The 72,089-nt window shown below is 43.7% G+C and overlaps 1 protein-coding gene across 1 annotated transcript; it reads left to right on the top strand.

Moving 5' to 3' along the window:
• Positions 1–15,600: 15,600 nt before the first annotated feature.
• On the top strand, positions 15,601–26,975 carry LOC148516763 (uncharacterized). The gene is given in 6 exon segments (XM_088479629.1): positions 15,601–15,682; positions 24,159–24,251; positions 24,560–24,831; positions 24,899–25,841; positions 25,844–26,417; positions 26,840–26,975. Coding segments are annotated over 6 exon segments (2,100 nt in total).
• The last annotated feature ends 45,114 nt before the right edge of the window (positions 26,976–72,089 follow it).

Raw genomic sequence — 72,089 nt, 5'->3', positions numbered from 1 at the left:
TAAAAACAAATACTTACAATGTTATAGCTGCTATCACAAGGGTTGGGGATAGATCCCCTTCCGTAAATGTACCCTGACATCTTCATTTACTATCCACGTGGACATCTATTGGGAATAGTAACCTGTGGCGAATGAAGTGTAGCAGAGCAAGCCACCAGGCGTAAAGCATGGCGAGCAAAGTGAGCCCTCAAGGGTACAAATTCTACTATTGGTGGCCAGATACTACATTTGGGAGAAAATAACAGGGCATGGAAGTGCACTTCCGTCCTCACTCAACATCACATCAAGGTACATTAACTGAAGGGGATCTATACACAACCCTATCACAAGTATTAGGTTCAGATATAAACAAGTGCACAGCAGAAAGGATCCTACTGGTGCTGTGCTGTGCTGTAAATGACTGATGCACGCTGCAGTACAATTAATACTTGGGGGTCTATTTATCAAATAATATTTGTGAAATATCCCCCTAAACAACATGTTTTTGGGAGGTGGGTGTATGCACAAATATTAAAGATACCATCCTGCTACATTTTGCTTATAGCGCTGCATTCTGGATTCCCTGCCGTGGCATGTAAATACGTGTTATGGCGTGGCATACTGTATGCCGCAAAAGACTACATGCCATGCAGTACACAGTTTAACCACTGGGTGGCGAATGCTCCACGGATGAAAACTACAGTACTGAATACAATACTGTAGCAGTGGACGGTGATCCATGAGAGGCTGGCCAATCATGTTCAGGCAGTGTAAACAGACTAGGGGTGAGCGGGTTCGGATTTCTGAAATCCGAACCCCCCCGAGCCCCCCCGATCCGAGTCCGATCCGAATCAGGCTCGACTTTTCCCGCCTGACTCGGATCTGAAATCGAGGCAAAACGTCATCATCCCGCCTTCCGAGTCTCGCGGGTTTTGGATCCTATATAAGGTACCCACGTCGGCGCCATTTTCTCACTCGGCTGTGGACAGTGAAGAGGGAGGGTGGGAGTTAGGGCTGTGTAGTGTAGTGTAGTGTAGTGCTGCTGTTGTCCACTACTTCAAAGTCCATAGGGGCTGGCTGTGTTGTGCTGTGCTGCTGTTGTTAATAGGGGCTGTGTCCACTACTTCAAAGTCCATAGGGGCTGGCTGGACTGTGTTGTGCAGTCAGTTCTCCATAGGGGCTGTGTCCACTCCAAAGTCCTGTGCAGTGTCCCAGTCCTAAAGAGGTGCTGTAGTGTTGTCCAGGGGGTGCTCTGTCCATCAGGGGTGCTCCCCCCAAGTGCTAAAAAAATAATATATTTTCTGTGTTTGTGAATTGTGTGCGCAGTAGCCGCACGTGCATCAACAAAGTAGTGCCAAGCGTGCGCCTGTGTCATAAGTAAAGGGCCGGCTGGCTTGACCGTTAAAGGGTGCTGTAACCCCCGAAAGTACACTCCAGTCCAAACCAAAAAAAAATTATTTTCTGTGTTTGTGAATTGTGTGCGCAGTAGCCGCACGTGCATCAACAAAGTAGTGCCAAGCGTGCGCCTGTGTCATAAGTAAAGGGCCGGCTGGCTTGACCGTTAAGGGTGCTGTAACCCCCGAAAGTACACTCCAGTCCAAACCAAAAAAAATTTTATTTTCTGTGTTTGTGAATTGTGTGCGCAGTAGCCGCACGTGCATCAACAAAGTAGTGCCAAGCGTGCGCCTGTGTCATAAGTAAAGGGCCGGCTGGCTTGACCGTTAAGGGTGCTGTAACCCCCGAAAGTACACTCCAGTCCAAACCAAAAAAAAAATTATTTTCTGTGTTTGTGAATTGTGTGCGCAGTAGCCGCACGTGCATCAACAAAGTAGTGCCAAGCGTGCGCCTGTGTCATAAGTAAAGGGCCGGCTGGCTTGACCGTTAAGGGTGCTGTAACCCCCGAAAGTACACTCCAGTCCAAACCAAAAAAAAAATTATTTTCTGTGTTTGTGAATTGTGTGCGCAGTAGCCGCACGTGCATCAACAAAGTAGTGCCAAGCGTGCGCCTGTGTCATAAGTAAAGGGCCGGCTGGCTTGACCATTAAAGGGTGCTGTAACCCCCAAAGTACACTCCAGTCCAAACCAAAAAAAAAATTATTTTCTGTGTTTGTGAATTGTGTGCGCAGTAGCCGCACGTGCATCAACAAAGTAGTGCCAAGCGTGCGCCTGTGTCATAAGTAAAGGGCCGGCTGGCTTGACCGTTAAGGGTGCTGTAACCCCCGAAAGTACACTCCAGTCCAAACCAAAAAAAATTTTATTTTCTGTGTTTGTGAATTGTGTGCGCAGTAGCCGCACGTGCATCAACAAAGTAGTGCCAAGCGTGCGCCTGTGTCATAAGTAAAGGGCCGGCTGGCTTGACCGTTAAGGGTGCTGTAACCCCCGAAAGTACACTCCAGTCCAAACCAAAAAAAAAATTATTTTCTGTGTTTGTGAATTGTGTGCGCAGTAGCCGCACGTGCATCAACAAAGTAGTGCCAAGCGTGCGCCTGTGTCATAAGTAAAGGGCCGGCTGGCTTGACCGTTAAGGGTGCTGTAACCCCCGAAAGTACACTCCAGTCCAAACCAAAAAAAAATTATTTTCTGTGTTTGTGAATTGTGTGCGCAGTAGCCGCACGTGCATCAACAAAGTAGTGCCAAGCGTGCGCCTGTGTCATAAGTAAAGGGCCGGCTGGCTTGACCATTAAAGGGTGCTGTAACCCCCAAAGTACACTCCAGTCCAAACCAAAAAAAAAATTATTTTCTGTGTTTGTGAATTGTGTGCGCAGTAGCCGCATGTGCATCAACAAAGTAGTGCCAAGCGTGCGCCTGTGTCATAAGTAAAGGGCCAGCTGGCTTGACCGTTAAAGGGTGCTGTAACCCCCAAAGTACACTCCAGTCCAAACCAAAAAAAAATTTATTTTCTGTGTTTGTGAATTGTGTGCGCAGTAGCCGCACGTGCATCAACAAAGTAGTGCCAAGCGTGCGCCTGTGTCATAAGTAAAGGGCCGGCTGGCTTGACCGTTAAGGGTGCTGTAACCCCCGAAAGTACACTCCAGTCCAAACCAAAAAAAAAATTATTTTCTGTGTTTGTGAATTGTGTGCGCAGTAGCCGCATGTGCATCAACAAAGTAGTGCCAAGCGTGCGCCTGTGTCATAAGTAAAGGGCCAGCTGGCTTGACCGTTAAAGGGTGCTGTAACCCCCAAAGTACACTCCAGTCCAAACCAAAAAAATTTTTATTTTCTGTGTTTGTGAATTGTGTGCGCAGTAGCCGCACGTGCATCAACAAAGTAGTGCCAAGCGTGCGCCTGTGTCATAAGTAAAGGGCCGGCTGGCTTGACCGTTAAAGGGTTCTGTAACCCCCAAAGTACACTCCAAACCAAAAAAATATATATTTTCTGTGTTTGTGACTTGTGTGCACTGTGGCTGCACGTGCATCAACAAAGGAGCAGCGCCAAGCGTGCGCCTGTGTCCCATAAGTAAAGAGCCGGCTGGCTCATTTCTTAAAGGGTGGTGTAACCCACAAAGTGCACTACTCTCCAGCAAAAATAAAAAAATATTTTCTGTGTTTGTGTGCGCTTTAGCCGCACGTATATATATCAATATAACATAAATGGAGGACCAAACTTTCTCTGATAAAAATAAAATAGGGAAAGATCAAGAACCACTTCCTACTAGTGCTGTTGCTGCTGCTGGGAGTTGTTCATCATCCCAGAGAGGAAGTAGGAACATCACTACTTTTACTAAACAATTGACCCTCCAACAGTCCCTAGCGATGAGGATGAAGTACGACAGCAGTCATCCTGAAGCAAAACGTATAACTGAGGCCTTGACTGTTATGTTGGTGTTAGACGTGCGTCCGGTATCCGACATTAGTGCAGTGGGATTTAGACAATTGATGGAGGTAGTGTGTCCTCGGTTCCAAATCCCGTCTAGATTCCACCTGCATCCTCAAAGCAGCAGCGACAAGCGTGCGTCTGTCTGTTAAAGGGTGGTGACACCCTCAAAGTGTGCTACACAAACAATTAAAATATTGTTCTTTTTTTTTCTGTCTTTGTGAAATGTGTGGGCTGTAGCCGCACCTGCATCCTTAAAGCAGCAGCGACAAGCGTGCGTCTGTCTGTTAAAGGGTGGTGACACCCTCAAAGTGTGCTACACAAACAATAAAAATATTCTTCTTTTTTTTTTGGTCTTTGTGAAATGTGTGGGCTGTAGCCGCACCTGCATCCTTAAAGCAGCAGCGACAAGCGTGCGTCTGTCTGTTAAAGGGTGGTGTAACTCTCAAAGTGCTCCAAAAAATAAAAAACTATTTTTTTAATGTGTTTGTGACTTGTGTGCGATGTAGCCACACTTGCATCCTCAAAGCAGCAGTGACAAGCGTGCGTCTGTCTGTTAAAGGGTGGTGACACCCTCAAAGTGTGCTCCACAAACAATAAAAATATTCTTCTTCTTTTTTCTGTCTTTGTGAATTGTGTGGGCTGTAGCCGCACCTGCATCCTTAAAGCAGCAGCGACAAGCGTGCGTCTGTCTGTTAAAGGGTGGTGTAACTCACGAAGTGCTCCAAAAAATAAAAAACTATTTTTTTAATGTGTTTGTGACTTGTGTGCGATGTAGCCACACTTGCATCCTCAAAGCAGCAGCGACAAGCGTGCGTCTGTCTGTTAAAGGGTGGTGACACCCTCAAAGTGTGCTACACAAACAATAAAAATATTCTTCTTTTTTCTGTCTTTGTGAATTGTGTGGGCTGTAGCCGCACCTGCATCCTTAAAGCAGCAGCGACAAGCGTGCGTCTGTCTGTTAAAGGGTGGTGACACCCTCAAAGTGTGCTACACAAACAATTAAAATATTGTTCTTTTTTTTTCGGTCTTTGTGAAATGTGTGGGCTGTAGCCGCACCTGCATCCTTAAAGCAGCAGCGACAAGCGTGCGTCTGTCTGTTAAAGGGTGGTGACACCCTCAAAGTGTGCTACACAAAGAATAAAAATATTCTTCTTCTTTTTTCTGTCTTTGTGAATTGTGTGGGCTGTAGCCGCACTTGCATCCTCAAAGCAGCAGCGACAAGCGTGCGTCTGTCTGTTAGAGGGTGGTGTAACCCTCAAAGTGTGCTCCACAAACAATAAAAATATTCTTTTTTTTTTTCTGTCTTTGTGAATTGTGTGGGCTGTAGCCGCACTTGAATCCTCAAAGCAGCAGTGACAAGCGTGCGTCTGTCTGTTAAAGGATTACATCGGTGACAGCATCCAAGTAGGCATGTCAGACAGTCCGTACCTGTACTGGCAGGAAAAAGAAGCAATTTGGAGGTCCCTGTACAAACTGGCTCTATTTTACCTGAGTTGCCCCCCCTCCAGTGTGTACTCCGAAAGAGTGTTTAGTGCAGCCGGGAACCTTGTTAGCGAAAGGCGTAGGAGGTTGCTTCCACAAAATGTGGAGAAGATGATGTTCATAAAATGAATGATCAACTCTTCCAGGGAGACCAGCCTCCAGAACGTACAGAGGGACCTGTGGTTCCAGCAGGGACGAATTAATACTCTGTGAGGATGAGGATGTACATAACACTGAAGAGGGTGAGGAATCTGTGGATGAGGAGGATGAGGACGACTTCTTGCCTCCGTAGAGCCAGTTTGTGCAGGGACAGATTAATTGCCAGCTTGTTTTGTGGGGGCCCAAACGAACCAATCATTTCAGCCACAGTTGTGTGGCAGACCCTGGCGCTGAAATGATTGGTTTGTTAAAGTGTGCATGTCCTGTTTATACAACATAAGGGTGGGTGGGAGGGCCCAAGGACAATTCCATCTTGCACCTCTTTTTTTTCTTTGCATTATGTACAGTTTGGGGCCTAGTTTTTCAATGCCATCCTGTCTGCCACTGCAGTTTCACGCCTAGATGGGTCACGTGTTTGTGCCGCCCACTCGTGTCGCTTAGCATAGTCATCCAGCTACCTCGGTGCAACCTTTTGGACATAAAAACACTATTGTGAGGTGTGAGGTATTCAGAATAGACTGGAAATGAGTGGAAATTAAGGTTATTGAGGTTAATAATAGCATAGGAGCAGAAAAACCTACAAATTCTGTGATTTTAGCTGTTTTTATGCTTTTTTTCAAAAAAATACAGATCCAAAACACAAAACCCAGAACCCAAAACACGGAAGGGTGGTTTTGGCAAAACCAATCCAGATCCAAAACACGAAGAAAGATCCAGATCCAAAACCAAAACACAAAACACGAAAAGTGGCCGGTGCACACCCCTAAAACAGACACTCCTCCAGGTGCTTGAAATGATCACTTTGTGTCAAGAGTAAACCGCTATGGACATTATGCTCATTATGGACCATGCATACTGCATACTGTCGCTACATGGTGTAAAGACGCCTGGCCTAAAGACGGGCGTGCAATTGTTCATAAAGAGAGATAATTTCAGGTGTACTTTGCTCGATTTTATGTATTGATTAGCACTTTCCCTAACCCTTCATCTCCATGTTTCTGACACACAGCTTTATTACACTATAAACCACTCATGACAGTATAATGTACACATTGGTGTAAAGACACACTCTAGACAAGACATGCAGAATAGATGTCACACCTGCTATGGCTGGCTTGCGTGGGCGTGTGGGTAAGATGAGCACTTTTCAAAACTTGCGCCCCAGGTTCGAGGCCCAAAATAGGGCAATATTATTTTTGTAAATCAGTATGTTTTATTAATTATTTTTACATCTACTACACAGATTTAAATGTGTTTTAGAAGAATACATATCTACGTTGGTGTGAAGACGCACGGACAGTCATAAAAACAGAGGAAGTCAAATTTAAAATTATTAAGGGACTGTACTCTGCCAAACTTAATACATTGCTCCAGACTTGCCACCACCTTTAATTTTTATGTTATGCCACCCAGCTGCATTTTACTCTAAACCACTGTAGACATTGTATTGTACTCATTACGAGCAATCCGTACTGTATACTGTCGCTACATGGTGTAAATACATATATGGGAAAGGGGTCCTAGACTGCACACACTGAATATATATAATGGAATATGCTACTGTACCTGTTGAGACTGTTAACGCAGACACAAAAAAAGACAAATCACAGATGCACAACTCCAAATTACTAATTATATATATAAATACATTTTGCAATAAAATGTTTGCAATAAATAGAGGTTTTTAGCATAATCATGGCCAAGCTTATGGGCCTAGCCACCATATCCAGGTAACCTCTGTAGGGTAGGTCCCTAACATACAAGGGTTCAAATCCAGGGCACAGGGGTCCCTACAGAGGTTACCTGGATATGTGTAAGCCCATAACCTTGGCCATGATTATGCTAAAAACCTCTATTTACTGCAAACATTTTATTGCAAAATGTATTTATATATATATATATAATTAGTAATTTGGAGTTGTGCATCTGTGATTTGTCTTTTTTTGTGTCTGTATTAACAGTGTCAACAGGTAGCACCTCTCATTATATATATGTGCAGTCTAGTACCCCTTTCCCATATATTCCATTTAGTGTGCTTCTTTACACCCCTGAAGGCATGAGACACCTTCAGCCTGGACTAGCACTCCGCCCCCATTGGTTTAGAGCATGGAGTCTGGCATTGTGTATGCACACTTTTATTAGGCACAATATAGGTAAGTCCTACAATTTATATACTGTAGTGCAGCTTTGGGTTGAATTTTGGGGCATGGGTCCGCTGGATTGCTTTGGTTGCTCTGCTTCAGGGAATCACATTATTTATAACACAGTTCTATTTTTTTGCACATTTTAACACTTTTACTGTTTGTTTATTATATATGTAATTTAACTTTTCTACTCTATACATGCAGTTGTAGCTGCTCTTATATATCTTACTTTTCACTTCACCTTTCTCATTAGAGCGATGCCCTGGGGTGGCTCGGCTGAGCTGGTTTGGGGGTGTCCTTCACCCTGAATTTGAAGCCCTGTATGTTAGGGACCTACCCTACAGAGGTTACCTGGATATGGTGGGTAGGCCCATAACCTTGGCCATGATTATGCTAAAAACCTCTATTTATTTATTGCAAAAGTTTATTGCAAAATGTATTTATATATATATAATTAGTAATTTGGAGTTGTGCATCTGTGATTTGTTTGTTTTTTTGTCTACATGGTTTAAAGATGCCTGGCTTAAAGATGCAATGGCAGTTTTTCATAAAGAGATATCATTTCAGGTTCAATACTTTTAAAGTACTGTACTCTGCTCAACTTTATGCATTGCTCCACACTTTCCTCGTCCCTTCATCTCCATATTATGAGACCCAGCTTCATTAGACTATAAACCACTATTGACAATTTATTGTAAACTTTACCTGATATAAAGTCGCACACTTCACATCACATACACAACAGGTGTGACTGCTGATACTGCTGGCTTGTGTGGGCTAGTGGGTAAGGTGAACACCTTACAGAGTCACCGCGTCTTTTTCGAGGCCCGGAAAGAGGCAATGTTGTTTTCTAGATCAGTATTTTTTTTTTAAATCTTCAATATACGATTAAATAAAGAATCAAATCATTTGGTGTTTGAGTCCTGTGTTTGATAGGAATACATATCTACATTGGTGTGAAGACGCATGCATAATGAGGAAGTCAAGTTTAATATTATTAAGGTTCTCTGCCAAACTTAAAGCCACCACATTCTATGTTATGCCACCCAGCTGCATTTTACTCTAAACTGCTATAGATATTGTATTGCACTCATTACCGGCAGCCCCTACTGTATACTGTTGCTACATTGTGTAAAGACACCTGACCTAAAGACCACAGGCAGTTTTTCATAATAAAGAGAGATCATTTCAGGTTCAATATTCTTAAAGTATTCTGCTTAACTTTATGTATTGCTCTGCACTTTCCTCATCCCTTCATTTCTGTTATGGCACCAAGCTGCATTAGACTCTAAACTGCTATAGACAATGTATTGTATTGTACACATTGGCTTGTTGTGCTGTCTGGGTCCTTTATCTCCAAACCTAAGCCCACATGAGTCATTCATCGCAAATCTAACTGGGGGTTGGGAGTGGTAAAGCTGCCTACAGTATGAAAGTGTTATACTCTGCGATTTGTGCCATGCTCATGGTCCTTAGACATCGTATTGTACACAATAAGATGCTCGCTTCAAATGAAATACACAACAGGTCTGCACACTACTATGGCTTGTTTTCGTGGACTAGTGGGTAAAGTGAGTGCTTTCCATAGCTGGCGCCTTGGGTTCGAACCCTGGAAAGGGGCAATATAATTTTGTAAATCAGTATTTTGTATTTTTTTATTATTATATTTTTTATCTATTATACAGGTTTTTTTTTTTCAAATATCTTTATTGCACAAACATTCCATGTTACAAAATGTTAAAAAGGCATTTTTACATTGTATCTTTTTATAATTTTCACATCTTTGTCTACACATCATAATTCTACTGTGGAATTTCACTTGTCTTATCTTAATCAATTCATTAAAACAATTTTCCCTTACTTTACAACCATCGCTTATCTATGAGTATAACACTTTCTTATTACCTCACCACCACTGCATTCCATCTTATGTCAGAGAAGCATACACTAATATATCTTGAGTTGTTTTAGATAAGGTTTGAATATATCTACCTCATGTCTGATAAAACATTGCTATATTTTTTTCTTTCTGGAGGGATGTCTCTACCCAGTCCATTCTAAAGATAAAGTATAATTTATCTAAGAAAATATGCATAGAGGGTTTTATTGGCTGAATCCAAAATTCCAATATATTTTTTTTGCCGCCGCAAATATTGTAAATATTACCTTCTGGATTCCCAATGTATCTCTCCTACCCTGAGGCCTTATATTAAATATAGACCATTCTGCATTTATCCGGAGATCTTTTTCCACATATAGATTTATAAAAGCTTAAATTTTTTTCCAGAACCGCCTAATAATCCTGCATTCCCATAAACAATGAGTTATATCTACGCCTCTCATTCCACATTTTACACATCTACTAGTGGTTGATAATCCTATCTCACTTTGTCTCAGTGAGGAAAGATATGCCCTATGTTGAATTTTAAAAAACATCTCCGTAAGTGTCGGTATGGGTAGTAATCTAGATGCTTTGCTCATCGCATAATATAATGTTTCCAATGATACATTCGGGAATTTCTCCTTCCATCTACCAATTCCTGTTTTTGTCTCTATGGTGTCTCCCAAATCTCTTATCACTGAATAGCAAAGTGATATTGCCTTTTGATTTATACTTTTCTGCATTAAGAGTCTATCCAACCTTTATTCCAGTCTCTCTCACCCAATAAACACACAACATTGCTTACATAATGTTGGGTAATCGCTAGGTTATGAGCCCCTATCCCTTCATACTCTTCTCTTATCTGTCTATATGTTTTTAGTTTTTTATTATACATATCAACCAATTGTCCAACTCTATTTATCCCTTACCTTCTCCAAAGAGTGAAAGGGTATGATGCCGCACCTTCCTGAAAATTTGGATTTCCCAAAAAGGTTAGGTGCATTGATATGTTTGGGTGGATTTTCATTCTGTGTCTCAAAATATACCATGCTTTTCTAGTGATCATTAACAATGGGTTTCCAAGATTTTTTGAATCTATCTCCCCCTCTATAGCATGGAGAAATTTTGTTAGCCCCATATTTTTAAGGAATGAGCCCTCCAAAGAAGAATGAGCATAATTATCTATTTCCTGGAGCCAGTCTTTAATATATCTTAATTGTGCTGATAAACTATACCTTTCCAAATTTGGTAGATTCATTCCTCCCTTAGAGGTAGTTGCTGCAATTTAGGTATACTAATCTGAGCCTTTTTCCCTTCCCATATGAACCTACTAAACAATCCATTAATCTTATTTACATCAGTTCTGATTAACACTAATGGTAGTGACTGTATCGGGTATAGGAGCCAAGGGGAAGACACCATTTTAATAAGGTGGATATGCCCCCCGAAAGAAATGGGATGGTTTTTCCACCCACTTAGTTCCCTTTCACAAGCCTCTATGGCTGACATTATATTAATATTATATAATGAACTCATCTCCTTCTGAATTTTTACCCCCAGGTAAGTTATATACTTAGTAACCCATCTTAAGGGGAACTCTACTGCCCATGCTGGTTTTCTAAATCCCGGCTTTAGATACATTGCCACGGATTTATCTAGATTTATTGTAAATCCTGATGTTCTCCCAAATTCTGCTAATTTTTCCATCAAGGGTTTCAGGGCAGATCTTGGGTTTGTTATGTATAGCAGTAGGTCATTGGCAAAAGCCGTTATTTTAATCTCTCTAGATCCTGCTTTTATACCCCTCAAAATTGGCCAATTTGTAGTTATCTTAGCATAGGATCAAATACTATATTAAACATGAGTGGGGAGAGTGGACATCCTTGTCTAGTGCCTCTACCCATCTTTACTATATCACTCTTATTGCCATTAATCAGGAGAGATGTATATGGTGAATCATATAAAAAAACTTGACAAAACTAATAAATTTTTCCCCAAATTCTCTAGTGCTCAATAGTTTATCCATATAAGGCCATGATATAGTATCAAAAGCCTTATTTGCATCCAGGCATAATAAGATACCATGTTCCTTTGTACCTTGTTGAGCCTGGACTACAGCTGCAATGGCTGTTCTAATCCCTTTTACCGCAGGACAGCTCATTATGAACCCCAATTGATGATCTGACAGTAAATCAGCACATAATGTCTGTAATTTATTAGCCATTATCTCAGCCATGAGCTTGCAGTCCAGGTTCAACAATGATATTGGTCTATAGGAAGACTCCAATTGGGGGTCCTTACCCGGTTTTAATATCAATGATGTATATGTTGCATTAAATGATGGGTATTCAGGGCTATATGTATGAATATGTTGCAATAGATCTAATAGTATTGGACTAAGCTCCTGCTATAAGATTTTATAATATTCTAGTGCTAATCCATCCGGTCCTGTAACTTTACCTAATTTGAGCGAAGAAAAGACAGCCTGTATTTCCTCATATGTAATTTCTCTATTCAATAACTCCTTTTGCACTTGAGATAATTTTGGAAGATTAGACTTTTCTATTAAGTGATTCATTAAAGAAACCTCCTGTTGTGTAGTATAATATAGATTAGAATAGAATTCATGAAATACCTTTGTTATCTCCTCATTATTAGTTAATATTCCCCCATTCTTTGGGTCCTTTATTGTCGTTATAATATTTCTTGCTTTATTCAACCTCGCCAGTGATGCCAATAGTCTCCCTGAATGGTTACCCCACCCATAGAATCGATTCTTAGAGTAATCTAATGCTGTTTTTGTCTGGGTTAGCAAATAGCTCCCAAGTAACTGTCTTTTTTGTTTATACTCCTTAAAGTTATTCATGGATGGATTTTCTACGTATTCTCTAAAGCTATCTGATACATTACCAATAAGGCTTTCATATTTCTGTTTATTTTTCTTCCTATAATTGGCTACATAAGATATTATGTGGCCTCTAAGCACTGTTTTAGATGTTTCCCATTATAGTATTGGGTCTTGCCTATGTTCATGGTTATCTCCCTGGTATTCTGACCATTTAGCCCTAAGGTACTTTCCAAAATCTTCGGAGCTATATAAATACGCTGGAAATCTCCATGATCCAGACCCTCTCTTGATAATTGGTATATCTATTATAACATAAAATAAAGCATGATCAGAGATGATTATGTCATTAATTCCAGATGTTTCCACCTCTGACACTAATTCTTCAGCCACTAATAGGTAGTCTATTCTCGAAAATAGACTACCTATTAGTCTATTTTCGAGAATAGACTACCTATTAGCCCAGAGTAACAAGTATACAATCTTTCCAGCGGATTACTTATTCTCCAGAAGTCTACTAAAGCATGTGTATTCTTAAGATTATTTATGGGATTGTTTCAGATATCTCTGCCTATTTTTAAAGTCTTAAATTTATCCAGAATCGGATTATTCACCCAATTATAATCTTCCCTTAATATAAGATTTGGACATTCCCTCTGAAGGAGCATCTGTGTAAGTTTACTAAAAAATTTATTTTGTGTTGAATTTGGGGCATAGATGTTTAGAAGGGTATAATTGTTAGAATACAACCTAATTGTCAACAATATAAATCTACGCTCAGAATCTTCCACCTTCTCCAGTATTGTATATGGCAGATGTTTGGCAAAAACTATTGCTACGCCCCTGGATTTTGAACTATAGTCCGACGAGATACATTCTCCTATCCAGTGAGCTCTTAACTTGCAATCCTTGCCCTGTTCCCAATGTGTTTCCTGTATGAGAGCAATATCTGTTTTATTTCTTTTCATATGTTCCACTACTCTTTTGCGTTTAACCGGGGTGTTCAAACCTCCAACATTCGATGATACAATTTTAACCCTTTGTGACATCTATTTTCTTTTTAGAGAAAAAAGATAGCACAAGATCATGAATCAGTACCTCCCTATTGTTCCTTAACTGACTAATTCCAAATTTCTCCATTCTCATAGTGTACCCCTCTAGCCATATGGTACCAAAGAACATATACATAGAAAAAACACTTTCCTCCTTAGGTATTGCCCAGCCACAACATCCCAGCCTGGTTTGCAGTTTCTATAGTGTTACCCTTTCTTTGACCTTATACCCTTTTTTTTTTCCCCTCAATGATTTTATGGTGCAAATTTAACTTCATTGTGCAAAATATAACTGTTTTGATATAAATGATACCTTTGAAATAACAATACGATTCAATAGTTTCATCTTTGTGCAATTCCTCCTTTTCCACATTCTCCTTTTTCCAAACAAATATATTAAGATTAGGTGCTCCTTGATATTGTACTGTGAATATATCCTAATTGTGCATATTATGATCAATTTAACAACAACAAAAAAAGAAGAAGAAAAGAAAGACCCCAAGTGACCTTCTATTATTTTACTTCTTGCTCCACTTTTCTTTTTCCGAGTTTTCCATTTCACAAACATATCTATTACATTTTGCCAAGTGGTCCCTTCATCCTTCTTTTTACTAACATATATAAATATATTCTTCGTCACACTATTTAATTGATCTCTCTTTCCCCAAGGGAGCCTCCTGCCCCATAGTGTACAGTGTTTACTACCCATCATTTTACTTAAACCATACATTCCAGTATTTTTCCATGTTTTTTACTCTTTTGGATATTTTACCCATCTGTCCCTATGCTTTTGCATCTCCTTCTCTTGGGTTTATGCTAGTATTTGAATGTCCCCACCAAAAAATTTTCTCTCTATATATAGGCCTTTGCCTCTTCTGGTGTATCGAAAATCTGTCCATTTTCCATTAGGCGTAACTTAGCTGGGTACCACAATGCAAACCTTGTACCATTCTCTATTAGCATTTTGCATATCGGTTGAAATTCTTTGCGTTTTTGTTGCAAGGCTATTGAATAGTCTTGGAATATCAATATATTAACTCCCTCTATTTTAACTTGGGATTGTTTCCGATATGCTCTCCATATTTTATCCTTTGTAGAATAATCTACAAATTTTACTATTGTTGGTCTTGGTCTATCATTAAGGCCCTCCCTTACAGGACCCAGTCTATGAGCTCTTTCTATTCTCAAATCAACCATATCATTTTGGAGGTTTAATGCAGGCACAATTTTAGTAGTGACATAATTTGCTAAAGTCTGATCTGGGACCGTTGCTGGTATACCTATAAATCGTAAGTTTTTCCTACGGTCCCTATTTTCTAAATCATCTATTTTGTCAAGGAGCCATTGGATTTGCTTAGAATGCATTTCCATTGTATTTTGTGTAGTCAATGCCTCATCCTCCAAGTCACTGAACTGCTGTTAAAGGGTTTCTATTCTAGTAGTATTTTCAGCAATTTTAGCCAATGCTGAGTTGAGTGAGCCCTGGATTATATCCAGTTTTTTATCTATAGTAGGTAACAGGGTTATGGCCCCCTCATTTATTTGAGGCAAATTACCCTCTAGTCCTTCATTTTCTGGGGGGCGAGTAGGGGTATTAAGTGGCGTAGGGCCTCGTTTTTGTTCTCACACCAGGGAATTCTGGACTACCTTACCCCCTCTGTGTCTTTGTTTACCCATTTCCGTATTTTGTGAGTTAGAGGATAGCCTTGTTCCACTCATCTTTGAGATGTATTTCTCCTTACCACACAGACTCTACTCTAAAAACCCAATCCTCCTATACCGAAGAACAGAAAATTATGCTAGATTTCACAGTAGTGGCTTCACACTTTATACTTCTAATTCAATATGGTATCAATAACTGTTTACTAAATCCTTTAGACTTCTACTTTACTAATTATACAGATTTAAGGATTAGTAATCATCAAACATTATATGAGCTCAGCTTGTCCATCCAAGGGGCAAAGGGGTATATAGAGGGAGAGGAAGGACAGTCACCGCTCTATTCACCACAACTGTGCGATATCATGTTATCATCATTCCAGTCCCACCAATTGTCCAACCCATATTATAGTCCAGATTATCAGCACCCAGCCCTTTTGATAAAATCTAGCAGAGACAACTAGATTGCAAGCATACCTTGCTGTGCTGAGGTTTCAGATAAAGTTCAAATTTTAGCCCCAACTAAATGCCCCATAGTGAATTCATATAGTATACTTGCGTGCCCAGTCCTCTCGTCCCACTATGGGCTATCGCTCCTTGTTGCCGCTTAATTTTTCCACTCCATTTTTCCACGAGCTGCCCAAGTTCGATTGTTGTTCTAGAGGTAAGTTTGGTCTTCTCCCTAGTAGCTACCGCTCACATGTAGTCTCCGGAATCTGCTGCAAATGTGTCCCGTCTTTCCTTTACTCCTTCTCTGATGAGGACAGGGGTGTACGTGTGGGGGATACAGTCTCTCCTCAGCGTGAGTTTCTGCCGGACATATTGCCTTGCTCCAGCAAGGGTCGCTGCAGCCTTATACGCTGCCTGCTCGCCCCAACATGGATCGTTGCCGGTGGCTTCTCTACGGAAATCTGCGGGTAGAGATCATCAACGGTGGAATCGTGTGAGTACAGCCTTACTCAAGCCAGGATCTCTTATATCCTGCCTGCTCACCCCAGCATGTCTCTGTTGGTGGCCTCTCTATAAGGAGCTGGGCCAATCCGCCTCTCAGTAGCCGGTTCTTCATATGCTGAATGTGGCTTTATATAATGCCTGCTCGCCCCTGCTTGGGTTGCTGCTGCTAGTCTCTCTGTGTGAACTGTGGGGAAAGGTATTAATCTGGGGGAATCGTGGGGATGCAACCTTGCTCCAGCAAGGGTCTCTGCTGTTGGACTTTCCTACAGCGATTTCCTATGACCCATCTTAGGGTCAGACTCCGGTAGACTTAGGGTCAGTATCAAAAAAACGTTTGAGCTCTGGTATCCTCCAGCACTAGCCTCCTCTCAGCAGCCAGTTCACACACGCTGAGTGCGGCTTCAGCCGTTTGCCTATCCCCGGGGAGCGTGGTCCGTACGGCAGCTCATTAAAGCGCAGCCACAACCATGTGCACCACCCACCGGAAGTCAAGTTCCTATTATACAGGTTTAAAGAAAAGATTAAATCATTTGCTTTGTGCGTTGGTGTGAAGATGCATGTGCAGCATTTCTTTAAGTTCAATATTCTTTGCTCCAAGCTTGCCACCACCTTTCATTTGTACAGTATGTTATGCCACCCAGCTGCATTTTACCACTATAGACATTGTATTGTACTCATTACCTGCCAGCCGTACTGCATACTGTTGTTACATGGTATAAAGTAGGGATGTGCAGGCTCGGATAGGTTCGAGTTTGCACGTGGAGTTCGGATTTTTCCCTCCAAAAAAACGGAACTCAGAACGAGGCAAAACGTCATCTTACATGGACGAACATCATCATTCCTGGACAAAAGTCATCTTACATGGACGAACATCATCATTCCTGGACAAAAGTCCAGGAATGATGATGTTCGTCCATGTAAGATGACGTTTTGCCTCGTTCTGAGTTCCGTTTTTTTGGAGGGAAAAATCCGAACTCCACGTGCAAACTCGAACCTATCCGAGCCTGCACATCCCTAGTATAAAGGTGCCTGGCCTAAAGACACACAGGCAAAAGAGAGATAATTTCAGGTTCAATATTCTTAAAGTATTCAGCTTAACTTAATGTATTGCTCTGCACTTTCCTTATCCCTCCATGTCTATGTTATGGCACCAAGCTGCATTAGACTCTAAATTTATCAACATTCGTGCTGGTCCCGATTTGCATTCTCGGGTGATAATATCACTTTTTTGCAAATCGGGAATTTACTATGAATAAAGTCGGGTGATTTCTTCGTTTTTTCTGCTTGAAATCGGGTGGTTTAATGCCGCAAATTTGGCCGTTTTGAACAAAAGAAATGATATCACCATTGGCTCAATTCAGAGGTACTTTTCACTTCTTTAATGCAAATCGGAAAAAAAACTCAAAACACACACACCGTGAAAGTACAATTTTATTACATACATAAACACACACATACTCACCTACATTACCAGGAGTGGTCCCCTTGTCCAGTAGGCAGAGGCGGGCTGGGCTGGGGGGCAGGGTGCCAACTGCTCCCTGGGCCAGTATACTATTAGGCATTTGGGGCCGCACAAGCCAGGAGGCTCAATCGGAATGCATAACTATCATTCTCTGCCTGCCTCCCGGCCGCCGTGACTCCTCTCCATTCTCCACTGTTCACTGCACTGCAGTGTACTAGAAGCGTTGATTGGTGGATTGTGCTGGCCACCCACCAATCACAGTTGTGGGACTATCTAACACTGATTGGTGGATGGCCGGAGCTATTCACCAATCAGGGAAAACTGCAGTGAAGCGCGCTCGCACAGAGAGCTGCTGCGCTGCCAGAGAATTAACACTGAAGTGAGTTTACAGTGCAGCCAGCACTGTAGACTCACTTCAGTGTGTTCGGTTTCTTGCAAGGGGCACAGCATGGGCAGAGCAGATGGAGCTCATGCTCCAGAGCCGTTTCCGTTAGGGACATTTTATAACAGACTGCCGAGATCGTGATGAGGGCATTGTCGGGACTCGGCAGCACCCATGCACTGTGCACAGGCTGGCCTCCTGACCCCTGCATCTCTGGCTGCATTAGTACTGGAAGCACGGTAAGCAGTGCGCACCCTCCTCCCTGCTGCATTCATATTGACACGCTCTGTGCAGTGTCCTCTGTGTAGTGTTACTGTATTTTAGTGTTATTTTTTCCATGTTGGGCTCTCATCTTTGTGTTTTTGCCCTGAGTTCTGTTATGTTTTACTGTATTAGTGCATTCAGGGTTCCCAGTCCCACCTCCACACACTGCCCCTACACTGCTACCCCATCCAATAGTGCCCCAAGACTGTTCCCACATCTCATACTACCTCAACAATACCACCATTCCTCATATTGCCCAAAACACTGCTCCCACTCCTCATACTGCCCAAAATACTGATCCCGCTCCTCATATTGCTTCAACAGTGCTCTCACTCCACATATTGGGGCAGATGTATGAAGCTGTGGTAAGTGATAAAGTGCAGAGTGATAAACGACCAACCAATCCGCTCCCACCTGTCATTTTTCAAACACAGCTAGTAACATGACAGTTGTGAGCTGATTCGTTGGCCGTTTATCACTCTGCACTTACCGTATATACTCGAGTATAAGCCGAGTTTTTCAACACAAAAAATGTGCTGAAAAAGTACCCCCTCGGCTTATACTCGAGTCAAGTGTAGCGCTGACCGGACGGAGTTCGGTCAACGCTACACACTGCCAAACACACAGCCGCCGGAGCCAGCAGCTGCGTGTTTGGTGTAATCAGCAGCCACTGAGAGTCTGTCAGACTCTCAGCGGCTGCTGCTGCTCCCACTGCGGGAGCCATCTTCCGGCTTCCGCAGTGGGTGATGGGAGACACGTCGTCATGACGACGTCTCTCCCATGCAAAGCGGCCGGAGGGCGGGACCAAGAGCGGGAGTTACAGGTAAGTGATTTTTTTTTTTATTCTTGTCACGTCTCTCTCTACTGGGGGGTGGGGACTACAGGGGGCACTACCAGGGGGCGATTACTGCAGGGGGCACTAAAAGGGGTATTACCACTGGGGGAACTACCAGGGGGGGATTACTACAGGGGGCACTACCAGGGGGGAATTACTACAGGGGGGGATTACTACAGGGGGCACTAAAAGGTGGGATTACCACTGGGGGAACTACCATGGGGGGATTACTACAGGGGGCACTACCAGGGGGGTATTACTACAGGGGGGGATTACCACTGGGGGAACTACCAGGGGAGGATTACTACAGGGGGCACTACCAGTGGGGGATTACTACAGGGGGCACTAAAAAGGGGGATTACCACTGGGGGTACTACCAGGGGGGGATTACTACTGGAGGCACTGAAAGGGGGGATTACCACTTGGGGCACTACCAGGAGGGATTACTACTGGGGGCACAACCAGGGGGAATTACTACTGGGGGCACTACCAGCTCCTGCCATTTCCCACACTAGGCTTATACTCGAGTCAATAAGTTTTCCCAGTTTTTTTGGGTAAAAGTAGGTACCTTGGCTTATATTTGGGTCGGCTTATACTCGAGTATATACGGTAATCACTTTCCAGAGCTTCATACATCTGCCCCATTGCCCTAACACTGCCCTTAATTCACACTACTCCCAAAATATTGCCCCCCCTCCAAATATTGCACACCTTCAAAATACTGCGCCCCCCCTACCCCCTCCCCCCAAATACTGCTCCAACACTGCACCCTCCTCCAAAGACAACCCCATTTCACAATGGTAATGGATAGATACCCTTCTGTTTCTGTACCATGACATCAGTTACTGTCCAGCATCATTCTCTACCATCCACGTGGTCATTGAGGGGGAATACAATCTTGAGCCCAAAGCGTGGCAAGCGAAGCAAGCCTGCAAGGGTACAATTGTCTTCTTCTGGTGGACTGTATGGGCAGAAAACCGCACTTCCACCCTCACTGCACCTCACTTCCAGGTACAGAAACAGATTTATACACTACTATTTCATAATTCAGCCCACTTCACCCTCAGGCCCAGTGTTGCCCCCTCAGTCTACCCACATAGCACCTTCAGGGTAATGTCTCACCTGTTAAAACTGAACATCCCCCAGTGGGCCCCTAGTGCCCCAGTCTGACACTGCCTCTGCTAAATTTCTGTCATCTCAACTTGCCTCCACACGTTGGCTATGCCAGACACACCGGTATTATGGGGGGCGCCATAACATGCGCTTGCTCCAGATGCCACAGCTCTACGCTACACCTCTGAGAGCAGGCGCTATCGCAGTGGTGCAATCACTGATTTTGTGTGTGTGTGTGTGTGTGCTGGTCCATAAAGAAGCAAAAGAGCTGTCATGGCAGCAGGCATTGTAAGCCACTCCTATGCCATAGGCTACCATGGACCTACTGTGCCATAGGCATATTGTGTCATCATAGTTACTTGTACAAAGGTGGACTAGCACACGGTTCACTATAACTTAGTAATATGGACAATAAACCACTAGCTTTATAGTTTTGTAAAGTTCATAATAGTGTTCTTTTAATTGAGCATTTTATTGTATGATCTGCAACGGCTACAGAATTAGCATATTATTCCATAGGAGTTGCGTGCAGTATCGCAGCTGCAAAAGCATTAGCGTACATATCTGAATCAGGCGCACTGTTAGCAGTGTACTATAAAGACGAGGCACTATAAACAGCATTACACAATGCCAGTCTGATTATTACTTTTAAGGGGGTTACCAGCTTTTTATTTATTATTTCTGATTTTTTTTTGTTGTGTGTGTGTGTGAAACCAAGCATCAATAACAGAAAAAACTCATATATATGTCTTGTCATCACCCATAATGAGCATTCCCCCTTGTCACGTCAACCCCTAGCGTGTGAGCAAAAGCAGGGTAGGTCAGTGATTTCACTATTACATGTAAAGCAGAAAACCTCTCTGACCTGCAATAGGTTCAAAAAGAACATATGGTCGGGGGGGGGGCCGCATAAATGCTTACAGAGGCTCGCTGGGTCGGTTGGCAGGGTGCCATCTATACTTGCCAGGGCCGCTTGCATTCATTTGCTCCCCAGGCTAAAAGTTGCCAGCCAGCCCCTGCCAGTAGGCATCCAAGGTCTTCTTAAAACAAAAAAATGAAAATTATGATCCACGCAACACATAACAACCAGGATGGTTGTTATGTCCCGAATGAGATGCTCAGACACGGCTCTAGCCTTTGCAGAGTCGTATCTGAGTGTTCATTGGCTGAGAGAGGTGAGTCCCCACCTCTCTCAGCCAATGAACGGCTCCTCCGTTGAAGTCAATGGGGAGCCGCAGGTTATTAAAGTTCATTCTGTGGTTCCCACCATTGCGTGGCATTCATTCAGTGCCGGGAGAGGGCTGGGGGAAGCCCAGATAGTGACGGAGTGCCAGACTTACCCCCAACTTGCTATTTGGAGGGGTGCCATGCGGGCATGCCTCCAAATAATGTCACTTAGGGGGCCTATGGTAATTAGGCCACACCCCCATTTTCGGTATTGGCCGCTATTAACTGAGCGGGCACAGGGTGCTTCGACCCCTAGAGCCGGCCCTGCTCAGGTGTAAAGTATTTCTCACAATAATTAAAACATCCACAACAAATTTGAATGTAATTTATTGTGAGACTAACAAACATTTTACACATGAGCAACAGCTTGGAGATCTGGAAATTGAGAACTGTTACCGGTCATGAGGAGCGACTGTGAGAAATACTTTAGTACAGTATTCAGTTTAGCATTACTGTTATTCAGGGGTCTATGTACTAAGCAGTGATAAGAGACAGAGTGACAAGTGATAAGTGATAAGGTGCCAGCCAATCAGCTCCCAACAGCCATCTCACAGGCTGTGTTTGAAAAATGAAAGCTGGGAGCTGATTGGCTGGCACATTATCACCTCCTTATCACTTTTCACTGTCTCTTATCACTGCTTAGTACATAGACCCCACAATCTATAACATTTACAGTATAATACAGTTCTATCTGTAATCTGTTTGCATTACTGTTATTTAATCTGTAACAAATTCTGGACAATAAATGTCATCAATTAGTATTTACGTACACTGTACTGTATGTCACAGTACAGTATGCACTGAATAGTATTCGTTGTACAGTATTTTGTTGTACAGTATTTTAATATAAGCTACAGTAGCCTACAGAAAACCTGATAATGGCAAATCAAATGTTGTGAACAGTAGTGAACTGTACTTATAACAAATTTATTTTATCTGTTTCCCACTATGCACTGAATCTTTCAACAATCACACTGAGTATACTATAAGGAGCAGTTTGTTGGGCCGGAGAAGGAAGAGTAACTGTTGGCAGTTATACAGTAGCTGCATTGAAGAATGTAAGTTTGTAATACTGTACTGTTTGGTACTCTGTAACAATACAGTACAGTAGGTGGTTATAAATACTGTATACAGTAAATGTAAGTTATTTACTTTCACTGCATGCTAATGTCATAGAAATATGCAGTGGTTTAATAAAGATTTATACAGTCTACTGTTAAACAATAGTACTGTACTGTATGTCATTTTAATATACAGTATTTTGTCTGACCTACACAATAACTTTTTTTGTTTCCTGTTTCTGGTCACCATTATGCACTGACCATTGGCAATAGTATCCCAATCTGTATACAGTATAGAACTCTGGACCATAAAGCTTATCTATAGTACATGCTATACCATCCTATGAAGACCCAGCATTTCCAAGCTCCCAAAATAGTGCAAATTTTGCAAACCTCCAGCTCTGTTTGTGAAAGGTTATTTTTGACCCCAATTTGTAAAAATTACTTTAGTTTAATTATCAAAAAAACTATTTATTGTACAATCATTTTTTTTCTGTACTGATGAATACTGGTAAATTGTGGGCTCAGTAGACTAATACAAATAACTTTGACCGTACATTAAATACCATACAGTAATCAGAAAGCTGCAGTACATTGTTACTGTATGACAAACAGAGTAATTGAATAAGATCGGCGTGGGTTAAACTTCGAGTCTGGGGGCTGACTTGGGTAACACCATGTGACTTAGTTGCCCTATAGGATAGGTATGTGTGTTTTAACTAGGTGTGTGGGCTGAGACAAAACCTCTTTTGTTCCTGTCTTGGCAGAAGATAAGTGCTGTGCAAGATTGTGCTATTTAATTGTGTTTTTCTTGCATTCTTCCTAACTGCTTTTCTGTGTCTAGCTCTTTCATTCTCTAGTCTCCCTCACTGTTATTCTTTTTCCGTCTTCACCTACTCTCATCTTCTTTCCTTTCCCTTCCCTCTCCTCCTGTGCATCTCTTTCCCTGCCTTCCTTCCCTTGCTCTGTCATCTAGTATATCTCCTTCTGGAGCCCCATGTCCCGCCCGCACCGCTCAATGTACCCCCCCCCCGCCGTTACCTGGACGATGCCAGGTCCCCTCCCGCTGCCGCTGCCTCATCCAGCATTTTAGAATGCGGGTGTCCGCCGTGGCACTGGCGGCTTCTGAAGCTGCCGGCTCCATTACTGCTCCAGCTGCTGGCTCTAATAGGCGGGCGGGTCAGCGCACTTCTGTAGCTGTGCCTGCCCGCCCGCATGTCCCGGCTCGCGGCACTGCTGCGGGCTATTAAATGAGGAGGTGGCCGCGGGTTTGAGATCAGCCCGGTCTCGGGACCCGGCTCGGACCTCCAGGGTAAGTAGGGTCCGCAGAGGCCCTTGAGCCAGAATTGCTTAGCCGCCATTTTAGTGATATAAATCAGAGCTTGCTGCAGGTGGGCTCTGCCAGCAGCTCTACAGGGAGGGATAGCTAGGCTCAGGGTGCCAGTCAGAGTGGTGGGCCACAGGTACAAGGGGCTTGTCTCAGTGTAGGGACCCCCTACATGAATACGATTTCAATGCCCATAAACTCTGGGGATCCTGCAGGTGTTTTAAATGTCATGTCCTCCATGGCCACGTTATTTGCCCCTTTTGTGGCTGCCTTATCACAACTACCTGTGGCCGGGTCTTCAGCTTGTGCGCCCCCGGCAGCTTCTACGTCTCATTTACAATCACCCATGCCCGACCAATTTCTGTCAGCAGTGCGCGCATTTGGGTCCTTAATAGCGCAAGGTACCTCAGGAGCGGTATCTTCCCTGGTTTTGGTCAATTTAGCTGTTCCTTCTTCTGCACCTTTGTCTGCATCTGGGGCTGTGGCGCCAGATGCTGTGTTACCCTCTGTTTCAGATGGCGATGCCAGTGACGGTCTCGTGGATGCAGCTGTGGACGAGGAGGTGGCTTCGGTTGATTCTTTGGGTGGCGAGCAGCCGAGTACATCAGGTGGGTCTACTTATGATGAAAACGATGACAGTAGCAGTTGTTGTTCCTCTTCATCGCTAGCATCTGACACCAGCAGCTCTGCCAGGGCGCGCAAGCGGGCTGCTAAATATGCTAAACGCGAGCCCGACCGGAGAGATAAGTCATATAAGCATCGTCATTCCCGTTCGCGCGCCCTTCCCGCAAACGTTCTAAACGGTCACTGGGGGTCCGCTGCGATAATACAGCAGTTTTGCACAGCTTGCGCCCATGCTGTAAGCATGAGGTAACGAATGGCCTATACGTGGACATTTTTGTGTTCACTGACAAAGCAAAAAAGGATTTTAAGGCAGCCAAGACTAGGGGAGGAGTTGGCATGGACGCTTTCAAGTCTTTTAGTAATTGGATCGTGGGTTTCTGCATGTTTACATCATGCTATTTAATAACTCATACTGAGGAGCACTTAAATATAATCAGGTATCTGCACCTGATTAATGGCATGCAGCGTGGTTCCTGGGGGTTTGCCTGGCGGGCTTACGTCGAAGAGTTTCGTCGGAAGCAGGATGGCAGGCCAGTCATTGAGTTTGGTGGTAAGGATGTGGAGGTGTGGCTAGAAGTCACTCAGCCACCACGTCTTCCAGTCGAAACTCCCCCTATTCGGCGTCCAACAGGACTTGGCCGTTTTTCCGCTCAGACTCAGAATAAAGGCAAATGCTTTGCTTTTAACAATGCCACCTGTACTCAGCGGCAGCAGTGTCGTTTTCATCACCTCTGTTTGTGTTGCGGCGGAGCCCATCCCGTGTCCAATTGTTCCCGACCGGCTGGACAGCAGTCTTCCAAGCCACCCGGGAATGCTAGGGCTAAGTAAGGCATCATCCCCAGTGCGTTTGGATGCTATGATCAAATGGTTGGGTTGGTATCCTAACCTTGAGGATGCGCGGTTTTTGTATTCCGGTTTTACTTTTGGTTTTCGGTTACCCATTAGGGGTGAGGTTAGGGTTGGCCTCCTGGGGAATCTGCGGTCAGCACACGAGTTACCTGATGTCTTAAAAGCAAAAATTCAGAAGGAGGTAAACCTAGGGCGAATGGCAGGCCCATTTGAACAACCCCCGCTGGAGGATTTGATTCTTTCTCCAATGGGTGCTGTCCCCAAGAAGTCTCCGGGTAAATTTAGGCTCATTCAGCATCTGTCGTACCCATCAGGTTCAACAGTGAATGCTGCTATACCTCCGGAATTTTGTTCGGTGGTGTATCAGTCATTTGACGAGGCTTTGGAGATGGTTAGGTCGTATGGACCTGGTGCTCTCATGGCTAAGATAGATGTGGAATCGACTTTTCGTCTACTTCCCCTGCATCCTGACTCCTTCAGGTACATGGGGATTTGCATTGGCGACAGATATTTTATAGACAAGTGCTTGCCTATGGGATGCTCTGTTTCCTGTGCCTTTTTTGAAAGATGTAGCACCTTTCTTCATTGGTGCGTGGAAACTTCTTGTGGGGGTCATGGGATAGCTCAATATCTCGATGATTTTCTGTGCGTGGGTCCTGCAAATTCAGAATGTTGTGCTTTTCTTTTGTTTTCTTTACGAGCTCTGTTTTTCCATTTTGGGGTACCGATGAGAAGACTGAAGGTCCTCTCATTTGCCTATCATTTTTGGGCATCGAGATTGACACCTTGGCAGGGGCTTGCAGGCTTCCTCAGGACAAGGTGGCAAAATTGCTCGACACAATTGCGACATGTTTGGCGGCCAACAAAATTTCTTTGCGGCAGGTGCAATCGATCCTAGGTCTGCTGAATTTTGCCTGTAGGGTTATCCCGATGGGCAGAGTTTTTCGTCGAAAGCTGGAGCGGTCCACGGCTGGGGCGTCCAGACCACACCATATGGTTCGCCTGTCCTCCAAAATCAAGAGGGATCTGTCCGTTTGGGCATCTTTTCTTGACAAATTTAATGGTGTAGTGATTTGGATGGCTCCGGTTGTTGACAGCTTTCAGCTGCAGCTTTTCACAGAAGCGGCAGGTTCAACGGGTTTTGGTTGCTACCTTTCCGGGTCCTGGTGTTTGGCACCTTGGCCTGAGGAATGGGTGTGTTTGGGTCTCACACGGGACCTGTTGCTCCTCGAACTCTTTCCAATCATGGTTGCATTGGAAGTGTGGGGTGAGTGTTTGCGTGATCGCAGCATAGTGCTCAGGTGTGATAACCTTGGCGTTGTGCATGCGATTAATCGGCAGTGCGCCAAATCATTGCTAGTGTTGCGAGTTTTGGCACAGTTAGTCCTAACTTGCTTGCGCTGCAATATTTCATTTAGAGCGCGGCATATTCCTGGGGCAGAGAATGAAATTGCAGATGCATTATCACGGTTTCAGTGGCCTAGGTTTCGATCTTTGGCCCGTGGGGCTGATGCTACTGGTGTGCTTTGCCCCTCTTATGTTTGGCAGGTCATCAAGCCGGCATGGAGGGCTTAGCACGCCGGTCTCTTGCCCCGGGTACTTTGAGAGTTTACAGCCAGGTTTGGGAAGAGTGGGAAGAATATTCCCGTCGCCACAGGCATGGTGGTAAGAGCAGGCATCAGTTGATGCTTTCTTTTATTTGGCATCTCTATGTCTCTGGCAGATCCAGAGCTGTGGTTTCGCGTTATTTGGCCGGTATTTCAATTTTCTTTAAGTTAATAAGCCTTCCAGACCTGACAAAGAGCTTTCTGATTCAGAACGCCTTGAAAGGTTGCGCCCGACAAGAGATGTCCTATTGATATTTACTCCTCGCAGCCATGGCGGATTCGGTTTTTGAAGTTGATCTGTTCAAACTAGCTTTTTCTATGGCCTTTCATGGGGCTTTCCGGATTTCGGAGTTGGAGGCGGCCTCCAAGCGAACCGATTTTGGGCTCCTTCGGGCGGACGTTCTGGTAGGGGAGAAGTCATTGCTTTGTAGGCTTAGGAGCTCCAAAACTGCTGTTGCGGGCTCTTGGTTCCTGCATGAGGATGGTTCGCCATTAACCAAATACCAGTTTGGTTGGGTTTTGAAGCGCTGTCTCTTGTGTCGGCCTCCCCCCTCAGGGGTGCAGCAACTTCTGCTGCTTCAGCAGGATTTTCTGTATCCGAGATTAAGGCTTTAGGCCATTGGAAATCCTCCAGTTATAAGAGTTACATTCGGCCTCTGCATTGATGCATTTCGCATCTAATAATGTTATGTTTATTCGTTTGTCATGTTATTTGTTTGTTTACCTTCAACGTATGTTCTTGTGTGTCTTGTTTGTCCTGTGGCAGCGGAAGTCTGGAGGCATTTGACCTTTTATTTTTTCCTGAACTGATGGACCTAATTTGGCTTATTGACATCACTAATTACAATGAATATGTCCCTCAGCAAGTTTTTCGGTTTTTCCTCCAGCCGAGTTATCCGTGTTTCCCTGCTTTCCCCCTCCTCCCCACCCTTATGTGTCTTTATGTTTGCTTTGAATTGGCACTGAAGCTTGTCTAAATTTCAGCCTGGCAGCTGGTTACACCAATATTTTTCTTTTTGGCAGATCCTCTGCTAGTTAATTATAATTGCAAATTAATTTAATTTTGCATTCTTTTTTCCCCCTTCAGGTGCTAAAATTGACCCTCTCAAAATATGGATTATTGGCCACTCCTATGTTTTCTGGGCTGTTAAATTCATGAATGCTTGTGGTGCTCCTTCCTTCCCTTGCTCTGATTGTGTGCGGTGGATTGGTGTGAGAGGAATGTTGTGGCAGGCCTTGTGTCCTAAACTTTTAGAATCTGCAAGGCATTTTGGGACTTCCGAGGTTTTGCTGATTCACTTAGGTGGAAATGATCTTGGTAAGATGACTGGGTTGGAATTGAGGAGATCCATGGCCGACGATGTGGCTAGGATTGCGTCAGCATGGCCTTCTTGTAAGATTGTATGGTACCTCGGCTGGTCTGGCGTGGTGTACAGAATGGTAGGGCGATTGATGAAGCCAGAAAGAAGGTGAATGCAGCAGTCGTAAAGCAGGTGTTGGCCTCTGGTGGTGGTGTTGTTGTGCATGACAAGATACGTTTCCGGCATGCATATTTGTATAGGAGGGTTGGCGTTCATTTGACTGAGGAGAGGGTTTCGATTTTTGTCGAGGATCTGTTCCAGGTTGTTTCTTCAGTATTTTAGTTAAGGTATGGTGGCGGTGCGTTGGTTCTGTAACCAGACCGTCGCGTTGGTGGGAAAGAACGGCAGGTCGTCGCTTAGGGTGCAAATAGCCTTCAGTTGGTAGTTTTATAGTATTTGGGTGCGCTCACCCTCTTTGACTCGTTTTGTTCGCTGGATCACCCTGCCGGGGATAACGTCATCACCCTTCCGTGTGGGTAGTCATGTTAGAGGGTTGAGTAGATACCTTTTGTTGACAGTTGTTTAAGTTACCGGTTGCTCTGCACCTTAGGCGATGTCCGCTTGGTATGCATGTCTGTGTTCTGCATCGCTGGAATAAGCTGTATGTTGCCGTCCTTTCTTTGCCACCATATCTCCAATCAGTTTAGAATAATTGTAATAAATTACTAACTAATTATTCTGCCAAATCATGTCTCCGAGTCTTTATTTCATATAATTTATTAAGAAGGTGTTTTATCGCATGGTGTTACACAAGGCACCCCTCTGACGATTGAAAGGTTAAGAGTACTGGAATTGATTTGTACCATACTAGAGTATACTGTACTCTACATTACTTTACATTTAATAGCATTTCTATTGGACCATATACAGTATTTTTACTACAGTATAATGGTTGAGGTGCTACCCGCTAACAAAACGTACAGTACTGTATATGACCCAACACAAATAATACAGTACTGTAGGTACAGTAATGTAGATAATTGGTGCACTGATCTGCAAAATACAGTTCATAAAACATATTAAACAGTATAGTGTCACTTATGAACAGGAAAACAATATGTATAGGAAAAAACAAATAAAATGGATAATGACACATTACAAAGTGTTTACTATTAATCTTTGCCAGGGGGTATACTGGAGTGTACAGTTATATCATGGTATTGTACGGGATGCCAGCGCTCGGAATCCCAGCTGACAGAATCCCAATGACGGCATCCCAACAGGGTTAGGATACAGACCTGTCAGTGAGTATCCTAACCCTACCCCTACTCTGAATCTAACCCCAACCCCCCCCCCCCCCGCAGCCTACACCTAACCCTCCCCCTAGTGCCTAATACTTACCAGTAATTCTCCCCCTAAACATACTACTTACTGTCGGAATGCAAGCACCGGGTTTCTTACTGGTTTCAGGATTCTGGGACAGCTGCCATTTAAACTACAGTACATTTCCATAGTACTAGGCAAAAAATATTGGATACTGTAAATTGTGACTAATAGTAATAATTTGCTTCATAATAAAGGAACTAGAGTATAAATAAACTAATCAATTTACAGTAATCAGACTCATAAAGCTACAGTATAGTTAAGGGCCTATCCAGCCAGCAAGGACCAGTGATGCGTGTGCACGCTGGGTCCTTGCCGACGTCGACTATCTGCGGAACATGCCCGTCAACCTGACGATTGTCAGGTTCGGCATGTTCTCAGATAGGAGGTCGGTCTCCTGCACTGAAGGAAATTCAGTGAATGCCGTTCAGTGCGGGCACTGCACCTAGGCAACCTGAAGGACTGAACGCCAGTTGTTCAGTTTTTCAGGTCGTCTAATGAATAGACCCCTTAAGACTTTAAATCAGACATTAGAGTATTGTTAAATGACAGTAACTGTATTTTATGTTGCACTGCTTGTTTGCCCTATTAACATTTTTTATTATTACTATTAAAATTGTAATTTCTCTTATTTTGGTCATGATTGTGTTACTTTGATCTATTTAAAAAACAAATCTGCCTGTTACACTACCTAATGTAACTGACTGGGAGAGGTACATACTGTACAGTACCATTTGAATAATGAAGGCCTACAAACCAGTGGCGGAACTCCAGGAGACAATGGAGTCATTTGCTGCCGGGCGCCAGCCCTGAAGGGGGCACCTGGCTCCATTGTCATCCGGGCCGGCCACTACTGAGCAGGAGCTGTATGGGGAAGGAGCGTCGCTGACCGGCGCTCCACCTCCAGTGGCATAACTACGGAGGATGCAGGGGGAGCGGCACGACAGGGGGTGGCTAGCATGGCGCACTACATGGCGTATGGAGCAAAGATGTAGCAGGAGACATCTGTATCTGCCACGGTCCCTCCATATCCGACAATATAAATAGCTCCTATAGGTTTCTATGGGGGCTGCTAGGCTGTCAGATTTGCAAACCGTTCCGGAGCTTGGCCTCAGCCACTGTAGCCTATAGGCTACATAAAGCAGAAATTACCGGGAGAGGGTTCTGTTGAAAACCTCCCCGGCAATGGCCGCCTGCACATGCATGAGCCAGTGATGAACTAAAATAGGAAAAAGCATGTCTAAAATTTTGTACTGTGTAAATGACCCTAATTGGCCTGCACTGCAGGCAGATCTGAAGATGTGATGAACATGCAATAGTGCGCACACACTGGACTTTGTGGACGATTTATCGTTCCAATTCATCCCAAAATGACAAATTGTCCAATATATTGTCTAGTGTGTACCCAGCTTAAGTGTGGTATCTCCACCTGAACCCCTGAGCAGAGCACACAACCACACGGATTGTACTTGTTGTAGTTTTCCATTAAGATTTCAGTACAGGTTGAGTCTCCGATATCCAGAATGCTTGGGACCAGGGGTATTTTGGATAACGGATTATTCCGTATTTTGGAATAATTGCATACCATAATGAAATATCTTGGGAATGGGATCCAAGTATACACACAGACTGCAGGTAATTTTATACAATATTTTCAATAATTTTGTGGCTCAAACAAAGTCTGTGTACATACATGAAATTCAGTTATGTTTCATACACACCTTATACACACAGCCTGAAGGTAATTTTATACAATGTTTAATAATTTGTGCCTTAGACAAAGTTTGTATACATTGAACCATCAAAAATCAAAGGTTTCATTATCTCAGTCAAGACAAAAAAAAAATCCGTATTTCGGAATATTCCGTATTTCGGAATATTTGGATATGGGAGACTCAACCTGTATTGACATTGGAAACCAGGCTCACAAAAATGAAAAATGTAGCTGCCAAAGATGAGAAAATGACTGCCAATATTGCAAAGATATTATCAATTATTGGCTATTATAGGTCCTGATTTGCAGGTTGATTTTTTATTGGTATCGATCATTAAATATATATATATATATTTCTGTTGTGTATTTAAATATAGAGAATATCATTGTTATAACAGTAAAATCAAGTTTTTCACTTTAAGGTCATTTACACAGTACAGAATTTTGGATATACTTTTTTCTATTTTTGTTCATCACTGGCTCAGACTACTTATGCTAAAGAAAGATTAGGGGCCAAATGTAATAGGTCGCGATTTTGTTTTTTTTGTGAGTTTAACAGTAAATTTGCATGTTTTTGCTAATCGCAAATGTAAAAGAGTGTGAGAACAGGCTTTTTCACATTTTTCACTTTTTCCCCCAAATCGCAAATTGTCAAATCGCATCCAGATGTTTTTCCATTCTAAACTTCGAACTCTCCAAATGTTATAGGTTGCGATTTGCAAATTTGCAACCCAAACTTGCCCCAAATTCGCCAGAACTTTAGACCAGGTTCAGATAGGCGAGTTTTTCCTGAGCAGGTCAGAGTAACACAGACACATGCACATATCCATGAGATACGTGCATGTTTCTGTGTGTACATATAAAATCACTTAAAAAAAAAAAAGACGTGCACCCCCTCGCCAAAAGCATAACCAGCACCGGGCTATATAAAGCCTGTCCTGGTTCTAAAAATACAGGGCCAAAATGCGTAGGGGGCCTCTGTATATTAAGTACCAGCACAGGGCTTTTCTGAGCCAGTCCTTGTTGTGGAAAAACAGGGGACAAAAGGAGTAGGTGTCCCCTGTAATTTCCATAACCAGCACCGTATTCTTTCTAGCAGGGGAGGGGGTCTTCTCTGGGGCCGGCACAGCTGTGGTGGTGGTGCCCAACCACCCCCCCGCCCCCCGGGGGACACTTCATCCTGTGGGTGGAACAGCGGGGCAGTGCCCGAAAAACGGGACTGTCCCGCTGAAATGTTGATTGGTTGGGAGGGGGGCACCCCTGTTTGACCACACTGGTTGAACATGCCTCGAGCCGACCCTGCTTTGGACATTTGTAGATCCATGGACTCACCATCACACATAAAGGCAGCATAGATGGAGCTGGAACGCAGCATGCAGAAGACTAGCCAGTTATGTATGTAGGCAGGTATATCCGGGATTTAGCAGATCCCCAATGGAGCACGCAACGTGTACTGTGGTGCTCAAACACAGTGAATACAAGATGGCACCATGCATGCACATAGTACCTAATTGTGGTCATCTTAGTAAAGGAAATGCTTCACTTATGGAGCATCATGGATGCAGTGCAATAGCACACTCCATATATCAACATCTGCAATATTTAAATGCCCAGTTTTTGCATTCTTTAGCCCAATGTAACAACATATTAATGGTTTTCCTGTGGTAGGTTTGGCATTGTTGTTGCTGGATTGTCAGCTTCCATTGCAAATATTATTTTTTCGTCTTTTGTTGTTCTCCGCAGATGGCACTTGGTAGCATGTCTGATAGATATGTCAGCTTCCACAGCCCCCTTCCTCAAAGTTATTTTTTTTACCAGTGGATTGACGTTATTTTATTAGATGGGCTACTTTCTCTATGCCCAAGTCATGAGTGGTAACTCAAGCAGTGTTGATATTTCCAATCCCCTCATGCCGATATATCTACTACCCACTACCACTCTGCCTTCAATGCCACTTAAAATTAGGCTCATTTAGAGGTGGATGCATTTGCAGTCTGAATATACAAAGGAAAAGACACATAAAAAAGTACATTTGCATTCAAATGTAGGATGGACACATTTCAAGATTAATATTTGCGCCAGGAGTAAAATGTAAATATTATCAACCAAACAAAAGCAGCTAGAAAGCTCTGCTGATGTCATTATTATTACACCTGCCTCCTAAAATGTGTATCTGCTGATGTGTCAATGTCTAATGGTGTTTGTATTTACATGAACATGTTCTTACAGTATTCAGCCTATACTTGTACGATACTGGCCACCCTTATTTTGCCTCTCCAGGTGCAAAAAGTCTGTATGCAGTCATGTGTGCACGCATCTTTTAAGCAAAAAAAAAGGTAGTTAAATCTAAGCCCCTGCTTTCATTAACATCATTTTTGATGGTGGAATCAATAACATGACAATGGCAGGTGTATATAATGCACTGGCCACTCCCTTAATTGTGTACATTATATTGTTGTATTTTTTAAAAGGAATAAAAGTACTGAGTACAGTCTATTGTACATTGTAATTCTTCAAAAAGATCAATCCTGTGTGTTTTAAAGGCCTACAAATATGAAGTTTGGTGCGCTTCTTCACTAATCATAACATAATTTTAATATCAATATGTAATAATTAATATTATTAACATATATTTAGTGTAAATAAACTCCATAGCGCTTTACAATTGTGAACAAGCACAATAATAAAACAAGACAAGTTCTAATGAGCGCTGGAATTTTTCTTTGTCTTTAAACATAACTCCTGGAGGGAGGGAGCTTTTTAAAAAATCATGCTGGCTGTATTTATTTGCCTGCTGAATTTTTGTTTTTTAGTGATAGAGGTGTGTGTGTGTCTGTCTGTCTGTGTGTGTCTGTGTCAGTCAGTGTGTGTACCCCGTCATAGGCTGAGTGATATTTTTTACTGTAGTGGTCCTATCTCCTGTGTAAGCTGTTTATATATATATATATATATATATATATACATTTATTATAAGGGCACAGGTACCGAGCTGAAATTTGGCGTGGACGGGTAGAACTGTTGCTCGGTGCTGCATGCCAAATTTCAGGGCAAAAAATATAAAATTAGGGTTTGGGAGTAATCTAAAGTTCTAACTGTCAGTTTGTTTTTAAACTCTCAGTTAGGACCACTTTTCTGCTGTTCTCTATGGGGGATTTTTGGGAAGTCAAAACTCTCAGGGTGGGGTCCAATTTAGACTTGGGGTTTGTTTCGTAAGGTAGCTATTGTTCCAGGGTAGGGCCTTTTGGGGTTAAGGTAATTGAGAAAGTTACAGTTTTTAAACTATTACCTCACAATTGCGCCGTTATAGAGATAGGAAGATTCAATTCCTTGTGCAGCCTCAGTAGGAGCCTCCAGCAGGTGTACTCACTGTAGCTTCACTTGGGTGCAGCAAGATGGCTGTCCTCTGTGGGCGGTAGTGGGGGCCGGGACCGGGGGGGAAGGAAGTCAGCGTTTGCTGTGGCCGGAGCCCGGGGGTGATGTAGCAGGCATTAGCGTCGGCTGAGACACAGGGGAGAAAGCAGGTGGCGGTGGCAGCGGTGCGGCTATTAGCAATCTAGGTGGGGTGAGTGGCGGGCAATAGGACCCGAGGGAGGTAGCCGGTATCAGATGCAGGCTAGTGAAGCCCGTAGCCGAAGCATCAATCCTGACCACTAGTCAGCCCAGGCCAGGAATCCCTGGGGAGCTGGGGACACCCCCCAATAAAGGGGTCCCCTCTCCAGGGCACCCCAGGCCTAGGCTGTATGCCCAGGGCTATTCCGGCACCCCTTGGGTGGTAGGTGTCGGGTTGATAGTGTAATGTGGTATAAGAAATAGAAGTTAAATATTGTGTTTTGCTGTGGAACTACAGTTCCCAGCAAGCCTCCCCTCCCCCACATGCTGGTACTTGGACAATAACAAGTACCAGCATGCGGGGCATTACGGGCCTGCTGTTACCTGTAGTTCTACAGCAAAATAAATATTTAAATAAACACAGGACACACACACCATAGAAAGTTAAAGTTTATTAGACATACATGCACTCACACATGCTCACACACATACCTATGTATCCCTGTAGTCATTGGTCCCCTTCTCCAGTAGATTATCCATAGGGTACCCGTGAAAAAATATCCATACTCACCGTCTCCTATGCGTGGATCGGTCCTCTTTGGTCCAAAGTAGGCAATTACCGGGCTTGGCAAAACAAAAAAAAACAAATAAACGACCCATGGACATTAGTGGTGTCCTACCAGGTTAGTACTACGTGAATGAGAGCTTAGTGGCGGAATTTCACTATGGAAACCCCACTGTTGAGTGCTCATTGGCTGAGAGAGGTGAGTCTTCCACCCTTCAGCCTGCGAATGGTTCTCACCATTGACTTCAATGGTGAGAAACGCACGTGCTCATTTAAAAAATGGCACTTCAGCACAATTTTTGAAACTTAAAGATGGCCGCAGCGAGCCACTCACAGCTTGTGATGTAATCGCCCCACCCCCTCGGCTGGATTATATAAAGCCATCGTGAGGCGCCATCCAGGCAGTCCATCGGCCAAGTGACAGGAGAGATGAACTGCCAAAGCAAGAAGACACAGCGAAACTCCTGGATGGGCACCAAAAAGTCTAGTTACGGCTCTGGGGAGAAGAGCATAAAAAAGTGGGGAAACTGCCTTCCAATCCTATTACTCTAATTTGTACAACCTCGCGCCCCCCTCAGATGCACTGCCAATCATCCCTCCTTCCCAGTTAATCTCTGATTTTCTTGCCAAGTCCCAATTGCCATGCTTGTCCACTAGTGCTCTCGAACATCTTAATGCTGGGATTTCATCCGATGAAATTGAACAAGCTATACGTTCCCAAAAATCCAGTAAATCCCCCGGCCCTGACGGGATCACAGCAACATATTATAAGACGTTCTTGGATCTTCTTGCCCCCCACCTGCACATCCTCTTTAATAATGCTTTCCGAGGTACCAATTTCCTTACTGAAATGTTGGAAGCCAGAATCATTGTGATCCCTAAGGAGGGCAAAGACCCACTTAATTGCGCCAGCTATAGACCCATCTCCCTCCTTAATTTAGACCTAAAAATATATGCTAAGATTCTGGCAAATCGACTGAACACCCTCCTTCCCTCCCTGATCCACTATGACCAGGTCGGGTTTGTCCCAGGTCGTTAAGCTAGGGACAACACTAGACAAGCCATTGACCTTATTCACATAATGAACTCCAGGAGATCCCCTACTATCATGCTCTCTCTCGATGCCGAAAAAGCATTTTGATAGGATCTCCTGGGTCTTCATGAAAGCCACTCTTGAGGCGTTTGGCTTCACGGACGATTTTCTCACTGGGGTATTAGCTTTGTATTCTGCTCCTTCTGCCAAGGTTCTTATCAATGATACCCCCACTAATTAATTTTCCATCACCAATGGTACCCGGCAGGGTTGCCCCCTATCCCCCCTTATATTTGCCCTCATGATAGAACCGCTCGCCTCTCAGATCAGATCTCACCTGGATATTTGGGGAGTGCAGGTGGGGCGCACTCATTCCAAGATTTTGCGGACGATATCCTGCTTTCCCTAACCCAACCACTGATTTCCCTTCCCAACCTTTTCACTGTTCTGCGATTCTATAGTGCTATCTCTAATAATAAAATTAATTACTCAAACTCAGAGGCCATGCTGCTCCACGTACCTCCCCCCCCCAATTACTGAGATTTTTCAGGCCGCCTTCAAGTTTAAGTGGCAACCCAAAGGGATTCGATATTTGGGGATTTATCTCACTTCTCGTTATGATCCTCTCTATCATGAGAACTTTCCACCTCTTTTTTCCAAAATGCAAGCTGACCTAAACTCTTGGAACCATCTCATTATTTCCTGGCTGGGCAGGATCATATTGGTTAAAATGAACATCATACCCAAATAGCTTTGGGCCTGATTCAGAGCCGCTCACTATTTGCGGTCGTTCGTTTTCTAAAAAGGGGTGGTTATTCAAATGAACCGTTCGCACTTTGCGGTCTGTTCACGCCTCTAAGTCTGAACGAGCGAGCAAAACTTGCGGTTGTAATTTTGAAAAATACGCCCCCTGGCTGCTTGCACCATACGTCATGTCCGCTATTTAATAGATTAATCGAGTACGTTGTACAGCGTATGAACTGCTCGCTATTCTTGAGGTTGGTTTTTTCAACCGCTATTTTGTGAGCAGTTCTGAGTTAAAAAAAAACAAGTGACGTGGTCAATGACGCTGCTGGATTAATTATGCACTCCCTTAAAATGCCCGTTTTGACCTTTAAGCACGCCTGCGTTCTGAATTTCACTCCCCGTTTTCAAGCACCTTCCCCTGTTACCACCCACATACGCCTCCTTCTGTCACTCAAAGTAGCAGGCATTCGCTATATATAGCGAACAAAAGATTTTCGGCCGCACTGACTGGTTCGCGCATGCGTATTAAAATCCGTACGCATGCGCAGATGTGCGAACATCGGTCAGAACGAACGAGCGGCCGCTTACGAGCGGCTCTGAATGAGGGCCTTTATTTGTTCCAAACACTTCCTGTTGCTGTACCGGCCACCCTCCTCCGAGATATTCAGAAGGCTTTGGTTCACTTTATCTGTGTCACAATTGGTGTCTGCGAGTTACCTGTCTCAGGTGGTGATCAGGTTCAACGGAGGCCGGCATGACTGGAACCACAGATGATGTAGATGAATAGCTCTTTTATTATAAGAAGTGGGTAGCAGTGAGAACTGCCTTTAGTGATGAGTGACTGGAGCTGGAAACTTGAGACGTTGGAATGTGACCAGAAGGAACTTGGAGGGACCGGACTGGGACCGGCAGGTAGGCTGACTGAGCTGGTCGGGTTTCTAGTAGATGGGCTTGCAGACGGATGGTAGCGTGGAAGCTACTTGTTGTGGCTTGGGAAGCCGTGGGTAGACATTGGTAGCTGGGTGGCTACGTGGAGCGGCTGGATAGCCGTGGGTGGACGCTGGTATCTGGGTGGCTACGTGGAACGGCCGGATAGCCGTGGGTAGACGCTGGTATCTGGGTGGCTACATGGAGCGGCTGGATAGCCGTGGGTAGACGCTGGTAGCTGGGTGGCTACGTGGATAGAACTGATGAGCTTGGAACTTGACTCTGGACTGGAATAACGTGACAATGGCTGAAGGGAAATCAGGTAATGCTGAGACAAGGGTTAAACAGGGTGATCTGGAAATGCTGTGACAAGGTTGGAACTCAGGTGCAGGCTGGATTGGATAATTGGGAATAACAGGTTTCAGGAAGGAATGGGTAGGTTTGGGAATTTTAGGTTCAGGGAGAGAGTAGGTAGGTAAAAGGAGCAGGAGTTGATCCACAGCAGGAAGCAAGGCAGGGTGACACGATGCAGGTTTACAGAGTGCCAGGGACCAACCAGGAGTAGGACTAGCAGCAGAGCACAGGCCAGGTATTGCTGTAACAGGATGACTGGATGCCAGGTATTACTGTAGCAGGTTTTCTGGAAGCATCGGGGGTTGCTGTAGCAGGTTTCGGGGATACACTTGAAATGTAGAAACAGCATGAACCATACACCATGGGAAGACGAGATGTTCAGGCCCAGAATGCTATCAGGAGAGGATATATATACCATGGGTCTGGCAGTAATTGGTGGATATGGACAGGTGGTCTGGTAGTAGCATTCTGAGTGGTGGAAGGCACAACATGCAGAGGGAGTATTCATCTCTGCAGCTCTGAGAATCAGAACCACACCTGTGATTCCAATCAGGGCTAGCAGTGCTCACAGACAGAGGAGAGGCCAGGTGCAATAATCAGAGCAAATCCTCCAGGCAAATTACACACACAGATCCATGGGGGAGCTGACAGGGGTAAGTCCCAAGGCAAAAAGGTGACAACTAGACAGGGTCGTGACAATCTGGAACCACAGACCCCCCCAAATATCGGCCAATGTTTTGAAGAGACTGCTTGATGCTGGTGGCAGAGGCCTCCCAGATATTAAACTCTATTACCTAACCTCCCACTTCTCACAAATTGTCACCTCTTTTTCGCCTCCAGGGTCCACTCCCTGGCTAGACCTAGAAGCTGCCTATGTTACCCTTCCTGACCTTACCTCCATTTGTCACCTTTAAACAACTTCCTGCCCTTATATTTAATATCTCCCTTTGGGATTGACAGTCACTCAAATTGAATCTTACCTCCCCAACTTCCCCCCTAACTCCTATTTGGTTCAGTCCCTTGTTTCCCCCTGGGTCCTCCATCAAAAAAACATACTCATGGTCCAAAGTGGGCCTTAAGTTTCCTGTATATTTCTCCACACAGGGCCAATGGTTGTCCTTACAAGAACTCCAATTACAATGTCCATCCCAAATATTAATCCCCTTTGAGTTTTTTCAAATTAGTCATTTTCTGCGTTCTTTACCTTCTACATCGGTACTTAGAGAACATACACCCTTTGAACACCTTTGTAAATATTGTCCCATAACCAAAGAGCTGATTTCACAACTTTATTCTATTCTTCTTGAAATAACTCTTCCCTCCCCAAGATCTCATGAGGTTGAATGGGAGACAGATTTAGGCCCTCCGGAGGAGGAGGAGGAGGAGGAGGAGGAGGAGGAGGAGGAGGAAACATGGGAGGAAGTCCGACTCGGTATCGCTAAATGCTCCATCTCCACTAAAATTAACTACTATCGATGGTACTATACCCCTATGCGACACCATAAGATGTTTCCCTCCTCGTCACCTGACTGTTGGCGAGGTTGCGGCCATAGAGGCACTATGCTACATATCTGGTGGACATGTCCAAATATTATCCCCTTCTGGGATTTGGTTAATGACCTTTTGAACTCTCTCTTGGAATCCCCAGTGACAAAAGACCCCTGGGTATTTTTGTTATGCTGCTCACCACCAAATCTTCACACATTTTCAAGAAATTACTTATGCATATCCTCTCGGCGGTCAAACCTCTGATAGCCCTCAATTGGAAAAATACTTCCCCACCGTCTCTTTCTGCGCTTAAACTCCAGATTTGGCATATAGCCACTATGGAGGAGATAACTTTTGCCTCCATGATAGAGGACATATATTTGCCCAAGTATGGGCTCCCTGGCTCTCTGCTGAACATAGACATCTGCCCCCATCTTCCCATCTGGGAAATGAACGTGTGCGGAGACCCATGGGGTAGGCGCAGATTTTTCCACCCCACCTTTTTTTCTTTTTTCTTCCCATCACTGTTATATACTTATTTTGTACTGTTTTTCTCAGTTTTATCAATTTATATCCGATGTCACCACTAATAGAGTGATTTATATTTTGTTTTTGTTTTTTTAACCAATTCAATTTTATTTTTGATTGCGCAAAGGTATTTGATATTTGTATTGTTTATTGTTCTGCTGTTGGTGACACAGTTTTGTTGTTTATTTTTCTGTTTGAAAAAAGTGGGGAAACCATCCCAGACCCCCAAAAAGTGCCAAATTCATTAGCAGAATCATATAGAAGGCTGTTAGTGGCCATAAGGAGGTTTTTAAATGGTATCAAAAGGCTGATTTGTGCATTTTTTTAAAAATAGAAAAAAGATAAAAAGACAAATTTTTTTTCATTTAATCTCAAACAAATTAAATGAAAAATTTACAAAAAAGTGATTTTGTGTTAATTTGAGGCCACTTTAAAAAAAAATGTAAATTATGTAAAAAAATGATTAAAAAAAACCCTATTATTTTTCATTAAAAAAATACTGTCATTAAATTCGGGGTGCCTAAACTAACGAAAAAGTTGATTCAGGGGTAATTTGAGGCCATTCTTTTTAAACACAGGCAAGATATTGACTTATTTTTATTTTATTTAATAAAGTTTAGAAAGTATTTTTAAAAATATATCATCATACTGTAGATCCCAATTGTAAACTTACCTACCTACCCCCAATTGTCAATACATCCTTCAGCGGTCATAGATTCAATTAACAGCAACCCCACACATGCACCAACCCTTGATTATTAAAAGAAACCCTCTTTTATAACCCCCACCCCAGTGTAAAACACCCCAGTGCTTCTTTGTAATCAATTAGAATTATTGTTGTTATTTTTATTATTATAATTGTTATCAATTATTTCTGAAGTGCTAGAAATAAATTCAAAAATAAAATTCATTTTGTCTGAGGTATAGTTCAAAATCAAATTAGGTATCCGGCTGTTATACAATAAGAAACTGATGTTGGGCTGGAATTAAATGGGTGTACATTTCGGAAAGGTACAGTAATGTGCTCAGTAAAAATATGCATGCTTTTGCATTGATGGGAAATGTACCTGATTTATTACTAGACATCACCATCTGCATGTATTTACTCTGGCACTATACTACTGTAGATGCAAAATATATGCCTCCGAATTGGGGTTATTATGTGTATCAGCTGGTCTGCATGGGACTTAACTGCGTGAACTGTCCTCACTGAGCAGGTTCAGGCAAGATAGCTATGTGTCAAACCCTAAGGGGTATATTTGTCAAAATTTGTTTTTACTTTCGTTTTGATGTTCGATTTAGCTCACCTCAAATCGAATCAAATCGAAAGTACAAATCCCACTTCAAATCCCACATTTACTAAAATTCAATTTTAGAAGCATTTTCTAAATCAATTTCGATTTGGTTAGTTTTTGAACAGGGATTTGCTGTTCAATTTTCCATGTTCATGTACAAATCGACCAGCAAATCCCACTTCCAAATGAACTTCAAAGCCCCGACTAAATAGAACTGCTTCATGCTTTAATTTTCAGCATGACCAGTTTCTTTTCACACAGATACATGCATACATCAGTGAAATGCATGCATGTATCTTACTGTAAAAAGCTTAGAAAGAACTAAAGTAAAAAAAAATATCACATGGGGTCCCCTGCTAAATACACAACCAGCCCTAGACTTTTCATAGCCAGTCCTGGTTGTGTAAGTACAGGGAAAAAATTGCGTAGGGTTCCAATGTACTTAGCACAACCAGCACCAGGCTCAGATCCGGTCCCCTGCAATTTCCACAAGCACCGGATCCCTTTCTAGCAGGGGCCTGATGCCACAGCCAGAGGAGCCCTTTCACCGGGCCCCCCAGCCGAAGCATCAGCCTTGACCACTATTCAGTCCAGGTTAGGGATCCCTGGGGAGTTGTGGACCCCCCAATAAAGGGGTCCCCTTCTCCTGGGCGACCCAAGCCAAAGGCTGGTGGGTTAATAGTGTCAAAGAAGAAGAGTATAAGGGGTGGTGGGGGATAGCCCCGGGCTATCAGCCTTGGCCAGGGGTGCCCTGGAGAGGGGGACCCCTTTATGGGGGGGTCCCCATCTCCCCAGGGATCCCTTGCCTGGGCTGAATAGCGGTCAGGGCTGATGCTTTGGCTGGGGGGCATGGTGAAAGGGCTCCCCTGGCTGTGGCATCAACCCCCTGCTAGAAAGGGTCTGGTGATGGTTGTGGAAATTACAGGGGAACCCTACACATTTTTTCCCCTGTAATTCCAGAACCAGGACCAGATCTGAGCCTGGTGGTGGTTGTGCTAAGTACAGTGGAATCCTAGGCAATTATTTCCCTGTACTTACACAACCAGGACTGGCTATGAAAAGCCTGGGGCTGGTTGTGCATTTAGGGGGGGACCCCACATCATTTTTTTTAACTTTAACTCTTTCTAATCTTTTTACAGTAAGATACATGCATGCATCTCACTGATGTATGTATGTATCCGTGTGAAAATGAACTGCTCATGCTAAAATTGAAAGCATAAAGCAGTCCTATTCATTTGAGGATTTGAAGTTCAATTTGAAGTTCGGTTTTGTGCTCGATTTCAAATCGAATAATAGTAAATAAGGGATTTGTGTGTTGGTCTATGTAAAAGTACCGATGTTTTTCCAATGTTCGATTTTGAGTGGGATTTGAGTGAAATTCGGTTTTATGTTCGATTTTACATTCGATTTTGCCTTTAGTGAATCTCCAAATGCAAAATCGAATGAAAATCGAATGTGAAATCACATTAACATCAAAATCGAACCTTTGTAAATATACCCCTAAATATCTATCTGTACCATCCGCAACACTTTGTGTTGAACTTACTATAAAATCTAAATCATAACCCTTATGATAAAAATATGTTTAAAATATAATTTGCTTGTACAGTGTATGGTACTGAGCTAAATTGTTACAGTTCCTCTTTATGCATTGTAGTTGGCAATTAGGAATGTTTTCAAGCTTTGTGTCTTTATATTCACTATTTACAGTGTGTTTCCACTGTTTAGAAGGTCTAAAAAATATTATTGGAATGATCCACATCTATCTTTACTTAAATAAAAAAGTCTTTGCTGGCAAAAAAAGCTAAAAACAAATCACAGTAGTTGTTAATCATGATTTTGATGAATAATTCTAAGTGAACCATGGGGCTGATACAGAGTTTTATGCTATGCCAATGTATTTGCAAATGGAGCCACTGCACATCTGTTTGAGTCGCACTGCACATGTGCTGAGGTGCATTACCGTTAGAGATGTGCGCCGACCCTCATGTTTTGGTTTTGGATCTGGATCTCCCCTGGTTTTGGATCTGAAACTGTGTTTTTAGATTTTTCCTTGGTATTTTGTTTTCGGTTTTGGTTTTGGATCTGGATTTTTTCTTAAAATATCATAAAAACAGCTAAAATCACATAAAATGGGCCTGATTTTGTTCCTACAGTATTATTAACCTCAATAACATTTATTTCCAGTCATTTCTAATCAATTTTGACCACCTCACAATATCATTTTTTTCATCTAGTTAAGGCCCTGATTCAGAGCCGCTCGCAAGTGTTGTGCGTTAGCACGTGGCCTGATTTTTATGATCTGCGCATGTGCCGCGTCCGGCGTGCACGTGCGTGAGCCCCACCCAGAGTGACTGAAGTTCAGTTGCTACGGGGCTCGCATCAAGATGGGGCGGCTGTCGATGGTGAGTGACAGGTCGCCCCGTTTTGTGGGCGAGTAGGGGGGTGGCTGGACAAATGCAGGTGTTCCCTTAGGAACACCTGGCGGTTGAAGGGAGGTATTATTGACATCACTGATGTCAGTAGTGGACTTCCTGCTGTATTAGAGCAGAAAGTCCACTCAGCCTTGCGGCAGCCTAGACCCTACCATAGGGTCTCGTCGCAAGGCCGATAGTCACAATTATTGCGATGGTCTCCTGGCCACTCGCACAAGCTGTGGGTGGTCAAACAAAAACCACCCACAATACCAGCGAGCAGCCAGCGGCAGCGAGCGGATCTGAATCAGGGCCTAAGGCCAAAAGGTTGCATCCAGCTAGCTGGCTGACTAAGCTAAGCAACAAAGTGGGTGGCACTAACATCTGGCAGTTCAGCTTCCAATTTCAAACACAGATACAGTGTGTTATACAGTGTGGGTTGGATACACCAATAGTGCACTTACTGTGACAGCAGTGTCGGCAGAGCGGGATTGCTGACGGTGTCTTCAGTAGTTAGAATGGCAGTGCTGTGGTGCTGGTAGTGTCCTCAGTGAAGGGTACCAGCGATGTCGGCAGTGCCAGTGGTGTCTTCAGTGCAGGTTTGCTGGCTGTGTCAGCAGTTTGGGGGTTGCTGATGGTGTCCTCAGTACATGACATGGCAGTGCTGCGGTGCTGGCAGTGTCCTCAGGGAAAGGTTTCGGTGGTGTTGGCAGTGTGGGGGTGCCAGCGGTGTCTGCAGTGCAGGTTTGCTGGCTGTGTTGGCAGTGCGGAGGTTGCTGACAGTGTCCTCAGTACATGGAATGGCAGTGTGGGAGTGCTGGCAGAGTCCTTAGTGTAGGGTACCAGCGGTGTCGGCAGAGCGGGGGTGCCAGCAGTGTCCTCAGTGCAGGTTTGCTGACTGTGTCGGTATTGCAGGGGTGTTCTCAATGTAGGGTGCCAGCAGTGTTGGCAGCATGGGGGAGCCAGTGGTGTCAGCAGTGGGGGTGCTGACAGCTGGTGTGTCGGTAGCGGGGGCTGCCGGCAGCAGGTGTGTCAGCAGTGGGGGGTGCTGGCCGCGGGAACCAGCACCATCTTCTTTTTTCACTGCATTCAATGTGCTTAATGCTGATTGGCTGAGAGCCGTCACAGACGGCTCTGTCAGCCAATCAGCGCTTTGCCTATTGAAAGCAAAGGGACTTTTAAAAATGGTCGCTTGAGGCAAAACCTCGGGATCCGACAGAGGATCGCGAGGTTTTGCCTCAATTAGGGATCCAGGGCAGGAGGATAGATCTGAGTGGTGCCTCGGATCTCCCCAGATCCCAAAGTTTGAGTGCGTCCGGTTCTCAGGGAACCAGATCCGGAACCAGACCCGCTTATCTCTAATTACCGTAGATGCACACTGCAAGTCTTTATTCACAGTGTGATTAACAGGCAGGGAAAGTTTTTTGGTAAGCGGGAATAGATTTTGGCGTCCCTCAGTAGACCTTCATCCTAGCTCACTCATTCCCCCATGGAGCCCCTTATAGCCCAGCACCCATCATCACAGCCTCACACAGCAAACCTCATCACAGCCCCAGTCATCAGAAACCCCCTCATCATAGCCCCTCTCACTCCCCTCATCCCCCCATATCCCCCTCATCACAGCCCCTCCATCACAGGCCCCTCATATCCCCTCTTCACAGCCCCTCAACATAGCCCCTCTCACTCCCCCTCACCACAGTCACCTCCATCACAGTCACTTCATCACAGCCCCTCCATTACAGCACCCCTCCATCACAGCCCCTCATATCCCCTCTTCACAGCCCCTCATATCACCCTAATCACAGCCCCTCAACATAGCCACTCATATCCCCTCTTCACAGCCCCTCAACATAGCCCCTCTTACTCCCCCTCAGTCACCTCCATCATAGTCACCTCCATTACCTCCAACAGAGCCCCTCCATTACAGCACCCCTCCATCACAGCCCTGCATATCCCCTTTTCACAGACCCTAAACATAGCCCCTCTCACTCCCCCTCATCACAGTCACCTCCATCACAGTCACCTCCATTACAGCACCCTCCATCACAGCCCCTTCATTACAGTCCCCCTCCATCACAGCCCCTCCATTACAGCCCCTCCATCACAGCACCCCTCCATCACAGCCCCTTACTCAGACTTACCTTCTGGCTCCAGCAGCAGCAGCATAGGACTGAAGGTGGGGAACAGGTCTGGTTGGCAGTGACATTGGTGGGTGCCCTCCTGAGCACTGTGGCATGCCTGCACAGGCAGCTGTGTCACAGTGACACAGTCTGCCCGAAGGCACATGACCCATCACCCGGCCCAGCCCCCTCCCGCATAGGTCTCAGTGCAGCCAGCACTGCTTGGATCGGATTACCAAAGTGACAATCTGTGGCCAGCTGCTGGCCCAGCAGCTGACCGTGGATCATCACTTTGGTAATCCGATTGCTTCATCGCTCTATAGATGAGAGGGGAGGAGAGCGGTCCCTCCTCCCCCTCCGGCAGGCACTCGAGCCCCGGCCAGGTGACTGCCATGGCGCCCTCTTCAGTCTGGGGCTCTATACAGCCGCGTTCTCGGCGTATAGGTCGGGCCAGCCCTCGGCACCAGGGGGTGTCGGCAAAAAATGCAGGCGTGTCTCAACCGTTTCTGGGGCATGTCACATGCGCAAGAAACAGGGCTCTAGCATCTCAGTCTCATTCTGAGTGACCATAGACTTACTCAAGGAGACAATGTTTGCATGATCTGCATACACAACTGCGGACAGCTGCGACGGATCCGGTGGGCATCTCAGTACAACTCCCAGTGGCTAACTCACCCTTACCCCCTAAACCTTAGGGATTTTAACAGTTTTGAATTAATTTTAGCTCTAATTTTAAATGTTTTTAACAGTATTTAAATAAAATAAAATACAAAGACATAAGGGCTTATATAAAACTTGTTAAGTGAGAAAATGTAGTTTTAAATTCTCATTTTAATTTACTAAAAACTAGTGTTATTCATCATTAGTTATTCATAAAATTATCACTTTCAAAAAGTGGCTCCTTTTGCGGAGACCACTTCTCAGAATAGTGATAATTTTTTCCCTGCAGCTCCGAGGAATCCAGCTCACTGCCAGATGATTGATGACTGAAGTCAGTGTCAGACTGGAGTCGGAGCCGGGGAAGATCTATCTTGGGGGCAGAGGCAGCGGTCACATGCAGCGTGCACAGCTATATTTAGATCACTCATGCTGTGCTGCCCGCTGCACTGACCGACTTCCGGTCACAGCTGCCTTCTCCCCATCTTAAACTACTGCGAGTTCCCTGTAAGTGATGCCCGTTATTGTTATACATACTTCTCCATAGCCGGTTATAACTATTCTCCCCCTCTGGAACTGCTGTACCAGCAGCTCACTGTTCCCAGGTTCACTGTAAGTGCTGCCCGTTATTGTGTTATTGTTATACAATACTTCTCCTACATATACAGTCAGGTCCATAAATATTGGGACATTGACAGAATTTTCATATTTTGGCCTCTATTCACCACCACAATGGTTTTGAAATGAAACAAACAAGATGTGATTTAACTGCAGACTTTCAGATTTAATTTGAGGGTAATTACATCCAAATCAGGTGAACGGTGTCGGAATTACAATGGTTTCTATATGTGCCTCCCACTTTTTAAGGGGCCAAAAGTAATGGGACAAACTAAACAATCCTAAATCTAACTTTCACTTTTTAATACTTTGTTGCAAATCCTTTGCAGGCAATTACAGCCTGAAGTCTGGAACGCATAGACATCACCAGACGCTGGGTTTCATCCCTGGTGATGCTCTGCCAGACCTCTACTGCAAATGTCTTCAGTTCCTGCTTGTTCTTGGGGCATTTTCCCTTCAGTTTTGTCTTCATCAAGTGAAATGTATGCTCAATCGGATTCAGGTAAGGGGATTGACTTGGCCATTGCATAACATTCCACTTTTTAGCCTTAAAAACCTCTTTGGTTGCTTTTGCAGTATGCTTTGGGTCATTGTCCATCTGTACTGTGAAGCGCCGTCCAATGAGTTCTGAAGCATTTGACTGAATATGAGCATATAATATTGCCCGAAACACTTCAGAATTCATTCTGCTGCTTTTGTCAGCAGTCACATCATCAATAAATACAAGGGAACCAGTTCCATTGGCAGCCATACATGCCCACGCCATGACACTACCACCACCATGCTTCACTGATGAGGTGGTATGTTTTGGATCATGAGCAGTTCCTTTCCTTCTCTTCTCTTCCCATCACTCTGGTACAAGTTGATTTTTGTCTCATCTGTCCATAGGATGTTGCTCCAGAACTGTAATGGCTTTTTTAGATGTTGTTTGGCAAACTCTAATCTGGTCTTCCTGTTTTTGTGGCTCACCAATGGTTTGCATCTTGTGGTGAACCCTCTATATTCACTCTTGTGAAGTCTTCTCTTCATTGTTGACTTTGACACATATACATCTACCTCCTGGAGAGTGTTCTTGATTTGGCCAACTGTCGTGAAGGGGTTTTTCTTCACCAGGGAAATAATTCTTTTGTCATCCACCACAGTTGTTTTCCATGGTCTTCTGGGTCTTTTGGTGTTGCTGAGCTCTCCGGTGCGTTCTTTCTTTTTAAGAATGTTCCAAACAGTTGATTTGGCCACACCTAACGTTTTTGCTATCTCTCTTATGGATTTGTTTTGATTTTTCAGCCTAATGATGGCTTGCTTCACTGATAGTGACAGCTCTTTGGATCTCATATTGAGAGTCGACAGCATCTGATTCCAAATGCAAATGTCGCACCTAGAATCAACTCCAGACCTTGTACCTGCTTAATTGATAATGAAATTACGAGGGAATAGCCCACACCTGTCCATGAAATAGCTTTTGAGTTGATAGTCCTATTACTTTTGGCCCCTTAAAAAGTGGGAGGCACATATTGAAACTGTTGTAATTCCTACACCGTTCACCCGATTTGGATTTAATTACCCTCAAAGTAAATCTGAAAGTCTGCAGTTAAAGCGCATCTTGTTTGTTTCATTTCAAAACCATTGTGGTGATGAATAGAGGCCAAAATTTTAAAATTCTGTCAATGTCCCAATATTTATGGACCTGACTGTATATAAGGGATAAGTATTGTATAATAATAACCCAATTACGAGCAGCACCCAGGAGCAGTGAGCTGCAGGTACAGCAGTTTGAGATGGGGAGAAGGCAGCTGTGACAATCAGTAGGTCAGTGCGGGCAGGCAGCCAGGAGGAGGAGCGAGCAGCACAGCGTAGGTGATCTGAATAGATTACATCGCTGCACATGCTGCTACATAAGCTGCTAGCAGCTTGTTAGCAGATTCAGGAAAATGAACGCCACCTGATGATGGCGAACAGTTTCCCTTTCAAATTCCGAAAATAAAGCATTTTCAGAGTTTGATGATTCCCACAATTTTAATATCGAGTAGGCATGTGCACCGACACCCATATTTTGGTTTTGGATCTGTATCTCCCCTGGTTTTGGATCTGGATTGGTTTCGCCAATACCTTCCTTCCGTGTTTTGTTTTTTGGTTGTGGATCTGGATTTGTTCTTAAAAAATCCTAAAAACAGCTAAAATGACATAAAATGGGCCTGTTTTTGTTCTTACAGTATTTTTAACTGCAATAACTTTAAAAAAAATTATTTCCACTCGTTTCCAGACAATTTTGACCACCACACAACTCACTATATTATTTTCATGTAGTTTAGGCCCAAAATGTGCACTAAGCTAGCTGGCTGACTAAGCTAAGCAGCAGCAGCGGGCGGCACAAACACGTGGCAGTTCAACATGGCACATCAGGAAACAAATATTTTTATTATTCAAGAGAGGCCTGAGGGAGTTGGAATATGTATGTAGTTGTATGTAGTTGAAGGCAGGGACAGGAAGGATTGATTGGTAGTAAATATAATTGAATTTTTTGATTCCAAAGTAAATTTATGAGGGAGAAGGGGAGGGGAGGCATTTACAAAAAAATATTTTACTCATTCACATCAGTCCTTGCCCCAGAAGAATCCTTGAGCACCATGCCTGCTGCTGTTACGGGGAGTGGATCATCCCAGAAGGGGACCGGGAAGACTTCTAGTAGTGCTCTCCAAAACAATTGACCTTTGCAAAGCTTTCACATGAAAAAGCTTTGCCCAACCTGTACAGGGACATTTAAAAAAACATAGTTATACCCCTTTTACACCAGAGTAAAAACCTAGGCCTACCCGAGTCACAGCTCAGTGTAAAAGGGTCCCTGAAAAATAACCCGGGACAAGTGACATGGCAATCCAACCCAGGTAGCTACCAGGGTCAGACCCAGGATGGACCTGGGTAATGGTGCAGTGTAAACAGCGCAACCCGGGTTAGCCGACCTGGCTCATGCCTAAAATGAGCTGATTGGTGGTTGTGAAGCAGTCACCTCCCACTTTTTATGACGATGGTGCTGTGTAAACGGTGTCTGACCTGGGTCTGACCTGGGTTGGAACCATGTCTCAAAACCCAGGTCGGGCCCGGATTTTTGTTGGAAAAGAGGTATTAGTTAGTGGCCTCCAAACTGCCACTTAACCAGCGCAGATATGTAGACAAGTGCAAGATTTAAGATTAAGCCTCGGTAAATTTAATTTGCTAAAGTGAGAGTTTTTACAAGTGAGTTTTAGAAGTGATGTTGCCCATAGCAACCAATCAGATTCTACTTTTACCTAGCACTTTCTAGAACACTGGTTTTCTAACTTGGTCTTCATGACCGCAAACAGTGCATGTTTTCCATGTCTCCTCAGCACAATCACAAGTGAAATAATTAACTCCAGTATCAGTGAGTAATGAATACACCTGTGCACCTGCTGGTGACCTGGAAAAGGTGAACTGTGTGGGGTCCTGAGGACCAAGTTTGAGAACCTCTGTTCTAGAAGATAATAGCTAGAATCTGATTGGTTGCTATGGGCAAGCAACATCACTTCTAAAACTCACTTCTAAAAATTCTCACTTTGTTGTGTCTTTCTTGAGAATCCTGCACCTGCTTCTGCTACTAGGAGTGGATTTTCATCCCAGAAGGAGACCAGGAAGAATGCTACTGCTTTCCAAAACAATTGACTGTTAAATAAACCTTTGCAAAGCTTCCAGATGACAAGCATTTCCCAACCTGTACAGGGACATTAAAAAAACATATTTATTTATTTATTATTTATTACCAGTTATTTATAAAGTGCACACATATTCACTGAGACTACTTCCCCAAAAATGTGGAAAAGACGATGTCCATCAAAATGAACTACAAATTCTACAAGAAAGACCTTTACCGCCAATTACGTGCAAAAATTACAGAGGCACCTGTAATGGTGGATTCCACCGGGGACAAATTAATATTGTGTGAAGATGATGATGTATACATTATACCGTCACCCAAGCCTGTATCGTCATCCCATCCTGTGTTGTGTATAAGTTATAGCTGCACTCCCTGTTAGATTGGGGATTCATTGTCCACTTCAGTGGATGTGAGCTCCATTTTAGTCCATATCACCACACCCGGCCCCTACACATCTTCTGACCTGGGCTACAAGAGGTGCAGGTGCACTCTGGAATACAGTTGCATGGAGCTGCCCTCGCTGAAATTCAGGTAGAGGGGCCATGGGTATGGAGTAGGAACACTATAATCAGAGAACGCAGTTTTAGCTGCTTTATTCCATTTTTTAATCATATCCTCTATTTTCACCTTTTGAAAATGTTTATTAAAATCTCAGCTGAGGCATTTGTGATGGCATGGTTAATGCGCACACACACAGAAAAAAAACACATTGATTGATTAATTATTTTTTTTTTGGCACTTGGGAGGGAGAGAACCCAAACAAGGCAGCAGCATCTTAATAAATGACACAGGCAGCACCCCTGCACAGCTATGTTGCTGGTGATAAGTGTGCCTAACATGAACACACACACAGAAAAAAAAAACACATTGATTGATTGATTAATTAAATTTTTTTTGGCACTTGGGAGGGAGAGCACTCGAACGAGGCAGCAGCCTCTTGATAAACGACACAGGCAGTACCCCTGCGCAGCTACGTTGCTGGTGATAAGTGTGCCTAACGTGCACACACACAGAAAATAAATACATTGATTGATTGATTCATTCATTAATTAATTTTTTGGGGCGCTTGGGAGGGAGAGCACCCAAATGAGGCAGCAGCCTCTTGATAAATGACACAGGCAGCACCCCTGCATAGCTATGTTGCTGGTGATAAGTGTGCCTAACACAAACACACACACAGAAAAAAAACACATTGATTGATTGATTACTCATTTTTTTTTGGCACTTGGGAGGGAGAGCACCAGAACGAGGCAGCAGCCTCTAGATAAATGAAACAGGCAGCACCCCTGTGCACCTACATTGCTAATAAGTGTGACAAACACGCACACACACACTGAAATAAAATACTTTATTTTTTTCACCCTGGTAGGGAGGAAGCACCCCTGAATGAGGCAGTAGCCCCTTGATAAATAACACAGGCAGCACCCTGCACAGCTACATTGCTGAAAAGTGTGGCTAATGTGCACACACACACAGAAAAAAAAATATTTTTTTTTATGCTGGGGATAAAGAGCACCCCTGATGGACAGAGCACCCCCTGGACAACACAACACAACAGCACAGCCAGCCAGCCCCTATGGACAACAGTCAGCCAGCCCCTATGGACATGTCAACAGCTAGCCGCTATACGGGCAACAACCAGCCCCTATGGTCAACAGCCACCCCCTATGGAGTGGACAGGACAACAGCCAGCCCCTATATGGACAACAGACAGCCATGCTCCCTATGAACATTAAGCAGCCAGCCCCTGAGTGACAACAGTAGCCAGCCCCTATGCACAGCATCAGAAACAGCACAGCACAGCGATCACATTCACAGTCCCCTTCCTCTTCACTCTCCACAGCCGGAATGAAAAATGGCTGTGATTGCGGGACCTTTTGTACAATCCAAAACCTGCGAGAATCCGACAGCGGGATGATGACGTTTTGCCTCGTTTTGAGATCCAAGTCAGGTGGAAAAACCTGAGCCGACTCGGATCTGCCTCGTATCTCCTAAGTTCGGATAGATTTGGATCTCTAAAATCTGAACCCGCTCATCTCTAATATTGAGTGTGAAAATTATCGGGACTGTTTTGTAACAAGGAAACATGAATGATATCTCCTTTGTTACAGCTTTAATGAATAGGGTTTATTAAAAAAAAAATTTTCAAATTATGAAAACATAAAAAAAACGGCTTTTTAAGTTATGATGAATAGAACCCGTTGTGTTAGAAATGAGTATGGGGCCTATTCATGTCCGAACATACCCTGATAATTAACATTCTAACTCGCCCGCTAATCCCTCTTCGCAACCCAGTCCTCCTTCACATAGGGAAGGAGTGGGTTGCGATAAACAATCGGGAGCATTCACCATCTGAAGAGGGCGAATGCTATTGCACTCAAGCTCCAAAAATATTGTATATTGTATTTTCGGAGCTTGATGAATTCTGTCCTCCTACTAGTGTATGGGGACAGCGGGCCATTCTGCCAGAGTAAGATAAGTAGGAGATATCTGTGATATCTCCTGCTTTATCTTCTTGATGAATGGCCCGAAAACTTAATTTTTACAATTGCAGGTGAAAATGTTAATTTTCCCCTGCTTTTGTAAAAATTAAGTGATGATGAATAGGCCCCTATGTCTTTTGTATTTTACTAGGTAGTGTAAGAAAGCATCTAAATTATTGGTTTGTGCACCAACCTCTCCCATGTCATAAATATATACATGGGACATACACACACATGGGCATACTTACCTACTTTCCCGGAACATATACAGGTAGGGGTAGGTTGGTGCACAGGTCCCACCATGTTTTAAAAATGTAAACCAGTATATAGAAAGAGAATAGGTAGCATTGTACATTATGTATATACTGTGGTACTTAATGAGGTGAATATAAGTCAAAATTATGGAAGCAGATAGATAGTAACTGGTGGTGCTCCCCTAGGGAAATTAAGTGTCAGTGTTATTCATTAAACATGTAATGCTGGAGACATCACAGATATCTCCTGGTTACAACTGTCCCCCAATAATTCCCACAATAATTCCTGGAAATTTTGTAATTCATCAAGTTCCGAAAAAGCATTTTTTTCGGAACTTGACAGTGATAATGAACGCCACCCTGAGATGGAGTACAGCATACAATACAGTAGCGGAATTTAAAAAGATCCCTCCCTGCTGTGTCCTCTCATCTCTACATACTCCCATACAGTAGGGGCTAGTAGAGGGCACAGCAGCATCAGCGATGGACCTGCATGAGGCTGCAGGTCTGACCGTGGGAGGGGGGGCAGCCAAGTCTCGGGATGTAGACTCCGGTGGCAGCGGAGGCAGCAGTGTAGCAACACCCGCCCCTTGGTGTTGGACACTGCACAGCAGCGGCCACGGGGGACCCAATCAAGGCTGTACATCTGAGGTGGGGAAGGGGGTAGAGCACGGTCTTCAGCAGCGGCTGCTGCAGCTAGGATAGGAGGAGGGAGACAGCAGCGGTGAGGTTGGCGGGCAGACAGGCAGTAGGGCGGGCAGGTGGACAGGCAGGGGGGAAGGAAGTTTTCTTCTGCCGCGGCTCAGTCTCTCTTCGCAGCCTGTCTTCAAGCATGTGCAGCTTTAAGACAGAATCAGTATAGAGGCAGCCGTGGATAATGATTGCAGCCGTGTATTATTAGCACTAAGGGTCTCATTCAGACATACTCACAACCAGGTCGATGGTCCCCACAGAGCATGTGCATGACGGAGCCAGCTAGCGACAGGCGCTCCGTCGCTAGGGGTCTCGTAGCAGACGGGGTGAGCTGTCAATGTTGAGCAACAGCTCGCCCCATTTGCTGGGCGGGCCGGGGCGTGCCCGGCCAAATGGAGGCGTTCCAGTTGGAATGCTTGCCATTTGGGGCGGCCCAAACAGAGCAGGAAGTTCCCTGGGGCTTACGAGTGCCCAGACCCAACCTTAGGGTCTGGTCGTAAGCCATCGCGACCATCGCGACCATCACCCTGATCGCAAGCTAAGCTGTGGGTGGTAACCCACAGCTTAGCTTGCGACCTGGAGGCAGCACTTCAAAACAGTGCAGGCCTCATTCAGAGTGAGCGATCGCTTCTTGCGATCGACTCTGAATGAGGGCCTAAGTGTGTTATAACATGAAGTGTAACTTATGTAACAGTTAAAAAACAGTTGAAAAAACATTGAACAACATCTAAGACAAGGTAATTACAATATCATCCCTTAACAGTAGTTTGTATGTTGTACATTTTTTAAAGTTTTGAAAAAATGTATCAAAAACTTCTATTAATGATCTCACTTCATGGAATCATCTCAAAGACTACTACATCCTTTACTCTCCCTGCAGCTCAACCTTCTGTACATATTTCTGACTTTCCTCTCCTCTTACAAACACACATGAGCTTTTAAATTATCTATACACATTGACAATAACATCCACAACCTCTCACCATAAAAATAATTCAGACCAATCCCACAAATATATTAGCTGGTGACATATCTCCAAATCCGGGCCCGGCCCACATGCTACACCTACAATGAACTATAAATCCAGCTAACCTCACAAACATTGCATGCCTCCCTTCACCCTCCAAGTCACTAAAATATGCCTTATGGAAAGCACGCTCTGTCTGCAACAAACTAACATCCATCCATGACCTCTTTATTTCAACTAACCTCAACCTTCTGGCAATAACAGAAACATGGCTCACACAATCAGACACTGTCTCCCCTGCTGCACTTTCACATGGTAACCTACACTTCTCACACACCTCCAGGCCTGGCAATTGTAAAGGAGGTGGGCTAGGAATATTACTCTCCCAATCTTTCACATTCACAGTTCTCCCACAGGTACTTTCACTCACATTTACATCATTTGAAGTACATTCTTTCTGGACTTTCACCCCTTTTTCTCTGCAAGTTGCTGCTATCTATCGCCCGCCTGGGCCACCTCAACAATTTCTGGAACATTTTTCAGCCTGGCTCCCTCACTTCCTTTCCTCAGACATCTCTACCATCATTATGGGTGATTTCAATATCCCCATTGACAGTCCACAATCTCCTCATGCCTCCAAACTACTCTCTATAACCTCCTCTCTTGGCCTTTCTCAATGGACTGACTCCTCTACTCATAAGAAGGGCCACTGCCTTGATCTTGTATTTACCAGACTATGCTCAGTTTCTGATTTCACTAATGCTCCTTTCCCTCTCTCCGATCACAACCTTATCACCTGCACACTCTCCTTCATTACATCAACCTCAATGTCAGTGAAATCAACCAAACCTTCCAAAACCCACAGAAATATTAATGCTATTAACTTTTAACAACTATCTACCTCTCTACAACAATGACTCTCACCAATTTCTATATTCACTTCTCCTGAGACTGCTGCATCACACCTAAACCAGATTCTAGTAAAAGCCCTCGATGAAGTAGCTCCAGCTACCCATCACACTCCACGTAGACTTAGACATCAGCCGTGGCATTCTAACTTAACAAGGCATCTACAAAAACTCACACGTAAAGTAGAACGTCAGTGGCGAAAGTCTTGTACTCCATGTGACTTCCTCACATATAAGACTATCTACAACTCTTATCCTACTTCTCTGGACACTGCCAAACAAACATATTTCCAATCTCTTATCTCTGCACAAGCCTCTAACCCCAAGCGACTTTTTAATACATTTAAACTTCTTCTTATCCCTCCCTCACCCAAGCCACCTGCTACTATCTATGCGCATGATCTTGCTTCCTATTTTAAGGACAAGATTGATAATATCCGAAATGAATTGGTATGTTCTTCCTCAGCTAGTGACTTGCTCAATTCCCTACCTGAACCCGCTGGCACATTCTCTTCATTTGACCTCACAAATGAAGATGAAGTATCTACACTCTTCTCATCCTCCTACTACATTACCTCTCCTCAAGATCCTATATCCTCACATATCAGTAAAGCTCTGTCTCCTGTGCTCATCCCAACCCTAACTGAAATCTGTAATCTCTCTCTCTCTACTGGTATCTTTCCATCACTGTTCAAGCATGCAGTGATTACTCCCATTCTGAAAAAACAAAATTCTGACCCTAACACTCTCTCAAATTACCATCCTATCTATCAGCTCCCATGCCCCTCCAAGCTACTGGAGAGACTTGTCTACATTCGCCTCACACACTTTCTTAACACCCACAATTTATTGGATCCACTTCAGTCTGGCTTTCGTTCCCAGCACTCCACAGAGACCACACTGACTAAGGTAGTAAATGATCTGGTCACTGCCAATGCTAAAGGCCATTACTCACTCCTAATTCTTCTAGATCTCTCTGCTGCTTTTGACACTGTTGACGGCTCTCTTCTCGTACAAACATTACAATCCCTAGGTCTTAAGGGCACATCTCTTTCTTGGTTCTCTTCCTACCTATCTGATTGCTCTTTTTCTGTTTGTTTTTCGGATTGTGCCTCCTCTTTGCTACCTTTATCAGTTGGAGTACCGCAAGGCTCTGTCTTAGGTCCTTTGCTATTCTCAATCTATACCACCTCTCTTGGCAAACTAATTCGCTCTTTTGGATTTCAGTACCATCTGTATGAGGATCATACTCAAATCTACCTATCCTCTCCAGATTTATCACCATCTGTATTGGTCCGTGTCACTGAATGTATTTCTGCCATTCATCTTGGATGTCATCTCGCCACCTGAAACTTAATATTTCTAAAACAGAAGTAATTATATTTCCACTGGCCAATAACAGTTACCATGGGAATAAAGGGGGTAAGGTGCGCTCTACCTGGTGTGATGGTAAAAACTGTTGTGTTAAAGTGGATGAGTATGGTGTGGGGTGACTGGGTAGGTGCGAGTGTTGCACTGCTGAGCAGTGTGGATGGTGATGGTGCTGTGGTGATAATGGTGCAATGGGAGTGGGAATGAGGATGGAATGATGGGAATGAGAGTGACAGTGAAAATTAACAATGAGATGAAAGTGAAAGTGAAAATGAAAACAACCAGACACACAAATCTTTTATTGGAGTAGTCACAGTGCTGCTCCGATGAGGTCCTGTGCAAGTGGGGGAGGCGTGGCGGTGGATGGGGAGGTAGGTGGACCCTTTCAAGGGGCTACTTGCCATGCGGTTCAGTGACCAGCACGTCACCCCTGCTGGATCTATGGTCAACAGTCTATGATGTCTCGGAAGGTGGGGGGATGCAGAGAGTGGGTCAGAACACCTGTGCGGCGTCCCACATGTAGGTGAGACTCTCAGTGTTACTTACCTACTGGTAGGTTTTGTGGTGAGAGGGGGATGTTGATGTTGCGGCCTTTGAAGGAAAGGTGGTAGCTGCAGAATGTCGGTGAGCAAAGTCAATAGAATGCCGGTAGATCTGCGGGTGCACGGCTCTGTTGTTGGTTTGTGGTCACCGGACCTGAGGTGGTAAGCGACCAGCATGTGCAGCTCATGGAATTGATAGACGACTGGGTCCCCTGAGGCTGGTCCTGATGCAGCAGGTGTGTGCGGAGCCAGTGGCGTGGGAGGGGAAACTGCTGGGAGACCGGATGCAGGCATGTGGTCTGGGACCATCCCTGGGGTGGGGGGTGGTCTGCCCGGTACACTTGGTAGGGCACGCTGGGGGAGGCTGGTCTGAGGTGGAGCCGAACACTGATGGTGTGAGCGGTGTGGACCAGCAGGCATGCGGGCGATGTGGGGGGGATTATGGCTGCACCAGCGGTCCCTGGTTGGGATGGGAAACGTCAGTGGAGGCAAGCCGGGATGGATGTGGGATGGATGTAGGAGTCTCCAAAGCGTTTCGGCACTTCTGCCTTCTTCAAGGAGGTTGTTAACATTTCTAAAACAGAATTAATTATATTTCCTCCAGCCGATAACAGTTACCAACCTGATCTCTTTATCACTGTTGATAACTCAACAATCCACCCCGCCCCACAAGCTCGCTGCCTTGGTGTCATCCTTGACTCTGAACTGTCCTTTGTTCCCCACATTCAATCTGTCTCAAAATCATGTTACATACATCTAAAAAACATATCCAAAATTCGACCATATCACACAAGACACTGCAAAAACTCTAATCCATGCAATGATTATTTCCCGCTTTGACTATTGCAGTAGTCTCCTTACTGGTCTTCCCAAAAACAGGCTATCACCATTACAATCCATTATGAATGCAGCTGCGAGGCTTATCTTCCTTGCCAAATGTTCATCGTCTGCTGCCCCGCTCTGTCAGTCCCTCCATTGGTTGCTGGTTTTCTACCATATCCAATACAAAATACTGTTACTTACACATAAGGCCATTAACTGAATTACACCAACATACATCTCTTCACTCATCTCAAAATATCTCCCAACCCGACCTCTCCGCTCAGCACAAGATCTGTGTCTCTCATCCCCACACATAACTTGCTCCCATTTAAGGTTACAGGACTTTCTTCGGGCTGCACCCACTCTATGGAATGCTGTCGAAGTCAAATAATTGGTTATTAACACTTACTTCTAGTCTTCAATCCTTCAAGCGTTCCCTGAAAACTCACCTCTTCAGACAAGCTTATCAGATTCCAGAACCAACCAGATAACCTTCATAGCTTCCATGTCTTATTACATCCCCTCTCACAGTCCACAGATAACCTCACACATTGTCTTTCTTTCACATACTCCTGACGTTTGGCCGACATTCCTGTGTGACTGGAACATGCAGCCCATCAAGAAACTCTGCCGACCAAATTGCAATATATAGCATTTATCCTTGTGTATCAATGCCTATTTTCCTATAGATTGTAAGCTTGCAAGCAGGGCCCTCTTACCTCTATGTCTGTCTGTTATTACCCTGTTTTGTTCTATAAATGTTTCCGATTGTAAAGCGCAACGGAATATGCTGCGCTATATAAGAAACTGTTAATAATTAAATAAATAAATAAGACAGGCAGTGAAAACTGACCATCTGCTGGAGAAAAGTCTCTCACTTACGAAAAACTGCTTCGTAGAAACGGCAGTTTTTCAGAAGTGATAGTTTAGGGCAGGAGGCATGATGAATGCTTCCTAAACTGTGTTTGAACTTGCAGCGAGTGCCACATATAATTATCACATGTAATAATTATGCTTTGATGAATAGGCCCCCTAGTCATGAAAACAAAATGGAATATCAAGAACAAAAATGGAATCAAAATAACAATTTTTTTTTACAAATATTAAAACTTTTATTAATGATTACTAAAACAGTTATCAAAAGCAAACAACTCATAATAAGTAGTTGACTAAAACATGTGCAAGGAGAGAGATAATATCTCAGTAATACAATTTGATATGTAATTCATATGACCACTTGCCAGAATGATATCCTCATCATCCCATACTAAAGAGACAATTATTTTAGAGATAACACTTGATTTAGGTGTCATTATTGGTCTTAAAAAATAATCTGTCTAGATAAATTGACAGATCATGATTTAATTCCTGAAATTAGTAGTCGGCTTGGAGAGTTAATTAATGTTTCATGTATCTTGGGAAGTATATTGGAATTCTAGAGTTATTAACATATATATTCAAATTTATATTCAAATTTATGTTTCGTAATAATGTCTGCTGCCAAAGCCTTTCCCAGTATTGCCCTCAATAAATTATTATATTCTGCAGAAGGGTCATCTATCAATTGTGTATAAAAATCTGTATTACTTAACATCCTATAACATTCCTTATAATTGGAATGTTTACACAATAGAACAAAACCTCTATTGTCAGCTTCTTTTAAAATGATGTTCAAATTAATTTTAAATTGTGTAACAGCCATTCTTGTAGGTTGTCTCTCTTCTTTATATGAAAAGGATTACTTGTTTTAGTTAATTCTTTATTGAGGATGTAAAACATGCATACAAGGCATACAAGTAATTAAACAAAATAACCCTCAGTTTTATGACTGATACATTGGAACACAGTGAAATGGGAATAATGTAACATAGATACTGTAAGTATGGTGACAGAAGGGTAAGAAATGAAAAATGAAGGAATAAGTAAAAGGCACAAGGCTTTTAGGTCTAAATCCGAGTGGTCAAAGAAGGGTTTATAAATATGTTAGCAGGTGATCTAAAAAGACAACTGCTTTATTCCTACTACTATAGGTTCCAAACATCTATCTTGTCCTCCTGATCTGTGTGGGGATCTATGTATCTATGGAGCACAATTGGCAAATTAGCCATGTGATAAGATACTGTATTTGTTTCAGCAGAATTATAATTGCAGAGGCAAATAAATTACATCTGGGTTCCTGAAATTCTAGCCACCATAGCCAGGGTTCTGTTGGTGGAAGAGGACCTCAGTTCTAACCCAAATCCCCAGTAGGAACTCAGAACATCGAGAAATAGTTTAGAAAGCCGGCGGGGAGGTGGAGTAGCTAGGGGGCTGCAGGTTAAGCGACCACTCTGCTGAAAAACTGTAGAAAACACTACCTTTGCACAGGGCCTGATTATTTTCATTCAATCCATCCATAAAATACAACCTGTCGGCGAGCTGGCGCGCAGGGGGTGGGGTGCATACGATCACCAGTCCGGGGCCTTGCAGTGCATCAGAGAGAGAGAGAGGCAGGGAAGGTCTTTGCAGTAGGGATGGCCATTGACCATTGGTGGTTAGAAACCATTGATGACTATTTGGGGATGGCTGATAATTTTTCCATTGATGGCATATAATCATATGGTTTCCCACCATCGATAGAAGCCACAGGCTGTCAGCAAGTAGTAGCCTTGCACCGTGGAGCTAACACAGGCCAGCTCAGAGACCTCCAGTGCAGCTTAAGTCCGCTGGCCCGCCTCCCCCTCTTTTAGCTGTGTGCACTGCTGACTTGACAGGCTCAGCTGTCAGTCAGCAGCCCTGCCCACTCTCTCTATGTTCATGGGCGGGCAAGGAAGCTTAACTGCATCTTGCTCCACCTCAGTGGGCGTGTGGTCTCCCTGTCACACACACTTAGCTGCTGCTACTGTGTACTGCTGTGTCTGTCAGCTAGCTAGCTAGCCCCCACCGGCTGTCACTAGTGTGTGGCTGTACCCTGCAGCACTGTCAGCGTCCTTGCATCTCTTTTGTGGTAATATGCGCATGTGCAAAACTTTGATAGTAACTAAGAACCATCGATGGCACAAAGTTGCATTGTTTCATATCGTTGACGGTTCCTCACTTGTTTTATATAGTTGGTAACCCTTGAAAGAGAACACACCGATGGTCATTCCTACCCTGCAGCTTTCAAACTGCTAAGTTATTCATGTGGAACTCAGCACAGGTGTTTGGAGGAGCATGTGCTGATCTCTGATTGTAGGAGATCATCACATGTGCCTCTGGCCCCTGGAGATCACCAGCATAGATTAGTCTGATCTAGTGATGGCCATCGAAGACTGTACCATTGATGGTTGATTGTTTTAAACTATCATCAGGAAACCATTGATAATTTAGCTATTGAAGGTTAAGGTCTGTGCATGAGCAGACCTCAGCCATTGGACCGGAGCCGCAGATGTTTTGTCAACATCAGGTGTGACGGCAACAAACCACATGACATTGATTATGGCCCATTGATGGTTGATGCCATCCCTGGACTGATCTTATTCTGAACAGACAGGCTGTCTGATGGACTTGGAGATCGTCACTTTCTGCCAGCCCTGCCAGGAAGTGGACAAGTCTTGCTTTTTCAGTAAAAAAATAGCATTTTTCTAACTACCCCTCCATTACCACCCACAGTCAGTCCCTAACTGTCAATCACTCTGCATCTAAATCCTCTCTGCGAGGGAAATCATGGAGCATGCGTCATGCAACTTAGATGCATGTGATGTAATAAAAACAACTGCGTAAATATCGGCATATGACTGAGCTGGACTGTTTAGGCCCAGTACAACATGGAATTAGCATCTGTTTTACAGTATATGTGAATGTAACCCAATTTTACTGTATACTTGATACCAGGGCTGGATTTAAGGGCAGGCAGAGTAGGTTGCAGCCTAGGGGCCAACACCACTGTGCACTCAGAGGGAACCCCTCCCCCATGGCCAGCACCCACATGGACGTATATATGTGACACTGTAGAAGCCCAGTGACATGGAGTTCCCAGTATTGCAACTGTCCATTCTGCAGCAGCCTGGTCTCCACCCATGATGTCCACCCATAATGTTATGGCCCTGCCTCCAGGTGTCACCGGCAAGTGCAGCCATGCCCCAGCATCTCCTGTCAGCTCAAAGATGGGATGGGGGCCCCCAGGGAGCAAAAAAATTGGAAGGAATACTCTGTCATCCCAGAATAAGCCCGACCAGTCCGGAGCCAGTTTGCCAGCATACCGAAGGGGATCAGCATGTGTGCCTAATTTAACATTGTGATCCTTACATTGGAATGGCCAGGCCTTTAACTGTCCAGCCCATATACAGAAGACGTGAGTGTGTGAGTAATTGCTGCTGTGGTGCACAGGGGCACTCAGAAGTTCCCCACATACCCATCTCTTTTACCATCTGCGTCACTGCAACTGCCCCTTCTTATTTGTGCATCTGCCACTGCCCCTTTATCATTCTGTCACATTTACCATGTATATATCTGATCCCTCTCCAAGTGTGCCTCTGCCTCCTACCTTTTAAGGTCTGTACTTTGCAGCTTCCCTATCTGTGCCTCTGCCCCTTCATTCTGCTGCCCATTTACCACCTGTATCTCTGACTTCGTCCCCATGTGTACTTCTTCTTCCGCCTTCTCCATCTGTGCCTCAACCCCGTTCTCCAAAGCTAGTGGCTGCCGATTAGAAGTGATATGGAGGATGGAGGCACAACTGTGCTATGTGTTCTAGTATAGAACCTAAGGGAGGCAGGTAAGCATAATTTTCTTTTAACAAATCATCAAGGCCTTTTCTCATTTTTAAGGTTACTGCTGGCAATAACACTGCTCTCGACAGTGGTAGTGCCTGTCACTGCCATGGTGTCATGGGAATACTGATACCGCTGTAATTTTTAAAAAAATACTTTATTAATTTATATTAATCATTAAAGGTTTTAAAACAGATTTTTAATTTTAAAAATATATTTTTTTATCAATTGTTTAACTTTTTTATTTTATCTGTATATGCAGACAAAGGAGTGCGCTGCTGCACTGACTTCAGTCTTCCTGTTCTCCAGGAAGACTTCATGCCTTCTTCCAAGATGGCAGCCAAGCTCATGTCAAATCCAGATGATTGGCTGAGACCAAATCTTTTAAATTGGTATCTGACAACGCCATTTTGTGTCGTCAGCACGATACCATTGTGTACGATGCTATACTTGGTTTTTAGCGTCGTGAGTCTGTTTTTGCTACTGCATATTGTTGAAAGTCCAATCAAAACCTATACGCACATTAGATAATACATATAAACTATACAAGACGCATAACGCACATTTGCGCTGTACATCAAAGCCTACAGATAAGCACAAAACACATATACGCACAACGCATACTAGCGAAAGTACACAATATTCTCACACATGCACGCACTTATAAAAGGTTCCCTCACATTAAGCTTAATATTAGAGGTTTTATTAGCAAATGCTTATGTTGTGAAATGTAATGTATATGATATTTAAGGTACAGAAACATAGTAGACATGTCATGTTTGGTACCATTCTAAATCCCTATTTATTCGCAGATCTCCGGTTCTATTGGCAAGGAGATCACATCATGCGTCCGCAAGTTATGATTTATAGGGAATTAGTGATTAGAATGTATACCTCTGTATGTAGTGTCTTTAGCTAGTTTAAACCAGTTCTTCGGTGGGAAAACCACACAAAGCAACTTCTGATGAACTGGGATATACCCCTAGTGACACTGTATGAACTGACCTATGACCTGCATCGTACCAGAATGTCCAGGAGCAACAACCAATGGAAATCTTTCAACTAGTTTCTTTCTTAGAGCTGTGACCTGTAAGGTATATAGGCTAGTGCTCTAGAAACCATAAGGGAGTCATTTCCCTTCTTAGATGACCACAGGCTTCAGGATTGATGACTGAGAACTGAAATCCAGAGTGCTAGCATATGTATTGGCTGTACCTTGTATTTACTTGCTTTTTGCGCTAATTGTTTAGATATACTTTTCCTTGAATAATATAACTTTTCTGCTTTGGAACCACAATTGGATTAGAAAGCAATTATTTCTTAAGCATCTGTTAGGATTCAATAGTTGGGGGCTCATAGTTTTGGAGGTCACGCTACCAAGAGTTCGCACGATAATGTACGGATCTCGATTTCTCACCAAAGGGTGGAAGGCGCCATACACAGGAAAGAACACACTGTGTTCACAACCTGTACCATCTAGTGTTGTGAAACCGATATCCATTATTGTGTGATTTCAAGGAGTGCTGGCTATAACCTGGGGACAGGAGAGAAAAGTTTGTTTCTTTCATTGTCTGTCTTGGCACTAGAGTGCGATTCACACAATAGCGTATGCGTGTTTCCTCTACTGCTGCCACATGTTCAAACAATTGTTTTGATAGTATTGTTGTATTGATAGTGTGATTACATTGTTTAAGACCTCTGAATCATACTGCCATACTAGCAAAAGGTCTATTCTCTGCGCAGAAAATAAAAGGTGTATGAAAGCAAACGTGTGCTTGTAATGTGAATAGGAACTGTGTGGCAGACCTATATACTAGGTACCATGTGTCGGACCTAGAGACTCGGTAGGTGTCTTTTGAGGCAGAAAGCTACTGAGTGTGTACACACAGCAGGTGTATTGGAGCGAGGACAGGGATTTTGTACCTCGAAGAAAACAAGGGGTTTTCGACATTCGGCCCCCAATAGTAGTCACAGAGCCCATTGATCAGTTAGGTTCTCTGGACACTGTGACTGGACCGCACAGTTGGGTAGATCATGATTGTGACTTGGGGTGTAGTGGAGGAAATCACTGGAAAGGGTAAGTGTTATTGGAACACTTAAATTCTACCAGGGGAGAGTAACTCAAAAAGGGATAAGCTAGCGGACAAACCTTGTGTCAATTGTGTCCAGAAAGACAGAATACTCGCATAGGCGCTATTCTGCACCTCATTGTGCACGCTGTCTTTCACTCTTAGCGGGATGGTTATGCACAATGGGAAAGGAGTGCATGAACGTAGCTCTGTGGAATCATTCACCGGTCCACATTCTCTAGTGATAAGCTGCTTAGCGTTTTCCCAGATGGGTGCTAAGCAGACGCTGGGAATTGTTGATGATGCACTGCTTGTGGAAGGACCGACAGGTTCGGCAAGGCATATAATGTATACAAAGTATGGTGCGTATGCTACTGCGTACTGTGATGTATGGGTTAAGATGACCGAGAGATGTGTGAAACCTTTCCCTAAGATTGGCAGTTTTGATTTGGAGGTGTTGAATAATGTTAGAGACAGCATCTGTGTGGTGAAATCTCTAAAGAAATTAGTAAAATATAATGACTGTTTAAAGTTGTGGCAGCATGAGGGGAACACGTGTTTGAGTGGTGTGCACGCGACACAAAACAGTGTCATGCATGATACGCAAGGGAACATGTGCGTGACGCAAAATAACATCGTGCATGCATGCAAAAGAGCGCGCACGCGATGCAAAACAGTGTCATGTACGTGCTGCATGGGAGCACGCAAGCACCACCAGGTAGTGCTTCCAAAGGTAAAGGGGATCGCGCAAGCACACCTTCACCGCCTTTTGCGGTTGAAGGTGATAGTACAGCCATTACCAAAAAATTATAAAAACCGTAACATGTAACCTAATACTCTGTTTAATTCACCTCTAGGAAAAATGTAACTGAAGAAAAAAAGGTGTTTTAAGTCACCTCTAGGAATTGCACCTCTAGGAATTTTAAGTGTGTGCAAGCTTTAGTCATTGTGCAATGTGAAAAAAATCAGGTGTCCTTGTTTATAGTAAATATTGAGATTGAGAACTGAGGTCAGAATAGCTACTATATATGTTAATTTTTCTTTGAACTACTTGGAAGTCTAAACAACAAATCCATTATCTGCAGTGAAACTTATGCATTACAGTGCATGTTGTAAAAGTACTGGAGAATTCATAATTAATCACAGCAAACCCAAATATGAAAGTTCTATATGTATAGTTTGTACATGCTGTATATGAAAATTTTCTGTGTGGAGTTTTGTATTTGCTCATTTATATGTACTTCTGAAAAATCCTTGCAAAACAGCAGTTAAGGAATTCACTTCTGAGTAGGGTAACATGTGGTGTGTTATACTGAATTATCTGTGTATTAGATAACATGCAAACCACATATAATATTGCAGTTATAATTGAGTATGATTTGCAGGTTTGCTGAATATGTTTTGAGCTCTAATTTGTTTATGTCATGTTTAAATGATATTAAATTGTTGCTTCATCTCTCACAATCAGGACACAAGGTCGCTAAGGACAAATTACAGCCATGCCAGACTAAGGTTAAATACTTGGGACACTGTCTAACCCAGGGGCTACAACATTTGACAAAAGACAGAATACAGGCCATACAGACCGTGACACTGCCGCAAAACCAGCAGCAACTCTGTACCTTCTAAGGCATGTGTGGATACTGCAGAACGTGGATCCCAGGTTTTTCTATTTTGGCATTACCATTGCAGGAATTGGTGTCATCCTCATAAACCAACTGTGTCACACACACTGAGGAAACAGAGCAGGCTTTCCTTAACCTTAAGGATAGTCTGACAAGAGCATCTGCCCTGGGAATAACAGATTATGAAAAACCCTTTGAGTTATATTGTACGGAGGCTGATGGCTGCGCAGCAGGTGTCCTCACACAAAAACATGGTGATGCTAGCAGACCTGTAGCATACTACAGTGCACAATTGTACACTGTGGTAAGATCACTCCCAATGTGTTTAAGAAGTGTAGCAGCAACCACTCTTCTGGTCGATAAGAGTGAGAATGTAGTGTTGGGTCATGATATGATTGTTTGTACACCACATGCTGTGTCTGCTTTGCTGAAGTCTACCCAAACCCGGCATGTTTCTTCAGCTAGGTTTAAGAAATGGGACCTAGCTCTAATGGCACCTGCAAATATTACCATTAAGCAGTGCAATATGTTAAATCCAGCAACATACTTACCATATGTGCCTCGGGATGCACAAAGGGTGGAGAGAGGTGAGTTGATGGTTGAGAATGAGTTTTGCAGGTATACTGACACACATGATTGTATGGAGTATTTGAATCAGACCTTTACTGCTAGACCAGATGTACTTGACACACCACTAGAAAAAGCAGATTTGACATTTTACATGGACGGGAGTTGTCATAGACAAACTGACACAGGAGAACTATGCACAGGTTATGCTGTTGTAGATGATGAGGATGTTGTAGAAGCCGAACCACTTGGTCCACCTCAGTCAGCACAAGTGGCTGAACTGGTGGCATTAAGGAGAGCGTGTGAGCTGGCAGAAGGTAAGACAGCTAATATCTACACTAACTCCAGGTATGCCTTCGGGGTAGTACATGATTCTGGGGCTTTTTGGCATCTGAGATATTTTATGACAGCAGCAGGCACACCAGTTGCACACTCACACCACATAAAAGGACTCTCGACAGCAATCCAGCTACCAAAGGCAGTAGCTGTCATCAAATGTAAAGCCCACACATGTGAAGAAGACGCGTTGTCATTGGGCAATAACAGAGCAGATGACGCTGCCAAGTGGGCAGCAGGGTTACGCAGAAATTTAACAAATGATAAATTTATGGTCTTCCAGACAACAGACATGCAGAAATTAATTGAGATGCTAAATTTGTGTTCCCTACAGGAGAAGGCGGTCTGGAAATCGAAGGGATGTGGTCAGGAGTCCTCTGGACTCTGGAGAGATGGACAAGGTAGGCCGGTTGCTCCCAAGGCATATTACCCAACCCTGTCTGAGGCAGCGCTTGGTTTGACTCACCTAGGAAAAGGAGGTATATGCAAGTTAGTCAGAGCATACTGGTGTGCACCTGGATTTTCTTCTCAAGCTGAAAAGAGGGCTATGTTTGACTTGCTTGAGGAAGAATGTCCGGGAAGACAATCCCTACCGAACCATCCCATATCCCTCCGACAGACGGACCTTTCCAGGTAATACAAACGGATTTCAATCAATTACCACCCTGCAGGAATCTCAAGTATGTATTAGTTTGTACTGATGTGTTTTCTAATTGGGTAGAGGCATATCCAGCTGCCACGAATATTGCTGTTTTTACTGCTAAAAAGATTGTTCAGGAATTTGTATGCAGATACGGTATCCCTAGATTCATAGAAAGTGATAGGGGTACTCATTTCACTGGTGAACATGTGTAAGCTCCTGGGTATCAATAGTAGGCTTCACACCCCCTACCGACCGCAAGCCAGCGTCAAGGTGGAGAGGGTAAACAATACTATTAAGAACAAACTAAGTAAGATCATGGCTGAAACTGGGTTAGAATGGCTAGAAGCCTAACCGCTAGTCCTCCATAGCATCAGGACCACTCCTAGACCTCCTCTTAATCTGTCCCCCTTTGAGATACTGTTTGGGAGACAACCGCATTTGATTATAAGTCCACAGGATGATTTGAAGAGCAATAATGAGGTTACTGTGAAATATCTTATAAAAATGAGTAAACTGTTGAAACAGCAGCAACAGAAATTTAAAATATTATCACCTGATATGCCAGAAACAAACTGTCATTATGTTGAACCTGGAGAATTTGTTATGATCCGAATTTCTTACGTTCAGGTTGTTTGACAGATCAGTGGGAAGGTCCGTATCAAGTGTTACTGACAAGTATGACATCCTTGAAAGTAGCAGAGAGAGATACCTGGGTCCATTCCACTCACTGCAGAAAGGTCAACCACCCAGAGGACATACGAGGTGGAGTCGAGACAGATAACGTGGACCTGTCAAATTGCGAGCCTGTTCCGGAGAGTCAGGGACTACAGTGGAACACCTGACCTAGGGAAATTTGCAGACCACTATTCCAGCAATGGAGTGGTGGGTTTGTGTTTCTGTTTCCTTCCAGGGTTCTCATCATCCTTATTTGTTTCAGGATTTTCTGTTTCTGTGACGGAGGACAGATGACGGAGAGGGAGGTTGATGGTGATATCGATGGAGTGGGGTCAGGAGAAGGAGTGATAAAACAATCAGGGCAGTATATGGCAAAACTCAGTACAGTAATTGTTAAGAGATCTGTTATCCTAGAAACTCGGAGTCAGTGTGAAGGGCTATTGTCTGAGGAATACTGTATGTGTGCGAACTGTGGATACCTAATTGATGAAAAGTGCATCCAACGATGCCAGTCCGAGAGTAATCTGTACTTGGGTGAGCATCCATTAGAGGATTACCATTCCTTTGTGGGTAAGGTCTTAAACCAAACGGAATGTTGGGTGTGCACTCACGTGCCTCAGGGACAACATAATGTAGGTTTAGTACCATTCCCATTAAATGTTTCCGAGGTTCTTGGATTACAAAAGGGGAAAACGCTGGATGGGAAATTCAGTAGGTCCAAACCTCCAAATTTTAAGCTCCACCAGGAACAATTAGATAGATCTCTCTTATGTTTAAACATCACCAGTTTCAACAAACCAAGAAGTTGGGAGGTGACCAGGAACAACGATAACGAACCACTAGATGGTAAACTTGTACTCGACATTACTACCAGTGGGCGATATTAGGTATACGCGTAGTCCCATCAAGGAAATGATTGGCAGAGTACCAGTAGGGTACTGTGCAGATATTATACAACCGGAGACATGTACCAGTCAAATGGGAGAACCTGGGTTAGGATCCTTTGTAAGGTAAATGAAGAACTGCATTACAATCCTGAACTAGAATGTACCATCAGGTGATGAAAGGTGGATAGATTCAGCCATGCATGAAAAGTATTATTGAATGTCACTTTAAACATCTTAAATAATGTAGTCCCTATCCCCTTCCAGACTTCCTTTATAGGGTAGGTGCATCCCCACTTCTTTCCCATGATCTTCAGAGATCCGCGGTGTGCATATAAGGGTAGTTTTATATCCCTCCCAGGGGCGCATTATTGATGGTTTAATGACCAAATTGTGCCATCCCATAATATAACATTAAATACTATTTTATAGTATATGACTGAATAAACTAAAGTGTGATAGCGCTTTGGATGCTATCAAAGGGTGGACTGTCAAAGCTGGATGATTGGCTGAGACCAAATCTTTTAAATTAATATCTGACCGCCATTTTGTGTCTTCAGCATGATACCATTGTGTACAACGCTATACTTGGTTATAAGCGTTGTGAGTCTGTTTTTGCTACTGCATATTGTTGAAAGTCCAATCAAAACCTATACGCACATTAGATAATACATATAAACTTTACAAGACACACAACGCACATTTGCGCTGTACATCAAAGCCTACAGATAAGCACAAAACACATATAACACAACGCATACTAGCGAAAGTACACAATATTCTCACACTCACACATGCACGCACTTATAAAAAGGTTCCCTCACATTAAGCTTAATATTAGAGGTTTTATTAGCAAATGCTTATGTTGTGAAATGTAATGTATATGATATTTAAGGTACAGAAACATAGTAGACATGTCATGTTTGGTACCATTCTAAATTCCTATTTATTCGCAGATCTCCGGTTCGATCGGCAAGGAGATCACATCATGTGCCCGCAAGTTATGAATTATAGGGAATTAGTGATTAGAATGTATACCTCTGTATTTAGTGTCTTTAGCTAGTTTAAACCAGTTCTTCGGTGGGAAAACCACACAAAGCAACTTCTGAGGAACTGGGACATACCGCTAGTGACACTGTATGAACTGACCTATGACCTGCATCATACCAGAATGTCCAGGAGCAAGAATCTATGGAAATCTGTCAACTAGTTTCTTTGTTAGAGCTGTGACCTGTAAGGTATATAGGCTAGTTCTCTAGAAACCATAAGGGAGTCATTTCCCTTCTTAGATGACCACAGGTTTCAGGATTGATGACTGAGAACTGGAATCCAGAGCGCTAGCATATGTATTGGCTGTACCTTGTATTTACTTGTTTAGATCACTGCGCATTATACTTTTCCTTGAATAATATAACTTTTTGTGCTTTGGAACCACAA

Source organism: Taudactylus pleione, unplaced genomic scaffold, assembly GCF_031769625.1.
Source record: "Taudactylus pleione unplaced genomic scaffold, aTauple2 ptg000242l, whole genome shotgun sequence".
Classification (NCBI taxonomy): Eukaryota; Metazoa; Chordata; class Amphibia; order Anura; family Myobatrachidae; genus Taudactylus; species Taudactylus pleione.
This window is presented reverse-complemented; position numbering and strand designations above follow the sequence as displayed.